Genomic DNA, 71181 nt, shown 5'->3' with positions numbered 1-71181 from the left:
TGGAGGTGACTGGGCACGAGCATGTCCTGTCAGGGTGGACAACCACGTTCTCATGGTCTCTGAAACATAGCGGCTCTTGGTCAGTCTCAAAGGGACGTCATCTCCTTTGTGCCACTTGCAAAGCTTTGTTTTCAAGGGGCCATTGCCGTTTTATGAATTCTATTGTTTCCCAAAGGGCTCCATTGTCCTGGGCATGGGGTCCACGTCTTTGAGTAAGACCAAGAACAAGAAAAGGCCAGGCCTGAGGTCATCGAGCCTCACCATATGTGACTCTCCCTGGGGGAGACACGGCCACCCGCCCATGGTGACAGGTGGAGAACACCTGGCACTAAGGAGCTCTGGGTGGAAGCACTTCTTCCTTTATGCTAAGGAGTCTGCAGTGCTTGTCCAGCTCCTTCCAGAGGGTAAGGAGATGGAACAGAGTTTTGTTTTGATACAAAAAAGATCAAAACAAGTCTTATAATCTTTCCAGGAAATTACATCGAGATTATTTGTACTAACTTGGCAAATCTCTTTGGGCAACTAACACTCGACTCACATTTTCAAACTAATGTATATATGTTTTAGTTATGTATATATGTATGTATGTATATGTGTGTATATATATAGCTGTTTTGTAGCTATGTGGAGAATATATATATATGCATATATATATCATTTTTTTAATGTTTATTTTATTGATTTTAGAGAGAGAGGGAGAGAGGGACAGGAACATCCATCTGTTCCTGTATGTGCCCTGACTGGGGATCAAACCAGCAACTTCTGTGCTTTGGGACGATGCTCTAACCCACTGAACTATTTGGCCAGGCCTACATATGTAATTTTTGAAGTTAGAGTATGTCTGGGTCGTGGCCCTGGCCGGTTGGCTCAGCGGTAGAGCGTCGGCCTGGCGTGCGGGGGACCCGGGTTCGATACCCGGCCAGGGCACATAGGAGAAGCGCCCATTTGCTTCTCCACCCCCCCCTCCTTCCTCTCTGTCTCTCTCTTCCCCTCCCGCAGCGAGGCTCCATTGGAGCAAGGGTGGCCCGGGCGCTGGGGATGGCTCCTTGGCCTCTGCCCCAGGCGCTAGAGTGGCTCTGGTCACGGCAGAGCGACGCCCCGGAGGGGCAGGGCATCGCCCCCTGGTGGGCAGAGCCTTGCCCCTGGTGGGCGTGCCGGGTGGATCCTGGTCGGGCGCATGCGGGAGTCTGTCTGACTGTCTCTCCCCATTTCCAGCTTCAGAAAAATACAAAAAAAAAAAAAAAAAAAAGAGTATGTCTGGGTCGTTACACCCGTGGCCAGACTGGGACACCACATGCGTCTATGACGGGAGCTTTGTGTTCTGTTCTGTGCAGACGGCAGTATTGGCTGTCACAGACCTTGATGCAACGAACCCTTTTGTACTTGTGATTTTGGTTTCTTTCCTTACTGATTATTTAGGGAAAGCTCAGAAAGCATGACCGAGTTAGCACTAGATGTCCCCGGGGCAACCTTGGTGTTGCTTGTTGGCAGAATTGTAGCATTTCCCACCCCAGCGACCCCCACCTTCACTTTCTCTGTTGCCACAACCTGAACGGCTGCTGAACGCCACGTGCTTCCCCCTAAAGGGCCGGTTGGAGAGGACAACACAGGTGCTTCCTGACACTTTTATCAAATCAGCATTTGTCTCAACCCAGGCAGTGACATGGCAGTAAAGGAATTCTGGATCCCGGGCAGCCTGGATGCTCTGGAAAGGGAGAAGAGCAGTTCACAAAGAGGTAAAGTCGGCCCAGCGGGAGCCTGGGATCTGCGTCGTTCTGCATTGCTGTCCGTGACTCGAGGGGCCTCGTCCTCTGCGCTGGGGGACGGGCACGGGGGGGGGGGGGGTCACCCTCCTCCGTCATTGCTACCCACATGACTGTGTCACATCAGGCACACGATACAGCAGCCCGCTGAGGTCATTTCAGGCCAGGACTACTTCCCACAACAAACACGCTGAGCTGCATTCACCCTGCATGGCTGCCCTGCTGGGAAAGAAGTCATGTCATGTCCCTAGCGTGCTCTGGAGATAATGGCAGAGCCACCACATTTTAAAGGTGAATGATAGAATTCTCATGTCAATGTAAAATATTTTCTCACATGGGTAAGAATTCATTGCCTAGATTTTACCTTCATCAGACAGGGGCCATAACAGAAAAATGATCATCTCACTGGGTGACAAATGCCCCCAGAATTCTGCTTTTCTGGCTGACCCGTCACTGGAGCCCTCTGAGCAGGACATGCGGCATGCCCCCTCCCTTTGCACGGGACCTTTTGCTATATTTACTCTGCGTTCTCAGAGGATGCTCCCAGAGCAGAGCTAAATCGGGCTGTGATGATGGGGTTTCCTCATCCTGAGCCGTTCTCTCAGTACTCTGAGTTCATAAATAGCCGGCGGGCTCTGGGCCTGTGAGGTCACTGTGCTTCACACAATTGTTCTCCGCGGGCTACGTGAAAGCCTGGGCCTGGGCTGCAGCCGGAGTTCCTGGAAGCTGCGGTTCTCAGCATTGAAGGGCTATCTCTTCCCAAACAAAAGCACCGCTGGGCTGCGCGGGTGACCTTGGTCATTGTTCTCAGGGCCTGAGACTGCACAAGGGGAGGTTCTTCCTGCAGTGATAGAAGCTGATACCATTTGCTCCCTGGACACCTGGGGAACAGCAGGCTGGTATCTGGGATGAGGTCAACGCTTTGTAAATGCTCCTCTGTTCAAAAGGAATGCAAATTAAAATCGTCTATGAATACCTTTCCTTCCCACTCCCCTGACACTCCGTGAAGACTAGTCCATGATCAATAAGGGGAATATTTGTGTAGGTAGCCGAGAAGGGCAGTTTCTAATGCTCTCAGCCGGGCGAGGATGTCTGAGGAGGTCGTGGGGAGGAAAGGAGAGTGTCAGAACTCACTCGTGTGTTGACATGAACAGACTGCGGTGTGGGGAGACACACAGAGCTCAGTCTTCATGGTCACAGTCAGGTGTTTTTTTTCCACTTGACTTTGCTCCTCTTGTGGGTGATGTATCATAGTTTATATAAGACCCATGTAAGTTTCCTGGAAAATAACTCTTCAGATTTGCTGCTTATTTCCACGGAACTTGTAAGTTAAAAACAAACAAACACAAAATAAGTTAGTTCATTACTTTTCTCCAGGGCCCACGATGGCAACCCAGGAGTTTCAGAGTAAGTCTCCCTCAGGGGAGGAGTGGATGGGTGTAGGAAACGGAGGATTTGATAAACAGTCCCTTTTAAAATGAGTTCAAATATGTCTTTGAGCTCATTCCACCTCACCGAGAAGGGCCTGGCATCTGTGCTGACGTTAGGCACGCAGACAAGGGTCACGAGCTGTTTGAGAGTTACACCGTGGTATGAAGTAATGGAATGGACCACTTGTCCAACAGACCCGGAACGAAGCATCCCGGGGTTCTGCTCCTCTCTGCCCATTCCCGAAAGTGTCTCCCTCTTTCTCTGCACAGACGTAAATCCACTTGAAGTTAGACCACTAAACGAGCACCATAATGTCCCCGACAGTACTCAATGTTGTCAAATTGCTTCTTACACTTTCTGACGAAAGCAGGGGAGCTACGATGTCTTGCTCACAGATATAGCGGAGGATACTCTCACCAACCCAGCTTAAGAAATGTCTGAGAACGTGACATCACGCAAAGCAATGTTTTTAATATTGTTACAAGTGGGTGATGCCTTTATGAAGGTGGACAGGAATTAAAGTATCACTGTGGTTGTTGACAGAGTCAGTCCTTTCTTTTAAAAATAATTCTACTGACTTTTGAACTTTTAAAAAAGAAAATGTAGGTCGCACAGGATTATATTGGACCTGCTGTGTGTACACTGGCTCTAGATATATTTAAATAAAGCTATACTTTTACAGTTAACACTGTAATTCTCCCCTGGACCACCCTCATGGGGACAGAAGATGGACAAACACACACACACCGGCAGACTAAACGACCTCAGAACAACATGTCCATTCAGTTCAATCAATATCAACTGACTGTCTGATTAAATGAACCCATGATTGAATTAAACGGACAGGACAGTAATCAAAATGGACCAACTCAAGAGCTTCTTGCTCCCCCCCAAAACATAAAGAGATAAAAAGTGGAAAACATGCAATAGCCACTCTGTTCATTGTTTGTAACTAAGCCAACACTAACTTCTCTGGGGCTTGGCATTTATCTCCAAAGCTAACTGCAGGAGCTTGCCTGTCTGAGTGCTGTTCTCATCAGACCCTGCTGCACAGCAGAGTATCTCAGCCCTTCAGAGCCCCCATGTGTGCCTGAAATGTTATCATTCAACACCTAAAACTGAATTTTCCATTCTGCTTCAAATTCATTACAATTAGTATGAGGAGTGAAAAAAAATGGAGTCAAAAAATTAAAATTCTCCTACTTTCCGATAGACTCAACTCTACGGTTTTATGTTGATTTCCTGTGAAATTGCTGAAGTGACACTTTGATGGAGACCCACTGGGTGTTAACTGGGCTGGGAGAAACCCACCCCCATCTGGAAGACAGAGAAGGCAGGACAAGGGGTCCGAGGGAGGCCAGGATGCTCCCCAGCCCTGGTATCTGGGAAGAGGCAGAGAGTCACCAACTAAACAGTGTCACGTTTGTTCTTACAGGGTCTCCATCAGTTTCTGAAGCTTTCTAGAGAGACCCAGAGAACTGGTGCTCGTGGATAGTCGCTCCCACCCTCTCAGGCAGAAAGCATCTCCTCGGAGCTACTGCACGGCCCTGCCTTAACAGAAAGTCTCCCCGCTCCCCTCCTCACCAGACACGGCCAAGGGCTGCCCACTGGCCCAAGTGCAGACATCTGTCTGGTGGCCACAGGCTGAGCTAAGAAGCTCAGTTCCTTCCCGTCCAAGCTAACAGGGACCTCGTGGTCTCTGCTGGCTTCTCGTGTTTGTCATCCTCCATTTCCACTACCGTCTTCCAGGTGGGATTTTAGGGACTAAGTAATAGATTAGAGCCAGTGACTTAGAAAAATCACTTTGGATCATGGTATCATGTCGCAGGCCCTCTAGATAATCCTAGATGAACCATGAAGGAGACTGTCTCTTCCCTGCAAATCCCTGTCTGCTGAACAGAGCTGTCTCCCCTGGTCTCTGGGGCCTTGGAGGTGATCACTTTTCAGTCCTTCCTGACTGTAGCATCCTAATATCAGCGCGACCCGATCAACCGTGCCCGGACACAGACCAGGTGTTAGACACACTGAAGCCTCTGGGTCATTCTTACATCTTTTTTTTTTATGTCACAGATGCAGTCCAATCCTCCTCATTTTTTTCTTTTCTTTGGTCTCCTGTGTTTGACACTCAGTGAAGCATGATAATGTTCTAGTTGATTTTATCATAAAATGTTTAAATGTTACTTAAATATTTAAATGGATGTTTAAATTACAATGGATTCTTTTGTCCATTGTTTCAACAATTGGTGGTCAGATTTTATAACTCTTCTTATGTTTAACTTGAGCTGACTTGTAACCATACTCTGTGTACAGGACTCACTTTAAGTGACCTGACATTTTGAAACTAAGATGCCTGTTCAGGGTTAAATCAGTACAACCAGCGAGGGATAGGTGAGGGGAGCCCTTTGCAGAATGACCTCATGGTCTGCACGCAGATCACCCAGGTCTGTCCTAAAAACCGGGGTCCTCGGGCCCCTGCTTGGGGATTATGATTTAGTACTTGCTCTACATTTTTGTTTATAAGGACTTCACATGACTGGGATGCTCCTCTCGCAAGCACCACAATCTGAGCACCACGAAGTCAGGGAGCAGGATGTCCCACTAGACAGAGCAGGAGGAGGCTTCCCAGGACTCCAACCATAACGCAGTACGGTGGACGGAGCTGAACAAGGACATTCGTGTAAGTGGGGAGAAGCGTGTGAGGAGGAGAGGCAGGGGTTCTGCAGGGGGCCCATGGGAGGGGACAGCAGAACACAGCCTGTGACCCCAGTGTTCAGAGTGGATACCCCGGCAGCCAACATGGACAGCCGTGGTTCACGGTGGCTCTACATCTCCTCACAATGGAGGCGTGTGCATCAGACTCTCTGTGAATTAGTGGCAATATTCTCAACGACTAGTATAGTCTGTTTAGTTTGAGCAAACATGTCATCATAACTTGGTGACCTGTCAGAACTCTTTACAAGGAAGAAAAAACCAACACAAACATTCTGGTCTATTGAACAGTTTTTAAATAATACACTGACTTTTTATAATTGGTGTCTTGTGAATGTGGTCAACACAAGTCACTTCTTCACCTGAGTGTAATCAGCACTGAACAGAGTAACTACCAAGCTCTTAGACCTTCCTACCTTAGAGTAGACTGTTCAGCTCTATACCAAGTGATCCTGACCACATACCTGCCTCCTCCACAGACCTGAGAGGGAGGTGGATGGGACATGAGCGCCCCCACTTCCTAGACTTGGCATAAATATTTAATCTCTTTGAATACCCCCACCTCTTCTGTAAACAGAGAAAATACTTAGTGCAAGTGGTTGTAGAAATAAACTAGCCAATACATACAAAACTCTTTTACATATTAATTCCGTTAAATTCCCCCCTGACACTCCCCCGCCTAGTGATCAGCTGAGCTATTTTATGTAATTTAACAGTGTTACTTGTCATTTGTAATCTTAAACATCACATATGTATGTGTGTGAGAGACAGAGAAACAGAAAAGTTAAAAGTGGTTATATCTGCACCCTGGCTGATTAGCTCAGTCAGTTAAGAGCATCATCCTGAAATGACAGGGTTGTGGGTTCGATCCCCGGTCAGGGTACATACAGGCACAGATCTATGTTCCTGTCTCTCTCGTTTTCCCTTCCTTTCTCACTAAAGTCAATGAATCAATTAATAAATTAAAAAAAGAAAAAGAAACATAACTCAGATCCAGGAAAATTCAAAGCATAATAAATAATTTATTGTTTTTAAGCATTTTAATATTTGGCCATGTTGTCACTATATTTATGGATGCATTGTCTTTATTAAGATGATGGTGATTCACTCACCTTATACCAGCTCCTTTGAAAATGTATTAAGCTTATCCAGTGGGTATGAGCGATGAGGCCTGGTGGGAAGAATTCAGGACGCATGTAGGGCTCCAGAAGTTAGAGGATTAACTATCATCTCTGTATGGATGTGTGCCTTATTAATTCAAGTTTCCACTTTGCAAATGGGCTGTATTTCAGGATATCACATGAAAAGGACAGTAAAGAAAGTCTTTCTTTAACATGTTTCTTGTATATATCTTATAATTGGATCATAATTTTACCTTCGGGTTATCAAAGCTGATCTAAAAGACCTCCAAAAAGGAAGGTTTTTGCATTCTTTTGATTAGCATGGTAGGGCTGGGTTCTGTGGTGGCGTTATTCAAGACTGAAGCTAAACTGCTTTACCTGTCTGGCTAGCAAGCTAATGAACTAGTAATAATGGCTTTCAGTATCATGTTTTGTAAATTCATATTCTCCTGCACTGTAAATTGCATCCTTTTAATGTATAAGAGGACATTAAAATACATTTATCTTATTTTATATTTTTACCTTACAGAATTTTGTATATTTTAATTTTCAAAAAATATATAATTTAAATACATTTCTATTATAATGCTAATTTGAGTGACTCATTCTCACAGCTATCCTACCCTTTAAAGTTGCTAAAGATGTTTTCTTTAGTTGCCAGTCATGAAAAAGGACATGGTTGCAATAAAAGTCCACTGATTTTGCAGAAGAGGGGGCTATATTCTACATGTGAATAGCACCAAATGATGAGAAATGCTTATCTTCCTTTACTCCCCCAGTATTCTGTCCAGATGAGCTAACTAGCAAGGGAATGGAATTCACAATTTGAATCATAATGAATCTGTTCTTGTTTCTTAGGACATCGCCTCCTCTTTTTGAGTAATAGTCAAATCTTATTACAGATTCCAAGTAATACATCTTTCAAGAACCTTTAATGAAAATAGATCTATTGTTATCTGGTTTGAGCTCTGACTTATATCTCTTGGTAAAATGTCACATGAATTAAGTGATCTTGCTCTGAGAAGATGTAAGCTATCGTTTTGGGTGACAGTTACATGAATTTTATTTGCTCTATAAAAATGGGTGCTAGAGTCATGGTGTCCAGGCTGATTGTGTAAAGGAAATAGTGTAATCAGAGAGGTCAGGAGGCGGCCCAGGAAGGTGCCAGTGAAAGACCACATTGGATTGTAAAGAATCTGCTGGAAATACTGCCCCAAGGGTTGGAATTGCCTCCCTGTGGGATTCCCCAAACCGACAGTGTCAGCGTGGTCTACCATTCAGCCTTGCTCACTATATTCTCTTTAAGAATGCTACAGCTAACTTTGCAGTATTAATTAATACAGGATGTCTGGTACTAAGATAAAATTTTGCTTTCCAGGCAGTAGAACAATTTATCATTGTCAGAAAACCCAGGTTCTGAAGCAAACCTTAAAAGTCATGTTCTATGTTCCGAGTGTCTTTGTTTTACAGAAGCTCCTACTGAAGTGATCTCTTATGAATGCTTTCTTTGTATCCCTTGTTTCTTCCTAGGTATCCAGATACTCTGTTCTCTCCCCCACCCCTTTCTCTTTCTCTCTTCAAAGGAAAATATCAGTGAAAGCCAGGGATCTTCATCATACTTTTTAATTAAATTTATTGGGGTGACATTTGTTAATAAAATTATATAGGTTTCAAGTGTACAGAAAATCTTGTCTCCTGTTGTAAGAGCCCTACGATTTCATAGGTCTACCTGGATAATCCAGAAAAATCTCCCCATCAGAAGATCCTTAACTTCATCACATCTACAAAGTCCCATGTCCCTTTTGCCAGGGAAGGTACTATATTCACAGGTTCCAGGAACCATGGCTGGACACATTGGGGGGGGGGACATTATTGATCTTATCACACATGTAAACCAGATGGAGGAACAGGGGCTGGAGGGATGGGATCTTTGCTGACTTATTCAGTCTCCACAGCTAGGAATAGTATCCTGTAGTAGAGCACACACTAAATCAGAAGTGAGAACTGATACAAACTAATAATAAATTCTTACAAACAAGAAAAAGCAAGCAACGAGCTAATGAGTAAATTGATATTGTTTTAAAATCGTAAGCTATTATTAAGTGATGATAAGAACAACTAATGGCTACTGGAGAGTGGACAGCTGCAAAGGGACCGAGGATGCCTGGATCAGTGAGCAGACTGTCCTTGGCAGAGAGGACGGCCATGCAAACCCCAGGAGGTGCAGGGGTCTGGTGTGAGAGCTGAGGTGTGAGAAGCAGCGGAGAGGAACAGGGGCCAGCTCACACAGGTCAGAAAAGTGTTGGCACAATTACATATTTACCAAAATCCATTTTCTCTTCCTCGTAGGCAGACTGCATTTTCCTGCCTCCTTGCTCTTTCATGAGACCAGGCGCCTGAGCTCTGGCCAGTGCCTCTGAGCAGAACCAGGCTTTGCCCCTCCCCAGATCGGACTGTCGAGTAGAGGTGCTTCCCCCATGGCTTCCTTTCCCATTGCCCGTTCTCCAAGGGTGTTAGAAGGACTTACCGGAGGGCAGAGACACAGACGGAGAAAACCTTGACCCCTGAATCACGGCGTGGAAGACCACGCACAGGACAGCTATGTCAGGTTGTTCTGTGAAAGAAAGAGAAATTTTCGGGCCACTGATCTGGGGGGATGTATCTGTTTACAACCGTTAGCATTCATTTAACTAACACAGACATTCGTACCTTTTGCATAAATTATATCCTGTCAGTGGTCTCTTAATAAAAATAAAAAAAACTGAAATGTGCGGCACTGGCTCCACTGGTGACCAGTGGGTGAGAAAATGAATTACCTTTACATGCTGTTTTCACGCACAATGATTTCAAAGTTAGACCTCATCCCACTGAGCCTAAGGGCCTATTCATAGGTAAGGAGACTGTAAGAGTGGTACCCTGATCATGTTATGAAGTACATGTCTATGCACCCCCCTAAAAAACTTTGTATTATGAAACCCTAATCTTCAGTGTGATGGTATTTGGAGATAGGACTTTGGGAGCTAATTAGGTCATGAAAATTAGGTCACCCTCATGAAGGGATGAGTGCTCATATAAGAGGAGACACAAGAGAACTTTTCCATCATCTGTCTCTATTGTCCATGTGAGCATTTAACAAGAAGGCATCTATCTGATCTCCAAACCAGGAAGAGGCTCTTACCAGGTACCCAACTATACGACACCTTGATTTTGAGTTTCCCAGCCTCCAGAACTGTGAAAATAAATTTCTATTGTTTGCTATAGTCGTCCAAACTGACAGACACATATGGAATGGTGTTTCCTCTGTTCTCTGCACTGAGATTGCTATTCTTGGAGCAATGTCTCAAATTTGGGGTGATGCACTTGGAAAGAGGGATCAAGAGACAAGAACACATGCCAAGGATATTCCAAAGCGGTAGCGTGGAGGGTGGCAGCGTAGAGAGGGGACAGTGAAAAATGACCTCAGGGAACCGGCAACATTAAGCTTGGGAAGGAGACACTGAGAGCAAACGTGACAGCCATCTAAAAATGTGGGGAGGGGGGATCAAGTGTTCTCCATCTCTCTTCCTCTGAGGCTTTGACAATTTTACTGAGTGCTTACACACTTCATATTGACTCTGTTACACCTGCTCTCTCCTCATTATGCAGAGTTAGCAGGAAAGTTTTGACTCCAAGGTGAAGCCAGAATTAAAATTATTATCAATGAGTTGATACTTGTACAATGTCCACAAGGCACACAGAAGTACAACCTAAGAGACAAAGTGCATTAGACAGCTATACTGTTTGCTTAAAGGCAGTGATTTTCAACCTATGTGCCACAAGAATTTTTAAAATGTGTGCTATCTGACTATTTAGTCAGGGGCACTGACCTCTTTTCCCTTAGATTGTCAAATAACAAAATGACAACAGCCAACATAACAATAGCCACCTGGTGTGAATAGATCAAAACTATATCTATTTTTTGGTCATATTGGCAAAATACATATTTTTGGTGTGGTGCAAAATTTTAGTAATTAGTTTCTGTGTGCCATGAGATGAAAAATGTTGAAAATCACTGCTGTAAGGAACGGTGGTAATTAAGCAGACATTTTATTCTAACGTTGTGACCTCGATTTTTATTTGTGTCTTATAGTAAGAAATTGTGGCAGGTGTTCTGTCATCATTTCTATAATTTTTTTATAGAAGATTTTTAAAGAGATGAGTGTTTGTTGTTTCATTTTCATGAGTGTAAGCTTGTCTGTCCCAGGGAGGCAGGAACCCACTGACGACTCCCAGGAGGTGGGCGGGCAGCTCACAGCCGGGAGAGGAGAGGACCATGTGGAAATGAGAATGAAGAGTTGAAGAGAGGGCGTTGAGAATGAGCTGACTGTGGGAATTCTCTCCACGATGACAATACAAGTGTCCTGTCACCCAGATCCGTGAAATTTATAAATATTAATTCAACCTCTGCAATGTACTCAACATTTCACCAGGTATAAGACTCTCATGGAAAACAAAATAAAACAGAAGCACTCAGTATACTGTCCTCTCTAGAGCAACTGGGAGAGTCAGGTAATTATCAAACAATTATGTAAACAAAAGTGAGACAGAAATACTGTGTAGATGACATAAGAGGGATACAAAGTATCGTTAGAGTCTAGACTAGTAAGATTTGACTGTGTCAAGGAGCTTAGGAAAGGTTTTCCTGGAGAAGTACTGAGTTAAAGTCTAAAGAATGAGACAGATTCACTGTGTCAGAGATGGGAAAGTCACAGGCATGCCAGAACGATGAAATGGGTTTTGCAGCTCTGGCCGGTTGGCTCAGTGGTAGAGCGTCGGCCTGGCGTGCAGAAGTCCCGGGTTCGATTCCCGGCCAGGGCACACAGGAGAGGCGCCCATCTGCTTCTCCACCCCTCCCCTTCTCCTTCCTCTCTGTCTCTCTCTTCCCCTCCCGCAGCGAGGCTCCATTGGAGCAAAGATGGCCCAGGCGCTGGGGATGGCTCCTTGGCCTCTGCCCCAGGTGCTAGAGTGGCTCTGGTCGCAACAGAGCAATGCCCTGGAGGGGCAGAGCATCGCCCCCTGGTGGGCATGCCGGGTGGATTCTGGTCGGGTGCATGCGGGAGTCTGTCTGACTGTCTCTCCCCGTTTCCAGCTTCAGAAAAATACAAAAAAAAATGGGTTTTGCAAAGGCCCTGTGGTTGAAAGAAACATAGAGAATATGGGATACTGGACTAAGGTTGGGGGTCTGTCTCCAGCAGAGGAGGCCAAGGGCAAGCAAAGACAAGGAGCAGCTCAGGATGGGACCGTGCAAAGCCATGTGAGTCAGCTTAGGGAATTTTGTTTTCAAGTTTGCAATGGGAAGGGTTAGGGTTTCAGGCGTAGGGAGGGGAGAGGATGGTGATTTGGGGGACAGTGATTTGGGGGACCACGGGCAGAGAAGCAGTCAGGCGAGGGGTGAGTATAACTTGGAATGAGATAAGCTGTGGTTTGGATGGAAAGAAGTGGATGGATTTTTTTCTTTTTTCTTTTTTTTTTTTTTTTTTTTTTTTTGGTAAGACTGACAATTTGATGTGTGAGAGAGGGAGGTGTCAAGGGTAATTGTGAGCTCTCAGACTAATACAACTGCTTGGATGGTGGGGGAACATGTTAGTCACTGAGAAATGAAATAATTAAGTAAGTCTAGGAATTAAGCAAGAAGTTTATAAATTCAGATTTGGACATGCTAAATTTAATCTAATATGAGGCTTCCACATTGACTTTTCAAATAGGCTCAGAAAAGAGGTCAGAGCTGCAGATGTCTGCTGTCAGCCACCTGCAAATAAGTCACAATTGAATGAGAAGTGGAGAAGAATGGACCTTGGACCACACCATTGAAGGCCAACATTTAAAGGGGAGACAGAGTGGGAATTCCCATTAGGAAGAGGGGAAAGACAGCCGGGAGCAAGGTGGAGAACCAGAGACGTGTTTTGAAGATGAAATTGTCTGGGTCGGCCACTGGTGAGAGACAGAGAGGAGAGTGTGAAGGGTAGATTCTTCCGTGCTGAACAGAAGGACCATTCAAAGCTATTGGAGGCACTTTGCCTGGGCCTCTCTAAATCTGAGCATCATGGGAAAGACTTCTAGTATCATCGTCATGAATGGTAGGAGGCTTGAGCCAATGTACCCAGATTCAGAAAGGTGTACTCTACTGTGTTCCCCCAAGGTAGAAAGTGGTGCTTATAGGTTATGGTTTTACCCGATTATTTAAATTAGGTTTAAGTTGTCCCGTGACCATCATTCCCATTTCATTTTGAAAACGGAAAGAATCATGAGCCTGATATTTCTAAAGCTTCTTTAATCACATTGATACAGAAACACTTTTTAATAATCGTGGGAGCGGGAAAACAAGGAGGCGGGAGGGAGCTAAAGAAAAGGAGCCACAAATATTTCGTGACTCTACATCGTCTGTACTGTATTTGCTTTTATTTCTTGTGAGGTCGGGGATGTGTTGTTGTGGCTTCATGTACTCTTGGCGCTCAATACTTCCTGCACGATTTCTTTTTGTGACAGTGACAAAGAGAAGTAACCCTGAATCAGACAGGCCTGGATTTATTTTTAAAGCAATCCAGAATATCCACATGTATCTTCAAAGAGGCTGATTCCTTCCACCTAAATGAAAACTTATTGACATTTAGAAAAGGCTTTGATAATTTTCTGAATGCAAAGTGCATTGCCTCATTCTCTTCCTTCCTGTTTGTGTGTTATTGTAACCAGTACGTTGTTTGAAAACGATAATCACCCTGCAGCCCAGACAGCTGTCTTACAGGGTGATGGGGGGTGGGGAGCTGCCACTGAAGGCAAAGCTGCCCAGAGTGAGGACGGCGCTGACACCCTATATGGAATAAACTCATGGGGTTCACACAGCCTCCTTTATCTTGCAGCTGCAGAAAGTGAGATTCTGTGAGGAACCCTCTTGCTCGGGGACAAATGGTGAGTGAGTCTCCATCTCTGAGCTGGAGTCATGTCCTCACACGGGACTATCACCATGCAGGGTGTGAAGGCGGCAGAAAGGGCACGCTGTCCCCTCAGACACCATATTTACTTGGCCTTGGAAGCCTAAAGTTCTTGTACATGAGGGATATGTGCCCATTCTAAATTAGACTTAAAGCAGTAGTATATTTGGGTGAAAATGTATGTCAGTGGATTGTGTCCTATGAGCAGATTATAAAAGATAAATGTCACAACCAACACTGCTGAGGGCAGAGCCATTGTGTTATCAATGAAACTTTCTGTCCACCTGACACTATCAGCGAGCTAGTACTTATATATTGGGCCCCTCGTGTAGCCTCTAAAATAATCTCTCTTCATTTTTGGAGCTGCAGAAGGAAATAATTAAGTGGCAAATAATGAGGGCCCTGTATATGTTACCTTTGGAAGTGTGCAGGTTACACAGGTAAGAACAGACAGAATGGTCCCACGATGAACTCTCAACTGCACTGAGTCTTCCAAGGTCATGATAAAAACAAAAAGAGCAGAGTGAGTTCATGACCAGAGAATGTCAGTTCTAGCTCGTGTCTTTCTCAAAATTTCCCAAATAGAACCTCTATAAATAGACACTCTTCACCCAGCAAAATTGATTGGGAAATTAGCAGCTGCCTCAGTGAAGAATTTCAGCCCCAAAGGGGGAAAAATGTTTATTTGGAGAAGCAGCTGCTAATTGCAGTTCCCAATGTTGGCTTCTGAGCCACACGCACTGCTCCTCCTCATGCGCAGCGGGGGCTATTTCTCCTCCAAAAGTGGAACAGCACATCCTCACAGTGACTCTGTGCTGTTTTATCACACGGTCCTGTGCAAGTCAGTAAATCTACAAGGGACACACCTGATGCAATGACTTACCTTCTGTGCTCTCTGAGTCCAAGTCCTGACTTTTCTGAGCCCAGCATTTTTCGTTCCATCCACGCAGCTTGGCCAGCAGGCGGGGTGAGATGTGGAAGCTGGAGTCTGAGCACCCCATGAGCCAGGACAGGTGCTTGGGCAAGAGGCCCCTCTCTATGTGGCAGAAGCTGTTGGAAGGGTGTCACCACAGGCTGCTGGTCACCCTCTGCAGAGCGTTCAATCCATGCTTGAGGTCTTCAGGTTTTATTGAAACATTGCACATATTTTTTAGAAGACGTGAAATAGACTACTCAGTTTTTCTTTATTTCAATGATTCTTTTTTCTGTCTTTTTTACTCAGAGTTTTGGGTTTGCTTTATTATAAATTTTTATGGATATCAAACAATAAATTACTAAAAAATAAGAGTAGGACACATCAGTATGCTCATTTATTTTTAAATATATACTGAGAGTCTATTATACGCAGGAACCCGTGGTAAGCTTCTAGAGCACATTCACAGCTGGCTACAGTATCAGGTCACATGTAAGAAGCTCCAGAAAGGGTATAAAGAGAACTGGCTGGGATGGTGACCACAGGAGTCAAGAAGAGCATGGTGTCCATCGTCCACTGTCCAGCTGGGGTCCTTCCCGTGTCTCTGTCATTCTCCTGCCCTGTGGGGCTGGAGACTGGGAGCTGCATTCCCATGGGTATCTTGCTAGTTACACTCTGGGTAGGATCTGGCCACGAGAGGCACTTACAGAAAATGTGGAGGCAGACAAGACACAACCACATTGTTGCTCCTCGGACAGTAGCAAGCCAATGTGTGAGCCACAGCACAGGTGAATCTTCTAGTGACTTCTGGCATTTTCCTAAGAATAACCCTCTTTCCCTATGCAGGCGGCTGTGCACACAATGGGACCCCCACAGTTGCTCAACCTTCCTGATTCTGTGCATGTTCCTGGCAAACCTGAAGTGTGGCCTTTCCTGACCCTGCATCCTGTCCTAGACCCATTCCTGCCCACATGTCCCACTCAGAGCATCATGTGGCCAGCTGTGAGGGCTGGGGACAGGGACAGGGGGGTGGTCAGATACCCGCTGTCAGAGATCAGCTGGGCACAGGTCCCCTGTGTCACCCTCATTAGTTTACATCAGCAGGTCAGTGCTCACAGGTGCCTACTATGTGCCAGGTGCTGTTCCCAGCACGTGTTAACTCCATCCTTAAGTGACTACTATGCATGTGGTTACTGCAAAAATGAGGAAATGGGTACTAAGAAGAGTTAATTAAACTTCACAGAACTACCGAGTGGTGACATGAGGGCTCATCACATTTGGACAATGAAGGACACATGGCTTCTTTAAAGCAATGAAGATATGACCAGAGACTTGAGCCAAAACATTGAAGGGTGGTCTTAAACAATGTAAATTACTAATTTTATTAACACTTTTTATTTATAAATATTTATAAATTTACACCGGAACTTCCAAAACAGCAACAGAGAGGTCACATGTGCCATCCCCCTAGACTCCCCCAACATAGCATCTCACATAATCACAGAACAGTATCAAAAGCAGGACGTTTATTACAGAATTATTTACAATAGCCAAGACCTGGAAACAGACCAAGTGCCCATCAGCAGCGAGGATTGTGCCCATCAGCAGCGAGGATTGCACCGCCTGCACCATGAGGGACAGGGCAAGCTGGAGGACTTCCAGAAGGAGGCGGTGGATATTGAAGAGTGACAAGGGTCTGGGTCCCTGCCACCCGGGGAGTGCTGGCAGAAGAGGCACCGTTTATCCCTGAGATGATCTAAGCAAGCGTGGTGGGAGGTTGCTCACCAGAACCCGGTCTCACTCTCACGTGTAACTCTGAAGCAGAAGCACCCAGGCTTCCCCACCTGGGAAGCCCTGTTTCTAGACAGAGTTATGTCATTCCCATTAAGCCTCTCTTGAACTCACAGAGCATTTCCCAAACGACCTGATGGGAGAAAAATGGTTTTGAAGGTGCCCTCTGGTTTAAAAAAAAAAAAATACTCCACTTTGTGAAATGAAAGGTGCCCATTTTGGAAGTAAGTGAGACAGCAACCTTCCCTGACACCCACCCAAGTTCTGCAAAAGGGGCTTCCACGATAAAGTATCTATCTTTTATGAAATGTCTCATTTACACAAATACTGTCTTCATTAGTAAGAAAAGCTCAATTCAGTGAGGGTTGTTTTTGTTTGTTTGTTTCTGGTTCTTTTTTCTTTTTTTCTAATGAAAACAAATATCCTGCTGCAGTTTGACCAAGAAGCCAACCAGAGAGGAGAGCAGTGGCCAGCATCACCGCCCGGGAGGCAGGCCACCACCAGCACCTCCAAAGAGAAGCCTGTCCACAAATGGGCGTCCTTGCTGGGTGGGAGCGGGGATTTTAAAGAAATGAATCAAAAAATGTTACTATGAATGCTGTCGACTCAAACCCATACATGTCTTATGTTTGATCATTTAAAATCAGTGGCATTCTGAAACTAGTATCGTTGCTTTTTAAATAAATCGAATGGTGAGAATGGCAATTCCCCAACAATGAACATCACACTCAGCATCAGGAGTTAGGACAGAGCAGTAAGAAAATCTGAGCAAAGTGATGGATGTATAAGAAAGATATTTCTGGCCTTTCATTTTGGAGATGGCAAATATCCATTTGAGAACAAAAGGTACAGTCTGACTCAACTACTCCAAGAACATTTCTTCATCCCTCTGTGAAAACCACCCACAAACAAGAGACCTCTCTTCTTTGCTCACACAAATAACTTCCCAAATCTCTTTAAATTTGTAAAACTACCAGTTGACATTAAAACACAGTAACAGAATGTCTTACAGCTTGATATCTAAACACTGGATTGGTTATTTAATTGAAGATTTTCAAACTTCAATTTTGAAATATACAATATTAAGGTTTGGTACTTTAGAAGCACCTAAAATCCACAGTAAAAAAAAAAATAATAATGTAATACTTATGTCATTTTATCGATAATGTGGTGATATTTTGACAATGATCTAATTTTTGTAAGTGTTATACACATACTATTTCTTTTAGTTGTTATTTAGTCTAATAAATAAATGTTACCTCTATTAGATACAGTGTACATTTCTTGATTTGGTAGTAATATGTCCATTATTCAAACCTCTTGTTTTCAGGAACACCTCTACATCTTACCAGATTGAGTATAAATAAAGCTTGGTTTCATTTTTTCTCCATAGAACTATAACTTTCAACCAGCAATTATCAGTGACTTTATATCTTGATATCTTAGAACCACCGCTGTAGTAACAGGTAGGAAAAATATTCTTTGTTTTGCTATTAGGAAATACCATGTGATAGTTTCAGCTGACCCAAATGGAGGGGAAATTGACATTGTACAAATGTATGTATAACAACTTGATTTCAGGCAGTCTTGTTTATGCAGAAGAGGTCAAGAACATCCCTAACAACCCACTCAGTTCAGCCTTCGCATTGTGACAACGAGCTAGTTCTTGCCTGTAAGAGATTCAATTTCTTGTGGAGAGAACATAATTTGTATTAGCATATTCATCACTGAACTCTGAAATGAGTTTTGGCATTTATTACTCATGAATAAAAGAATGTCAGTGCAATGAAACCCTCTCAGGCGATTTTCATCACACAAGGATTTGTTTCTTCAGTCAAAACTTTCCGCTACTGAGGCACTTTTTGGAATTTGAACTTCATGCTTCAAAGTATCTATACGAAAAGAAGAGAAAATTTAATTTTTTGAAGCTTGTGGGGTATTTATTATTATTATTTCATAGATTATCCCTTGAGAAGATGCAGATGAGATTCAGAAAATATAAAATAACTCTGCTTTGTTCAGGCCAATAGAAATGCCTAGGTTCCCATTCCGACCCCAGTTCCCTTGTCCTCCTGTGTATGTGGACAAGGGTCAGGTGTGGAGCCTGACTTGAGCGTAAGGTGGCCTCCCATCTCCTGTGATGTGGGTATATGACAGATGCTTGTTTTCAGGAATAAAACAGGTCCTCGGTGTTGCAGCTCCCGTGCATCGTTATTATTTATAGAGACTTTGAATCTCTGAGTGTTTGGATGACTTTCCTCGTCACTTCCCAGTGTATCCCCTGCAGTTGTATGGTTATTGTCATTTGACAAAGAAAGTCAGAGTGAATGGAGACACGGAGGCTCTGCCTTACACTGTGCCCAAAATTCTTCCGGGGTTGTAGCTGCTCCAGACATGGAGGGAAACATAGCAGCCCAGCCATGATCAAGACCATGGCACACACATCTGGAGAATAAAGAAAACCAAGCAAGATAAATGCATACTTTTATAGCGATGCCCTAAATTGGGGGTCAGCAGACTTTTCTTGTAAAGGGCCAGATAGTAAATGTTTCTGGCTTTACAGGCCATATAGTCCCTGCTGAAACTACTCAATTCTGCTGTTTGTGTATGAACACAACAATAGACAGTTCATAAATAAACATGACTTCCTTCCAATAAAACTTGTTTGTAAAATCAGGTTATGGGCCATACTTGGTCTATGGTCCACAGTTTGCTGACCCCTGCCCTAAATGATGGGACTACAGGGACCCAAGACACAAACTTGTTAGGAACCTCAGACCCCCGCACCTGCCCAGCATGTGAGTTAACACATGGAGATGAGCCGGTGTGGGGAGCCACTTCACCCTGTGAAGGTAGAAGGACTTCCTTCCTGTGCCCACAAAAACGCTTCCGTAAAAGACGTATTTCCTCTGCTCACTTGACACTAGTGTGTCTCAGTTTGTTTTCACATTAAGAATTAGATTTCCCTGAAATGTGAATGTTTTGAGGAATAAGATAGCGGATATTTATTGAGTCTTTTCTCTGTGCCAACAACTTATCATGGATTATTTTGCCACGTCTTTGGAAGGTTCATAGTACTATGACACGGATTTTAGGTTTAACTTCTAGGGGAAGAGACAAGCGCCCAGACGGAGAAGTCAGCGACCCACCCAAAGCCACAAAACTAGTGTGCATAGAGCTGGACTCGGAAGCCGTGCTTCCATCCTGGAACCTGCATCTTCATCACCTCGTCAGGTAGGAGAAAAGTCTAGTGTTTGTATGAAGTCTGTCACCCAGCTCACTGTCACTCCTGACCCCGTACACCTGTGACAATCCCCGCAAGAGAAGACACTTCAAGTAAAACCTGAAATAGTTGTTTTCACTAAAAACTCCCACAACAGCAATACATTGATATTCACATGACAGAGCGACACACGGCACCTCACATTCCTCCTGTCTTCAGCCACGGACGTGTCCCAAACACACACTCTCCCCTCAGCATTCGGCGGGTTTGGACTGGGAGCAGGCTGTCACTCGTGATGGGACCTTGGAGCACAGACTGGGGGCCGGTGGGAGCCTCTGCAGTTTTATGAGAGGCTAGAACAGGAACACAGCAGCCTGGGGCTGAAGTGCTCAAACTCCAAGGGGAACAGCAGTGAGACTTCCCCACTGACTCCAGAAGCAAGAGGGAGGAAGCATGTTACCAGCAGTTAAAGAGTCTGTTACTTGGTGGGAATGGAGCCCAGAAAACCACACCCTCACTGCCCTCCTCACTCCGCCTTTACCTGTCCCCGAGATGGTGGACTGTCATTCAGCCCCTGACAGCATCTTTCATACACCAACCCTCGGACACATGCAAACATTTCTCATCCACTGTTGATGTCTTTGCCTATCATGTTTTCCTCGTACGTGGGCTCACTGTGCATTATCGGCAGCAAGTCATACTGTGGCAAGCAACACCCAGTTTATCTTTGTCTCTGAGCATATAATTGTCTCTGGCCAAAAAAAGCAAATTGACATTGTAATTATATGCAATGTTAATACATAGGTTTAGGAAGTAGCCAAGGAAAACATGTCAACACCATGGCCACCTGTGGGAGCCAGGACAGGGCTGCTACCCAACACCCATCATGGTGGGGTTTTGGTTGGTTTTGCTTCACGCTTCTGACATTTTTCGGGGCCTATAGATGAGAAACCTTTGTGCTTCATGGCTGTGACCATTCCAGTGACAAGTACTAGGGAGGAGGAAGGTCAAGCTGGTCTGAAGGTTTTATATTCAAGGCCAAAATGGTCAGCAGATGTTGACAGGATCTACTGACAAGAATGGTTATAGCTCAGCTGCACACACAGGCACATGTCCCTGGGGAGACAGACAGGCCACTTTCTCTGCTCACAGTCTGAAGTGCCGGAGTGACATGCTGGTTGTGACAGGAGCTGAGTCAGGAGGTCAGAAAGAAGAGTCTGCTGGGTGTCCAGGAATGTTGCCAAGGATCTGGGGTCCACTCACAGGGTGGCCTCAGGATCTGGGATCACCTCACAAACACACCATCTGCCATGTGTTTCCCCTGAGCGAGGCCTGGGCCGAGTGGCCCAGCCTTCCTTTGTCCCTGATGGAAGTGCGGCTCTGGGTCCCTCACAGCTCCATGCCAAGTCCTCGTGGCGTCCCCAGGTCCCCCAGAAGAAGGAGCTTCTGCCTGTCAGGGCTTTGCTTAGGACGCTTGCACTAATGGTCAGTGATAATGTCTCATCCGACAGAGCACGCTGCACTCTACAAAAACATTTCCAATTTGTGATCTAAACGTGATCCTCACCGGACCCACGACGGGGAGTTAGGGTGGTGCTAGCCTTGACCTGCCGAGGAGGACACAGCCTCAGGGGGATGTGGTCCGGGTCTCAGAGCCAGTGAGTGGCCCAGCCAGAGATGCGGACCCCAGGTAGCTCCCAGGCTGCCTCTCTGCCCGCAGTTGAGCTTCTGAAGAAATGACCCCTCATCCCTTGGGAAGAGTCACCATTAGGTTTTGCTTATTCCGATGGATTTAGGGGCAATATGATCTTTTTTTAAACGTTGGATATAGTGGGAAAAAAGTGATGAACTTTATTTTATTTGCCTTTTTGTCTTCCGGTTCTATTTACCTCTGGAATGAGCAAGCTGTCAACTTCTCTGACGATTGATCTCTCTGATGTCAGAACGATGAAGGTAATAGTGCCGCCCACTGACGGCTCTAGAATCACCGTCTCATGCCCCTAAAATGCTGCAAAAGAGATGATTTCTAAGAGCTGTTGAAAAATAGAAATGTGAGATTTATAATGAGCACATTTAAATGTGATTTTAAAATTGAAATGAAGATTTCACTACACTGCTTGCTGCACTGAACTCATCACAATTTGAATTATTTTTATTACATTTTTTTCTTTTTTTAAGTGCCTGGGCAGTAAGCGGACTTTCCAATGTTACAGATCCTGCCATTTCCCAGCCCAGGGCTGAGGCTGAGGTCTCACGGTCTGCGCTTCCAGCAGAGACTTGTCTGCTCGGTCTGTGTCACTGAGGACACAGACGTGGTCTGTCACATGTGCATAGGGGACCATGGGTCTGCGGACGCTGGCTCAGGAAGAAGCACGAGGGAACAGAACAGCCTCTGTCTCTACAATGCTTCGTTTCACTCCACAGCGCAGCAGGGACTCACTATCTGCTGGTCCTGGTGACTTTCACAATCACAGTGACAATCTTCACTAGTTAGGGGCCTGCCTCCCACTCAGGGAACTATGGCATGTGTGGTTTCCAGAGAAAGCTGCCATGCAGGCATGGGCAGACGCAGCCTTCCGAGTGAAGACCACTTCCCCAGTCGGGGTTACTGAGGAGGAGACTGGCCAGCCAGAGACATCCGTGCTGCAGGGGTACGGGGTGTGCTCATTCCTGAGAACCCATTGTTAGAGAAGAAGTGCAAACCTTCTCACTGCGTTGGATTGTCAAAAGCACAGGAGCCAACTAGGCTTTCCGTAAAGTGGCTGTTGGCCATCAAGATTGACCTTGAAATGCTAGAGATGTTTTTCTGACAGTACCTAAAAGTCACACATTTGGATTTTCATGAATGGTATACATTATCGACTATTCATAGCAAACAAACTTTTTCTTTTTTTTTTTCTTTTTTTTTTTTTTTAATTTTTTTATTTATTTATTCATTTTTAGAGAGGACAGAGAGAAGGAGAGAGGGAGACAGAGAGAGAGAGAAGGGGGGAGGAGCTGGAAGCATCAACTCCCATATGTGCCTTGACCAGGCAAGCCCAGGGTTTTGAACCGGCGACCTCAGCATTTCCAGGTCGACGTTTTATCCACTGCGCCACCACAGGTCAGGCAACAAACTTTTTCTTAATGGGGGTTATTGTTATTTAGTTTTTCTACCTTTCTTTTGGTTTCAAAAAGACATTGAATTAATATACTGCTAAAAGCTTTATGAGAAATAAACACCTGCCTTCTAAACACCTAAGTGCTTCACCCAATCCAAAGAAATAGGGTCTACTACCAAGAACACAGACAAACACAAGCAAACTAAATCCTTCATTCTCCAAAAGATTTTATTTATTCATTTTCTTACGTCCAGGGAATCCTCGCTCCAAGTCCTCAAACGCTCACTCTTCCTCAGGGCCTGCCTGATGTTTGAACACTCCAGTGAGAGATGCACTTTGTGCTGTTGTGCTGTGTTAGGTAAAGTGAGCGACCTTGTCCCAAACCTTGTCCCAAAGGTGTCAGAGGACCACCTTTCACTCCACGCCCACTACTGAAAACAAGCACAGTGTATCTGCAGAGCAACCCCCAACAACGTCAGCCTGGTCAGCAGGCTGACATATAACCGAACACTGAGATTCTGTCCACTTTATTGGCCTAAAACCCCTCATGTCAACAGGAAGCTTGCCCTGCAAACACTGGTTACGTGTGAACATCAGACTGGTTCTAGGGATATAATATCGGTACATCTCACGCTTTTCCTGGGAAGCTCATAGCACCTCACTGAGAGAAAGTCACCAGAACACCTGGGAAAATTCAGATTTGTCTGTGTACCTAAAGTACATGACATTTTATACAAAATAAGTTCCTTCAGTCATGTGGATGCCAAACTATAAGAGCGGAGGGATAAGAACCCACACACACACACACTTCTTTATAAGAATTTGGAGGATTGTGACGTGCTGTGTAGTAGACGTATTTTTTTTAAATCGCAAACTTTCAGGTGTAAACAAAAATATTGATGTAGCCCAGAGATTTCTAAAAGTATGTTTCTTTTGACTACTAATTCTTGGAAATCTTTAAATGTTTGTAACAGAAGTCTCATTTTTAAAATTAAGACTCCTGATCTTATTTCCTGCTTTTGTTCTTCTCTCCATTAAAATAAAAGGATAGCTTCGAGTAACCATGACACCACTCTACCTTTAGTGCTGAGAGAAACGCCACTCCAAGTCCAGCAACCCATGATGAAAATTTAAAATTGCTCTGCAGTCTAGTTCAGTGTATTAGCGACCTCGCTAAAGCAGCTAAATTTGCTGCTACAGAGTAGTACATTATCACATTTAGTTCCTAGCTAAGCCCGGAAAATGCACGGATTCCGCTGACATTCTAAATGCTTCAGCCCATTGACAGTGTTACTAAAAGGTCAAGGTAAAATCCCTTTGATGTATCTAGGAGCACAGAAAAATATTATTTTATAACTGCCTTTCTTAGACAAATAATTAAATGACATCTTGGTATGCTTACTTTGTGTTGGCATTTCAGCTATTATTGACCCCCCAAAAAAGATAGTGTAGATAGATTTAAACTCTCATTTCCTTAAGAGCTTTACTGTACCCCATAGAACATTTTATTTTTAAACCAGTGAAATCTACTCTTCTCAGAGGACATTACAAATTCATTCACTTCTCTTGTCAAGTTATTTTTTTTTTTTGGTTGTATCCACTGGAAGTGAAGGAAGTCACTCTTATTGGAGACAAGGACTCGGCATTTCTATTTGAGTCCTTCCTCTCTGAAGCCAAAATGAAATCATGTCACTGTTACTATAGCCATATACCTCCAAGTTGAAATGACAAGTAATTGATTATGACCCAGCATCTGTAAAAGATTAGGGATTAGAAAATCCATTTTCTGCCCAAATACATTTCTTTTATTCTCATTTATAAGACGGTACCAGTACCATTGACTATCATCAATATATATATATATATTGTATATACATATATATATATATATATACATGTATACATATATATATTTCTACCACCATTGTCCTACTGGTCTTAATAGCAGATGAAGAAAGAAAGCATAGAGTGTGGAGGGTCTGAATACATTTGAAAAGCTTGGATTCATTTTCCTGCTGCTCTGTTTAATGAAGCATAAAGATCAGGTCAGAGACACTAGTCATAGTGAAAATTCCACCCTACCTTTCCTAGGAGACAGAACTGAAATCAAGTGAGCAGTAACACGGGAATGGGGCATCCTAGATGCCTCTCAGCGACCTTCAGCACAGGCAAAATGACAATGGAAATTTCCTAGGGCATTCAAGTATGTATCTAAACCCAGACATGTTTGAGTGGGACAACACATGAACGAGACTTCAGGTAAATCGAAAGGTGTGATCACCTGCTCCACACACACACAGTATTCTTGGCAGTTCTCAGCTGTTAGACAATCATGGAAAAACCCAGATTCAACTATGTCATCGATAGTTAGCACAGCGTGTTACAAACCGTGTAGTGGACAGTGAAAGACCCTCTTCGGTTCAGCTAGACTAGACGTCGCGTTGTGGGAACTCTGTGAGATCTATTCAACCCAGGTTTCCTGCCTGCACCGAACTGAGTTTCCATGTCTCTTTTCAACATATAATCCCTTTCCTCAGTGTGCCATTAAAGTGAACCAGTAAAGCTTGCCCCTTCTCCAACAATCTCAAAACCTTAAATCAGTTTAATTTTTTTTCTTTTTTTTTTTCTTTTTTTTGTATTTTTCTGAAGCTGGAAACGGGGAGATCAGTTTAATTTTAAAATCTTGCTCTGGTATATTCAATACGCTACATCCACTTCTTTCTGAGGTGGGTCTTCCCAGGAGGTGACTTGTGGGGAAGGATGCTTCTCAGGTTGTACAACTGTCCCAATCAGTGAAGGAGCTACCAACATGCTCTCTCCCAAACCCAGAATGTCTCTTGCAAACCACAGTGAACATGGACTAAAATTCATTTTAAAGCATTTCAATTTTATCATCATAAGAAAATACAAATGTGCAAAACTCAATTGTAGGCCCCTCTTCATTATCTAGGGGTGAGAGATATGTATTCAAATGTTAACTTAGCTACCTGGTCATTGAGTTGATTTGGGAACCATACATTTCTCCTTCTAGAAGGATTTTTTTTTTTTATTGCATGAGGTTATGGATAAGATATCTAAGAGAACTGTGATGTCAGGGATGGTGTTAAATTTTTGTTTACCTAAATATTGTTCTACTATAAAGATCTAAGCTTACATCCCAAACTATCTAATAGGTTCAAGATTTTTTTTAAAAGTAAATTTGGGTTATCAAGGACAATTGCTACATACATTGGCAAACTATATTCCAAAGAACATTTCTTGTGATGTTAAAAGTGAATTCAAGGCCCTGGGCAGGTGGCTCAGTTAGTTCGACTGTCATCCTGATATGCCAATATTTGGGTTCAATACCCCCAATCAGGGTACATACAAGAATCAACCAGCCTGACCCATGGTGGCACAGTGCTTAAAACGACCTGGAACGCTGAGGTTGCCAGTTCGAAATCCTGGGCTTGCCTGGTCAAGGCATATATGAGAGTTGATGCTTCCTGATCCTCCCTCCCCCCCCTCTCTCTCTTTCTCTCTCTCTCTCTCTCTCTTTCTTCTGTTAAATGAATAAATAAAATCTTTAAAATTTAATTATTTTAAAAATCAACCAATGAATGCATAAATAAGTGAAACAAATATGTTTCTCTCTTTCTCTTTTTCTCTCTCTCTATAAAATCAATAAATTTTAAAAAGTTAATCCAAGACAAATAGTGTACGAAGGCAAATAAGTTTGGAAAAAAACCTCCTACTCTATCCCTTTCTTAGAGATTCACAATGCAGATACTGCATATTAAAGTTCCCAAGAAGTTCTGACTTAAAGAAATCTGTTTACTTTTATTTAACTCATCCTTTCCCAAAATAATTTGCCAGTGAATATGCTTTCCAGGGAATAATTTATGATATCAAAGAAATTTTGCATTCCTTAGAAAACAGGTGAGAATTTTTTTTTAAATGAATGTAGTTGAGAGAGGACCGTAGTAAGATAACGTCACAAAGACAAACTCAAAGCGTAGGGAATGTGTCTGTGACCTGCCTTCCATCCTGTCAGTCACAAGACAGTGAACTGCTCTCCCTTTGGGACAGGCTGGACCTGGTTACCCAAGAGCATCATAAATGCAGCCAATTACTAGTGAGAAGTGCTAAGAATAACTTAATTGTTAAGCAATACTCTTTACTGAATGACAACAATATGAGACGATATGGGACATAGATAACCACCGATGTCCATGTAAGACAAAGAGGTAATAGGCACAGGGAAATATTAATAAAGACAATGTTAAAATGGGGGAGAAAGCTCACCTTGTCATGTCTCCTCTCTGTTATTCTTTTGAATGATAAGAAAAGGCTTTTGTTCCAGGTCAAAAATGGTCCAGTATTGGCAATATAATACTGCTCAACCTCATAAATTCTAATATAGTTTTCATTATTATTATTGTTTTACAGCAGAGAAAAATCAGAATCCAACAGACTGTTCCTATTTACCCAGGAAGCCATCAGCCCAGTTGCATCAAGGGTGAGATCTGGTTAAAATGCTAAGCTTCTTCTCCTGCATCATATATTCATAATCTGTTTCCTTTTGCCATCTCCGCAAATGTTTTTTATTTGGGGAACTGATTATTTTGCCATAAGTTTTATATTTTAAACAAAATATATAACTTGCATCTTTTCTTTAAGGCTAACTAACTTTTTTACATGTTAGGCTTTTGAATATACATTAATTTACATACTTATATTCAGATACTGTTTTCACTGCTGTTTCTGAAAGCATTTAAAAAGTCTATTGGCAATGATATTTTCTAACTCAGTTTTTGAGTTACCTTATTAAAAGATTTCTGAATGGTCAAGTACATTGTTTTAACTTGAGCAAGGCAAAACAAATATGTGTGTGTGTGGAGGGGGTGGAATCTGAAGGCAACAATTCAGATTGTATAAAAGTCAAAAGTTATTCTTTTTTATTGTTTTTAATAGTCTGGGTAGAAAATTTGTACTATTTGGAGGAAGATTTAACTGCTTCAACTCAAAGTCTATTATTTGGATAAAACCAAAAAGCCTGGTGCTTTTCTTGGGCAAATTTAGTCACTGGCCCCTCCCTGTGACTAACCCACATGGGAACATTCTTTAGCCTTTAGTCCTTAATCTCTCTGTAGCAAACCTGTGGGCCTACAGAATGGTGAAGGGAAACATGTGGATGGGTCATAAAGAACACACGAGGTCAAGTCCGTGTGAGGCAGGTGCAGTAGCTGCTATAAATTCTTGCCCCTAACGATTACGTTTCACTATCACAAGGTCAAAGGGATGAAAAGATTGGCCACACCACCCCACACAGTTCAGATACCTCTGAACCAGTGAACTGAGTTTATCAACAAGTCTAAAGAAAGAGTGCGGACAGGTAATGGTAACTGCTAATAAAATTTATGTTTGAACCAGCAGTCAAGCCAAACGAGAGATGATCTCTTCTTCCTCCTCTATGGAACTTTCAGATTCACCTTAATCTCAGATTTCATCAAGAATTAAGAGAGTGATGTGAAGCTCCTCTTAAAGGGCCCATGCATGGACTTACTCAGACTCACTCCCTCTGAGCCCCAGCCCTGGGGCAGCAGCTTGAAAGGAACCAGGAACATACGGGGAAAAAACTGGATTGTTGGGCATCATCAGGGCAAGAGCTGGGGGAGGGGGCACTTTCTGCCAGACAGAAGTGCTGGCAGAAGCCATTGTTCCTTTTCTGAGACCCCATACAGACACACACACACACACACACACACACACACACACCTAGCAGGTAGGCACCATGTCTGAGTTTCCATCAACCTGGCTCATACTGTTCCACCTACGCAGGTGATTCCTGGAGGCCCTGCCCCACCCAACTTGAGGGGCCACCCTAGCTTTTTTTAGTGACTTTTCCATACAAATGGCCTACCTTGCTTCTGCTTCAGACTTTGCTAACATCTCTCAAATAAGCAGCATCTGGCTTCTGCTCACTCTGTACTCCTTGCTAAGTGGCCCCAGGCCTGGCACTAGTGGCAGCCGGCCTTGGTTCACAGCTGGGCCTCTGTTAGGCACCTCTAAGCCCAGCACAAGTAGCAGCCATCTGCATAGCACTCTGTAGCTTGTGCTGGGTGGCCTTAGGCCCCAGAGCCAGTGCAGCAGGTGGACAGCTTCAGATTACACTAGTGTACAACCCTACCACCTCCATGAGTGACACACTCAAGGGACGGACTTAATGACACCAAAGCCCCACTGAAGCAAATCTTGCTCTATAAGGTTGACTCCTGCATAGCAGCTCCTCTGCAGTTGTAGCCAGTCCTCACAGCCGACCAGCCTGGGGGTCAGTCCCTCCCAGTGATGCCAACAGCAGTCAAGTCTCAACTACAACAGGATAGTACACACAGCCCACACGGGGGCGCACCTTGAGCGCTCAGCTCAGGTGATGGGGGAGGCTGAGCCACTGGGCCCTACAGGACCCCTACCACACAAGGCCACCCTACCAAGTCTGGGAGACGTAGCAGCTCTATCTAATACCTAGAAACAAGCATAGAGAATCAGTCAAAATGCAGGGACAAAGAAACATGTTCCAAATGAACAAACAGGAGAAATCTCCAGGAAAAGAAGTAAATGAAATGGAGGCAAGCAAAGTACCAGACACAGAGTTTAAAACAATGGTTATAAAGATGCTTAAGGAACTTGGTGAAGACATAGAAACCATAAAAAGAAACCAGTCAAAAATAAAGGATACACTAACTGAAATGAAGAATCATTTACAGGGAATCAACAGTAGAGTAGATGCAGGCGAGAATCACATCAGCTATTTGGAATATAAGAAAGCAGAAAACACCCAATCAGAACAGCAAAGAGAAAAATAAATCCAAAAATATATAGTTGGAAAAGAGAGAGAGAAAGAAATTAAAAATGTCTATGAAAAAATAATGACAGAAAACTTCCCTAACCTGGTGAAGGAAATAGATATGTAAGTCCAGTGAGTGCAGAGAATCCCAACCAAGATGAACCCAAAAAGACCCACAAGAAGACACATCATAATTAAAATGCAAAAGTTTAAGGAGAAATCTTAAAAGCAACAAGAGAAAAGCAGTTAGTTGCCTACATGGAAGCTCCCATAAGACTGTCAGCTGATTTCTCAACAGAAAATTTAAAGAGGATGGCAAGAAATATCCAAAATGATGAAAAGCAGTGACCTACAACCAATAAGATTACTCTGTCCAGCAAAGCTATCTTTATAATGGAAGGACAGATAAAGAGCTTCTCAGACAAGAAAAAGCTAAAGGAGTTCGTCACCATCAAACCAGCAGTACATGAAAAGTTAAAAGGTTTTTGTTAAGAAAAGGAAGGAGAAGAGGAAGAGGAAGAAGAAGAGATAAAAAATAAAAGCAATAAAATGGCAATGAATACATACCTATGAACAGTTGAATTTTTTTAAAAAAAGAACAATAAACGAACAAGCAGAACAGAGACAGACTCATAGATACAGAGAACATTTTGGTGGTTCCCAGATGGGAGGGGTTGGGGCTGGATGAGGAGAGGTGAAGGGGTTGAGAAGTACAAATTGTTGCAAAATGGTCATGGAGCTGTAAAGTACAGCATAGGGAATACAGTCAATAATACTGTAATAACTATGTATGGTATCAGACAGGTGTGAGATTCATTGGGATGATCCCTCAGTAAGTAACATAATCTGTAATCACTAGGTTATATATCTGAAACTAATGTAATATTGTATGTCGACTGTATCTGGAAAATAAAAAATGATTTAAAGAAGAGAATGATGTGAAATGAATGTAATCACCTTATGCTGATTAGGCAGAAATCCTAAAGAAAAGACGTTAGAAGCCCTTGGCCCTGAAGGCTCTGGTTGTCTCCATCGTCTGTGTCAGGATTCGTGCCTTCATTTCTTTATCAGCTGCACCGAACCCTAACACTTCTTCAACCGCCGACACCTAAACACCTCAGCAAGGAGCTTTCCATGAGTGAAATCCACACTTTCCCTCCACATCATCCAAAATATAATTTATAGAAATGAGACTTTTGTTATCAGAATTCAAAATGTCTCTCCCGACTCTATGAAAGAGGTCCCACTCAAACATCTGGAGGAGCCAAGTGCGTGAGGCAGTCAGGTAAGGCCCGTGGGGAGGGCTCATCCCATCCACAGGGGTGGGTGCTTCTCAGCTCCAGCCGACAGGCCATAAGCAGATGTGCACATCCAATATCGCCTGATCTTGAAGTTTGTCAAAAGAAGTTGGTAATGTTAATGTCTATCTGAAAGCTCCCTATGACTAAGTGATGACAGTTACTTGACAATGTAGTTCATCTAGGACAGGACACCTACCACACAAGGCCACCCTACCAAGTCTGGGAGACGTAGCAGCTCTATCTAATACCTAGTTGTCAATTTCCAATCTGGGCTCCAAAGGTTTGCTGCTCTTTATATATATTTCATCTTCCCTTCCATTTTAGCTGAAGGTAACTTCTGCTACCCATCGACACCAGAGCACCTTTAAATGCCGTCTTTTATCTCAACCTGTGTATTTCCAGGATTTCAGAGAAACAATCTTGAGGACCAAAGGCATTCATTACGCACGTCTGCTATTTTGGCCCTCAGGTGCCCTTGGTTTGGAAGAGCAGACTTTATTTGGAAATTTCTTATCTTCCTTCCCTCAATTCAAAGGTGTTTCAACGCTGCTGGATTTTACATAGACACCCCAGTCCCAGAAGACAGCTGCTGGTTACAACGGGTGATGACAAGGGCCCATGTCCTATGTACCCACATCCACACCCGCAATGTGGCCCAAAGCCTGGCTACACCCAAATCTTGCTCTCAAGATGTCGACATGTCTAGTCAACTATTCTCTGGACCTATTTGGGCATCCTAACACAGGTCTGACCCGGCATGTCCTACACTCACTGTACCTTCCTGAATATCAGGCTCTCCCTTCTGTATTCCTAATTTATTTGGTTCCTGGCCCCACAGTGCATCGCCATTCCCAGGGACTGCTTCAGTCAATCATCCTAAGCCCCACCTCTTCCTCAGGCTTCACATCCAATCAGGTGCCTGATTTATCTGTCTTATTCCAGGCCTGCTCCCCAGATCCTAGGACACCGACCTGGACCAGATGGGACAAAGGAGACACTGTGTGTCTCGCTTTTCATATCCTCCTTTCAAACATGCTTTCTCATGAAGCCCTTTCCTATTGGGATCATCTCTCTCCATCTTCTTCCCCTTTCCTCCCACCCCCAGAATGAATTCTATAAAACTGAAACACTAGGTCACTTTCTTCCTTAAAATCTTTCAGGGACCACACAGAACCTTCAGGGCAGCCTCCTTGCCTTGGGAGGACACAGGGAAGGCACAGTGCCTGTGTCTTCCAGCCCTTACCTGCCAGACCTACACACCCACCTGCACCATGTACACCCTCCCCCTCAGGCCTCTGTACCTGTAATTCCTACTGCTCATAATGCCCTTCCCAACCTCACACTTATTTAACCCAACTCATCTTTCAAAACCCAATAAAGAAGAATTTCCTTCTCTGGAATCCAGTCTCCGAGTCCACCCCATGCCTGGGGCTCCTTCCCCAAGATTCCTGTGCTCCGGTTGGTTCCCACAACACCCAGTGCATACCTTTATCATAACATCACAGCACTTATCAGACTAGTAAGTAAATGCACTGTCTCCTCCACCCGCTGGGACTTCCTTGAGGGCAGGGAGAGGCTTGGGATTACTCTGCCTTTCCAGTGCCACCCCGATCGAGGGCAGCACAAACCCTCAATACCCACAGGAATGGGTAAGTGCACATTTTGAAAATGTGAAGTAACACAGTCTTACAGTATGAAACTCAAAATGAAAGAACATTTTCTATTTGCAAACTCCTGGCTTTTCTTCTCTGCTCATAAAAACAGAGTCTACTTTTGCACACCCAGCTATTAGTGTAATTATCGCTTTTTTCCCCCCAGCTATTACTGTAAGCCACTTAACAAAGACTTGTGTTGAATCTGGAGAATTCTAGCCAGCAACCTAGGACCTGTGGAATAGTCAATACAAATGCTCCAGATTTGACTTTTATTAATAAAGTATATCAGGTATAGTTTGTAATCATTGCAGAGAAATGTAAAATCACAACCAACACATACGTCTACACTACACTGTCCAGGGTCCCAGTGTAACTCTAACCCCTGCCTTCCTCGGGACAGGACTTCCCCTATAGCAGTGTTACAACGGCACAGGAAGGTATGTGCAGCTCACGGGTCACTGCAAGTTCGGAGTAACAGGGTGAGCAGCTTTTCATGCCTGTCAAAGAGCAGATCCCACTGAAAGAGGAAAAGCTCAGGTTTGCCTCTTGGATGATGAGTTTGTGACCAGAGCTCAGTTCCCGTACCACCCTCACCTCCGCGCACCAGAAGGAAAACAAAATGACATACGTATGTGCCAAGTCCTTCCGCGCCTGGGGCTGTGTGCTGGCCCCTCCCTGGTGGCACTGGAAGTGTTGGGGCAGGCCTGGGCTAACATACGCAGCGGTACCCGCACCCGCAGCACAGCACCTTGCCCACATTCAGATAAACTTCCTGTCTCCACGGACACGAACCACAGAGGCCTGTTTACACGGGACCACAATAGCCCTCAGCTCCGAGCCAAACGAGTCTGGAGGAAACCCTCGCACAGAAACTGGTTTTGGCCTCAGTGGGAGGCCTGCACTCTGTAATGAGAGCAGTGTGTTTTTGTTACATTCTGGTCAAACTAGATCTGCCCTGGGAGGGTATGACTGTTTCAGGTATGGAAGACGGACTTCCTAGAAACTATTATTAGAAAAGTAAAGCTCTAATGTTCTAGTACACTTCCGTACTCAGCGCAAGGCCGAGTGTCCAGGATCAAAGAAGGCTGTAACCCAGCGATGCACCGTGACAAAGACCACTGGACCAATGACACATTGCGGCTTTTCCATACGCTTTATTGCCAACAGTTTTAAATGGTCAACATAAAAAAAAAACAGTTGATAATAAATACTGCTCTTTGGGCTGTAATAAATAAAAAGTTTATTAACAAGGAATGCACTTTTCCAGCCACAATTGTCTTTAAAAATTAACAACAACAACTAAAAAAACCTATGTATGGCCATAGTTCACAGTTGAGCAGCCAAAAGCTGCTCCGATTACAGCCTGTAAGTGACACGGGAGTGTCCTCCCTTCCTCCTCCCCTGCAGGAAGTATGTTCACAGTTCCAAGTCCTCCGTCTGAAATGCTCTCAACAGAAAGAAGTGAAGAGTCAATGCACATTTCTGTGAAATTGTCTGTAAAACCTTGTAAGACAGGTGCGCCAAGCAAAACTGCATCCTGGTTCACTCTCAGACTGTCCGGTCAAGAGCGGCATCCTCGGCCAGCCCGCAGGCCAGAGGGCTGTCTTCGTACCACACTGCCCACCCTCCTCGACGTGCTGGAGACCACGCTCCTGGGCTCCCGGGGGCTCTCGCAGTGGAAAGAGGAGTCCCCAGGGCCCTCCCAAGTCCTCTAGTTACATCTCTGCAAGAGCATGTTCAGGGCGTATTCCATTCGCTGTTTCAATGCTGATGAGCAGCCTGACATCAGCAGGGTTGTCAGCCGGAACGTGGCCGACACCCGGTCCTCATTGATGTAGGTGAGAAGGTAGTCTTCATTTTGGCTGCAGACAATTATTTTCGTGTGGTCATGGTAGAAATTCACCTTTAATAAGACAAAGATATTAGCGCTCTCTAAATATAAGAATTAGAAAGCCTGGGTCCACAACTAAATTGGCAAGGTAGAAATGTCTTAAGACCTAATCGCGCACATCACTGAAGGGTGTATTTACCTGGAAGGTGCCGTCATTGAAGAGCATCATCAGGGCCTTGTCGGATTTCAGCCACTGCAGGAGGTAGAGCCGAGGTCTTCGCACATCAGTCACACTGGGCAGGTCTCCACCCTGGAGGACATGGGAGAGGCGGGGCCTGTGAAGGCTGTCCTGTGCTTTCGAGTCCTCCAAAAGCAAATCCTTCCCAGGCTGAAGCAGCATCAGAGTGACCTGGGGGCCCCTGGTCCCACCTCCCAGAGACACTGAGTCAGCAGAAGGGGGTAGGAACCATGAGTCTGCACTCTAACAAAGCTAACAAGTGTGCACTGGCTGTGAGGACCCACTGGTCTGGGGACTGCACTCCAATACCCCTGCCCCCTGCCACACAGCCCCAGCACTCACGTCCATGAGGTTCTCCTCCATGTAGTGAGAGAAGTATTTCAGCACCGTCACTTGACTGATGAACTGTTCAGGAGCATCTGTCGCTGGGAAGATAGAGCACTGGCCGAGCTCTGCATAATAGTGAACGGTTCTGAAAACAGCAGTGACGGGAGAAGAGAGAACAGGGGCTGTTAGTCACTCTGTCCGGCTTTCTTTATACAAGACTAACGAACTGGCAGGATGTCACTGACTGGACACACCACACTTACTTCTTGTCCGGAAGGAGGCTCATGTGGGCACCATTGTTGAATAGGACACCTACAGTGTGGTCTGAGAGCTGGTACCCAAAGCCGTACTTGTTCGAGTAGTCGACCCATTTGGTGACCCACTGAAAGGAAGTACTCAGCTGCTCTTTGGGAATGCAGTCAGCTTCTGGCATGTTTTCTAGACACCCTCGAAGGACTCTTGCCACTGTGTCTGCAACACTTCCCATGGTACTGTCTTCAAGGCCTTAAAAGTCAGAGGAAGTTATAGAATAATTAACAAAAAACCACAGACTTTAGTAGATGTTAAGTTTCTCTCCACTAATTCTTCTAAGGACATGAAACTCAAATTTCTTCCTAGTCTTCCAAATTCTGTTCCTTCTATGTTAAATTAGTTGCTTGAATGCACAAGTACTTTGGTTACTTAGTATTGAGCACTGGCATGGCAGCTTCATTATCAGAAACATTGTTGACAAGACTTACATTCACTGCTACTGCTGCAGCTGCCAAGAGTCCCTCTGACAATCATCCGAATAGCATCTCCGATCTGCTGCCTGCTCTCCACTGTGGCTGCTCCCGACCCTGCCACTGTCGTGGGAGGGGGCTGGAGCTCCTAGGAGAAAGGAGGATCAGGCAGTGAGTCAAGTATCCAAAACGCATTTAATCTTGAGAAGTCTGGGCTAAGAGGAGGTTGTGGTAATCGCTGGGAAAGCTTATCAGCAGCAGTGGATGAGGGCCAGGGAAAAGCTATCATAGTCCCTCCACAGCATGCACTGTTCCACTAAAGGACAAAGTCTTTCCTTTCAAAGGGTTGCAAAAAAAAAAAAAATAAGTAAATACGACATGCTTGAACCATGATAACCACAGAGAAATAACTAACAAAGAATGAAAACGGTGTCAAGTGCTGGTGTCTACTCTGTTCTTCCCCAGCATACCTCATCTGTCCTCTGTTTGCTGGGCTGCTGCGTTATTGAAGTCTTTTTCAAATCATGCCTAAGCTTGTAAATTTCTTCATCTTCTTTAGACACTCTATCTGTAAATCAAGGAAAAGAGTTATGAGCATTATTCTAGCCTAATGAGATAGGAACAGAGCTAGCCAGATTTCCTCATTTTGCATTAATAGCTAGCTATAAGCATACAAGGCAAAAACAGCATTTTTATCATTGCTATTAGCTGCAATTATGCAAGAAGCACACTTTAATGCACATGACACAGCTATCAATCACATTTTGCAGTGTTGAATTTATTATGCTATAAAATGTTCAATAATATTGCTAAACTATGCTAATGCCAAAGCCTCTGCTAACTAACCTATCAAGTTTAAATATTGGAACAGAACAGTGAGAGGTCTCATGACTTACTGTGAGTATCAATATATCTTGCTTTGTCTTTTCTGCCACCAAAAAGAGCAGCAGCTGCTTTCTTAAAGAAATTCTTAGCTGGGCTTGACAAGTGGAAATCCGGAACTGTATGACAGCAGCTGGAAGACAGTCTGTCTGGAGTGAAGCCCTATGGGGAATCAGAAAGCCTTTCAGTGACTGCCGGGCAACTGGGACCAACAGAATGTAATCAAAGATTCAAGAAACATGCCAACCTGCAAAAAAAATTCATGACGAATGATATCATCCAAACTCGGACGGTCCTCTGGGTGTTTAGACAACATGCTAGCTATTAAGTGCTTAGCAGGGGCCAGCAGTGACGATGGCATGGTATACCTTGCTTCTCTTATGCACCTGTAAGTTTCTTTCAGATTTGTAGTTTCAAATGGGGGTCTTCCTAATAACATCGTATACCTAAGCGAAAGAAGACACTTCTTTAGGAATGACGGTAAAGCAACCCTTCCCAATGTTAAAATCTAAATCCAACTTTGCCTTTTGGTCATTTCAGTGCATTTACTTACATTACACAGCCCAAAGCCCAAATGTCTGATTCACAGCCATGTCCCTGCTTGTTGAGGACTTCAGGAGAGAGATAATTTGGGGTACCACATATTGTTCTGCAAAAACAAAATATGAAGGTCTCATTAGGATCGATTCTATTGTTTACACTTAGTTCCCTGGATAAAACCTTGAAAGTACTGTCCTGAATTTCTATCTGGAAACCTTTGACTTTTGGTTTTGGCACTTGAATAACTTACATTTGATCATGTGACTTTTGGTAAATTTTTAAATGCTCATGTACAGTTTTTTCGGCCCACATGACAGTATTTTCAATCAACTGAGACCAGGCATTTTTATAGGTATCAGGCAAACCTAAGATATTTGTTTCACAATCAACTTATAGATGATGTGAGGCACTCTGGCCTAGTCCCCTAAGTGAGCACTAGGAGTGTCCTCCAGGTAACATTGTTTGGTTTGCAGGTTTAGTGCCCACCGACTTGCCCTGAAACACTAACTGGAAAAGGAACAGGGCACACTTGCTCTGCACAGAACCCTGGCGGTGGGTGCCTTTCTGACTCTCACCTCCTCCTGTGTTCCAACGGTTCCAGCCTGGCTGCCAAGCCAAAGTCCCCGACTTTCAGCTCCATGGCTTCATTAATGAAAAAGTTCCCTGGAGGATAAACAGAACACACCTGAACCCCTATGGGAAGGCGTTCCAGGCAAAGGCACACACACCCACTTGGACCCAGCGCCTGCGGTTGACCACCACAGTCAGCTCTACAAGCAAGACTGCTGCATAGGCCTGGTCCCAATAGGAACATGAACGGGCATGCGAGAGACAGGACAACACCCTCTCCAACACAGAATCAGCGATCGCGGTAAAGGGCTCACCTAGTTTGAGATCTCTGTGCAAGATCTCTTGTTCGTGAAGGTACTTGAGTCCAGAAACGATCTGCCTGAGGTAGTATCGGACTTCCGGCTCCGTCAACACCTTTCTTGCTTTCAAGATGTGAGCCATGGACTAAGGGGGAGGAAAGGAGAAGCTGTCAAACAGTTACCAGAGTCAGGATGCGAGAGTCACCGCTGTGCAGGACAACTGCCTCCACGCCGACCCCCCTCCCCCACGGAAGGTAGCCTGAACCCGGGGCTGGCGGACACCTACCCTTCTGCTGCAGTACTCCAAGAGAATGTAGATGTTCTCTTTGTCCTCGAAGTAGTGGTAGAACTGCACTACGTGCTTGTGGTGCAGCAGCCGGTGTAGCTCGATCTCCTTGTCGATCTGGGGAAAAGCGGACCATCAGCTCCGGGAGCCGGGGGCCCCAGGTCGCCCCCCCCCCCCCACTGGCTGGTCCGCACACAAAGGAGGCCCCGCGTGCAGCGCGCACGCACCTTCTCCCTCTGGTGAGGCTTGGCCACCCTGCTGTGCGGGATGATCTTCGCGGCATAGACTTTGTTGTTTGTCAGATCTGTCATCTCGTAACACTTGGCAAAGCCGCCCTGCAAGGAGACAAAGCCGAGACGCGACTGAGTACGGCGGAGCCGTGGACGGCAGGTACCGGCAAAAAACACACAAGACGGTGTAGGCGGGGGCGGGAGCGGGGGCGCAGGCTCCTCCGAAAGCCCCTTCCCCCGGAGGCGGCAGAGCGCTCAGCTCCGTCCCTCCGCAGGGCGGCACCAGGAGACGGACGCGGGGCCGGGAGGTCGGGAGTCGGGAGGCCAGGAGCGGAGCGAGGTCGGGGAGCCTTCCAGGCCCCGGCGCTCACCTTGCCCAGCACGCGGCCCCGGCAGTAGCGCCTCCCCGTCGTGGGGTCCACGACGACCCGCGACACCTCAGCGCCCGCGTGGTGGCGGTGCTGCTGCGGGGCAGGTGGCGGCTCCTGCGCGCGGGGTGGCGGCTCCTCGGCGGGCGGCGGTCGCCTGCGTTTGGGGTCCCCGCCGCCAGCTTTGCCCGGCTGCTCCGCCGTCTTAGCGCCGGCGGCCGGCGGGTAGGCGATCGTGCGCAGGAGCTCCATCGTCACTACCCGCCTCGTATGCCCGCTGCCTGTCCACTTGTGCGAGTGCGGGTAAGCGCCGCGCCTTATATACGGCCGGGGGGGGTGGGTTTTTCCCGCGTTGCGTCATGACGGCGCCCCGCCCACCCCCGCGCAGGGTGGAGCCGAGCCGGACAGCGACAGCAGCGACAGAAGCGACAGAAGCGACGTTCCGGCGCCCCCCGGCGGTCGCAGCCAGGCGGAGTGAGGCACCGTCGGAGCCTTCCCCCCGCCCGACAGCATATTCAGGGTGACGGCCCCGAGCGCCCCGGTGAACGCGGGGCAAGGGCGCCTCCTCGCGGTGCGCTCCGGAAGCGCGGGTGGCGGGACCCTGGGCGGCGCACGGTGAGTGTGCGGGTGTGCGGGGCGGCCCCGGTCGTTCCCGGAGGGAGCGCACGGTCCCCACTCCACGTGTCACGGCCGTGCTGCTGGCGGGGCGCCGCGTCCTCGCCGCTAGGGCAGGTGGCTCCGGTGCGGCCCTCGGTGCGAGCGCCACGTGTGGTGTCTGCGGCGCCCCGGCAGGGCGCGGACGCCCAGTCTTACAGACGAGGACGCGGCGTTGACAGGAGGTGGCCCTTCTCGATGGGTCAGGGTCAGCCACCTTCCGGGCGGGGCAGCGTGCGGCCTATGCGGGAAGTTGCCCAGCGCGGCGGGGGGCACGAGCTGAACGCTGCCACCACCGGTGTGACCTGCGGCCCCGGCCAGGCTCAGGTGCGCGTGGCCTGGACGAAGCGTCTTCAGAGACCGAGCTCGATGCTCCCGAACCGCAGGAGGCCCAGGGGAAGGCGCGGCGGGCGATCCGGGATAGGCCAGGGCAAGCGGGGGCGTCTCAGGCGGGACGGAGCCCCCACCCCACCGGGCAGCGGCCTGGGACCCTGCTGGCAGCCGGGGCTGGGCTCGCAGGTGTACGGTTCCAGACCTCATTCTACACCACACCCTTGTTTTATTGTCCAGTATTGAATTTTTTTTTAACCTATAGTTGGTTATGGCCCTCTAAGGTGAAGAATAGGTTGTCGTGATACTTTTCGTTATTATTTCAGTTCTCTGATTATGACATACTATTGTTTATATTGTTAGCAAGTGTGCTTAAAAATCTGATAGGCTGTTGAACATCTCATATGAAATTTGGGCATTTAATGAAATATTAATCCTGTAGATGTGTCATGGGGTTTTCTGTGCATCTGTAAGAATTTGACTTTTTGGTTGGTGATGCTTTCGTGTGGACAGAAGCCAAATTGCCCCTACTGTTCTCTCTGATGGAAACCTCTTCAGTTACAACCTACTTCTCTTTAGTTCCATACATTTAATGCAAATACAGTTAACACCCCAGGAAGATTTTTTAGCGAAACTTGAGAAGCTGAGTTGTAAACTTTACTTGAAAGTGTAAGTGATCGACCCTGGCCAGTTGGCTCAGTGGTAGAGCATCGGCCTGGCGTGTGGACGTCTGGGGTTCGATTCCTGGCCAGGGCACACAGGAGAAGCACCCATCTGCTTCTCCACCCTTTCCTCTCTCCTTCCTCTCTATTTCTCTCTTCCTGTCCTGCAGCCAAGGCTCCATTGGAGCTAAGTTGGCCCAGGCTCTGAGGATGGCTCCATGGCCTCTGCCTCAGGCGCTAGAATGGCTCAGGTTGCAGTGGAGCAACGGCCCAGATGGGCAGAGCATCACTCCCTAGTGGGCATGCTGGGTGGATCCCGGTCAGGCGCATAAAGAAGTCTGTCTCTCTGCCTCCCTGCTTCTCACTTCAGAAAAATACAAAAAGAAAAAAGAAAGAAAGTATAAGTGATTAAACATAGCAAAGTCACTTTAAAGGAGAAGTAATGGGGGAGGCCCTTCTTGACCAGCAACCATGACCTACTGTGAAGTTGTAACTGTGAGGAGTCTGACCTCCCTTAAGGCAGACTGAGGAGGGTACTGGAAGAGAGACCCTACAAACAGGTCCATGTGCTGACAGAGGCAGGGCAGATCAGTGAGGAAGGGAGGGGTTATTGAGTGAATGGAACTGGAAACATAGCTCTCCATATTGGAACTATGGAACCCGTGTCTCACACTGTGTTATCTTTCTAGGCTGCTGGTGCAAAATACCCCAGACTGGGTGCTTTCAACAACAGAAGTGGAGTCTCAGTCCTGCAGCTGAAGTCCAAGATGAGTGTGCACGCAGGTGGGTTTCTGCTGAGTCTTCCTTCCTTGGCTGTCCGAAGGCCACCTCTCATGTGTCTTCACTTGGCCCATCCTCTGCTGACTGTCCCTGGTGCCCTTGTGTGTGTCCAGCTTTCCTGTTGTAAGAACAGTAGTTAGATTGGATGAGGACCCACCCACATGACCTAATTTGACCTCTGTTACCTCTTTAAGGCCTTGTATTCAAAAATAGGGGTGTTAGGAGTTAGAGCTGCAACCAGTGAATTGCGAGGGGCACTGTTCACCATAGCACACATACCATGTGCAAAACACCTCCACATGGAGCAAGAACTTAAAGAACAAAACAAAATATTAGTAGACAAGGTAGGAAACCAAATTTTTCAGTTCAGGACAAGGAAAGATTTTTTTCAATTGAGATATAATTGACATTGTATTAGTTTTAGGTATATAACAATGATTTGATATCTGTATATCTTGTGAAGTGGTTAACACAGTAAATTTACATCACCATGCATAATTATAATTTTTTTCTTGTGATGAGAATTTTCATGATCTACTCTTTTAGTGATTTTCAAATATGCAAGGCAGTATTGTTAATTATAGCCACCATGCCATATACATTACATCTCAGACTAACTGATCTTGTGACAGGAAGTTTGACCACCTCCACCCATTTTGCCCCCAGCCTGCACCTATGGAAACCCCCAATCTGTTCTCTAGATTCCACATGTAAGTGGGAACATAAAGTATGTATTTGTCTCTCTCTGTCTGACATTGCAATTAGCATAATGCCCTCAAGGTCCATTCACATTGTCTCAAATGGCAGGAGGTCTTTCTTTTGTAAGGCTGAGTAATGTTTCATTACATATACGTATCACAATTTTCTTATTCATTGATCCACTGAGGGACACTAAAGTGGATTCCATGCCTTGGCTCTCATGAATAATGCTACAGTGAACATAGGAGTACAGATATCTCTTTGAAATTACGATTTTGTTTCCTTTGGCTATACACCCAGATGTGGGACCTTTGGATCATATGGTAGTTATATTTTTAATTTTTGGAGAAGCCTCCATACTGCCTTCCACAGTGGCTGCACCAGTCTTTATTCCCACAACAGTGCATAAAAGTTCCCTTTTCTCTACAACCTCACCAACACTTGTTTCTTGTCTTTTTGATGATAGCCATTCTGATGGTTATGAGGTGATATTTTGTGGTTTTGATTTGCATTTCCCTAATGACTAGTGATGTTGAGCATTTGTATGTCTTCTTTAGAAACTGTCTATTCAAGTTCTCTGCCCATTTCTAAATCAAATTCTTTTTCTTCTTGATATTGAATTGTATGAGTCATTCATATATTTTTAATACCATTTATCAGATACATGATTTGGAAATATTTTCTCCCATCTGTAGGTTGCCTTTTTATTCTATTGATTATTTCCATTGCTGGACAGAAGCTTTTTAATTTGATGTAGTTCCATTTGTTTATTTTTGTTTTTGTTGCCAAATCCAAAAAAATCATTGCCAAGACTGACATCAAGGAGCTTACCTCCTATGTTTTCTTCTATTGTTTCTATGGTTTCAGGTTTTTTATTCAAGTCTATTATGTCTGTTTTGAGTTGATCTTAGTGCATGGCATAAAGATAGTGGTCCAGTTTCATTCTCTTCCATGTGGCTCTCCAATTGTCCCCACACTATTTATTGAAGAGACTGTCCTTTATATGTATATATGAGACTATACTGTGGGGAAGGGGTGGTCTCTTCAATAAAGGGGAAGATTTCTTAATACATATAAAGCATTAACTCTATAAATAAAAGTTAATAAATTTGGATAAGTTAAAGTTAAGAAATTTGATTCCTCAAAAGACACCTTAAAGTAAAAAGACAGACTATAAATTGGCAGAGATATCTGCATACATCTAAAAAGCAAAGAATTAAGACAGGTATGTAAAGGGCTCCCACAAAATAATGAGAAAAACAGCTAAACAGAAAAATGAGTAAAAGACACAAACAAGCGTTTTTTAAAAAAGGAACTACTTCTAGCTAATAAACGAGATGAGATTCTCAGAGTCATTAATAATCAGGAAAGTGTAAATTAAGACCATTTAAAATAATTTCACTGGTAAAAATTAGGAAGCTTTAAAAATATCAAGAGTTGAAGAAGATGTTGATCGACCATTTACTTATTATTCTTGGAGACTGAATTGATCATCTTATACCGGATAACCCAGCAAGAGAAATGCTCACACATATGCACCAGAGGACACACACATAGTCATGACAAGCAAAAAACAAAACAAAAAAGTCAAACCAAATGCCCATTAGATGGAAGAGTGTGGTTCATGCCATAATGAGATACTATGTGAAAATCAATGAATTACAGATATCAACATCAGTATGAATAAAAATGTTGAGTTTTAAAAATGACAAGTTAAAGATCACTAATTTAATTCAAGAACTAAATCTGAGTATAATGCTCACACATGCAGATACATTGATTTAAAATACTATTTTAAGCCTGACCAGGTGGTGGCGCAGTGAATAGAACATTGAACTGGGACAAGGAGAGCCCAGGTTTGAAATCCTGAGGTCACCGTCTTGAGTGTGGTCGCATCTGGCTTTAGTGCTGGTTCACTAACTTGAGTGCAGGGTTGCTGGCTTGAGCATAGGATCATAGACATGACCCCATGGTCACTGGCTTGAGCCCAAAGGTAGCTGGCTTGAAGCCCAGGATCACTGGCTTGAGCTTAAGGTTGCTGGCTTGAGCAAGGGGTCACTCACTCTACTCTAGCCCCGCAGCCAAGGCACATATGAGAAAGCAATCAATGAACAAGCAATCAATGAACAACTAAGATGCCGCAACAAAGAATTGATGCTTTTCACCTCTCTCCCTTCCTGTCTGTCTGTCCCTGTCTGTCCCTCTCTCTGACTCTCTCTGTCTAGGCCACCAAAAAAATTACTATTTTAAAAAATAAGGAAAAGTTAAACACAAAATGGAGGTTGATGAGTGCCTTGTGTGACAGGCAGGGCTATGGAAGAGGCAGAGACATATAGGCTCGTGTAAGTTCTTGTCTGTGATGTAGTTCTTGGGTTGGATTACAGGAACTCAGAAGAAGCATGCATGCAGAGTTCAACGCTAACTATGTCACAAGTCAAGGAATATGGTTAGTCCAATTATGAGTACCTTAAATTCAGGTTAAAAAAACCATTTCTGATGAGCATAGTGATACGAGGGGAGTAGACAGTGAGAGAATTTGGTGTATAAGTGTGTCACCAAGAGGCCACAGGGCTCAGCGGGGCATGTTAAGTCAAGTTCAAACAGCCTGGCTTCAGTCTGGAGAGTTAAAAGAGCCCAAACCTCATTTTAAGTTCATCACAATATATTTAACTGATTGGATATTTAAGTTTAATGTCTAACTCTTTGAAAAGCAACTTAATATGAAATAAAGGGTTAATTTTCGTATTTAAATTTGAATTTTTTTAAATTAAATGAGAGCAGGGGAGGCAGAGAGACAAACTCCCACATGCACCCCCACCAGGATCCACCCTGCAAGCCACTGATGGGGCAGTGCTCTGTCCATCTGGTGCATTGCTCCGTTACTCGGCGACTGAGCTACCACTGAAGCCATCGTGGAGCCATCCTCAGCCAAGTACCAACTCACTCAAGCTAATTCAGCCATGGCTGGCTGCAGGAGGAGGGGGGAGGAGGGGAGAAGCAGATGGTCGCTTCTCCGGTGTTCCCTGACTAGGAATCGAACCCGGGACATCTGCATGCCAGGCCAACGGTCTAACACTGAGCCAACTGTCCAGGGCCTAAATTTGAATATTAAATATGCTACATATCCTTTATGTTCTGTTCATTGAGACATACAGGCATTTTGCAAATGAGTAAAACTCTGTATCAAAGCCTTTAAGTAATCTTTGATGAAGTTGATATTACATATTTATCAAAGTATTTGATCAAAACTTACTTATTCCTCTGTCTACTTAACTACCATCCATCGATCTGATTTCTGGGCATGGTAATAACAATGTTCAAGAATGTGAGGGCTAAAAAAATAACCTTTCCTCCCATCTTCTAAGTCCTTCTAGCTGGGGTAATAATAAAATTAAAGAGACAGATCAATAGGAGAAAATGTCCAAGGGGAGCCCTAAGCCCAGAGACCACAGACGTTCTGGGCAGCTGAGGCATCTGTGCACTAGTGGTTTGGGACTTGAGAGGCAAAGGGCAGCGCACGGGGAGGTGGGAGCCAGTGCTGGTGCAGGGACGTTTGCTGGCCGCTTGAACAACAGGGGACGCGGGGCACACTGTGAAGGAGGGGCCTTGCCTGGTTCCTCCGGGCCCCTCACACGTTAGGGCCTCTCGAACTGCAGGAAACTGCGTATCCTCCCTCCTGGGGCAGACTGTCTACACTCCTTTTACATGTTTGGGGAGTTCAGAGGTTTTTTCCTGTCTTTTGTTCCTCGACAACAACTTATAATCATTATTCCAAAGGATGTATTTTTGGGTGACAGCAGCTTCCCTTCAATTGCACCCCTTATTCTCTGATGCACAAACTGCAGTTGCTAAGTCATTGCAATGGGCTTAGCGCACCCTCTGCTGCTACAAAGTGGTATTGCCAACCGGTGCTAAAAGTTAAGGTGTATGAAGTCACACCCACCATGTCACTGTGTTGTGTGGCATCCACAAAAGAAGTCATTGCAGTTTTAAATCTCTCTGAAAGGGCACAATTGTTTCTAATGTCAATTTACTTAAAATTTTATATGTAAAACTTTTTTCAGAGAATATAATACAAATTCCTTTTCTCATTCTTGGGAGTAAAACCTTTGGTAAGTATTAATATGAAAAACTTGTCTCATAGACATCTTTAAAAAGTCTTTTAGAGGACATCTTTCTCTCCTCCCCTTTTGAATTCTTGCAGTCTTTGTATCCTCCATGCATGTACTCCCGAATTTCCTGTTCATTTAAGACCACTTCTTAAAATGTGTGATTGAAAAGCAACAATAGAGGGTACATTTCTTCCTAATACTGACAAGTCCAGTTGAGTTTAGACTCTTTGAAGAATTTGTCACAAACTTTAAAATGAAACTCCGTTCAACTAGAATTTTTATGTATGGCCCTTTAAAACCATTTTCTTGTGAGTGAAGAACACTCTTTTGTCGTTCTGTTTTAATAGTGACATAGTGTAAGATCCAGTTTTACTATTTTTAAAACTATTTGAAAAAACTGGTCCCTTATTGTTCATTAACCTTGAAACTTACTGTATTGGGAAATCTCTGGGCACTGCAAGTGGGAAATCAAAAACCAGGAAGGGAGGTCTGACTAGATTAGTTTTAGCTTCCCCAATGCTCTCAGTACAGCAGAGAAGCTCAGTGAAGATTGTCAGACATATTCCAAAGCAGTGCTGTTTATGCAGAAGAAAACGTTAAAGTTACTCAGTTCGTACACGCAGAGTATTTATCAAGCTCACACTCGTAAACCAAAGGCCTTCCTCCCCTGGGGAGGAGGTCGTGTCCTCACAGAGGAAGGCAGGCAGACACAGGGTGCAGCTGTCCTTGTCCTGGACTTCCTGCTTTCTCCAGTGCTTCCTCTGGGTAAAGTCCTCTCACAGACCAGCTCTAGAACGACTGGTCAGCAGAGCGTCACACCTGTGCTTGCTTGCCCAGCAAGGATGGACCTCACCTTATCCTTATGCCCTCCTAGAGCTGAGCTGTGTTTAATGACCTTTTAAGGAATTGTTTACATTCTATTTATTAGCTACCAGATTTTTGGCAGGTTGGACTCTTTTCCCATCTAGAAACTGCAGATAACAATACCCACCAAATAGTATTGTTGTGGAATTAAATGAAGTAGTTTTCATAACATGCTTCCAAAGTGCTTGGAATATATTGTGTTTAGTAAATATTAACCATGAAGTACCTCCCATAACAATGACTGCAGCAATTCAACACTTTTCCTTTGTAATCTAGGAAAAAGAATGGATAGCAAACTCCATCTTTATTAAAACTATGGGGAGAGACTCCAGAGTATTTGTAGGGTGTATGTATGTGTATGCATATACCTATATATGTACACAAATAAAAGTATATTGTATATACATATAGATAAGTTATATATAACAAATATATATATACAAAAATAACCACAGTTGTTTAGAATTTGTATTTAAAAATCAATCTTAAAAAAACTACATATAAAAATACAAGCAAATTTTAGAATATGCAAAAAATATGAGAAAACACTAGCTATCAGGACATGTGGGGCACAGGTAAAGTGCTGGTACTGAACAGTTTACCTTCCACCAGGGATGTCTGGAGGCCACGCGGGGGAGGGAAGCTGCTGGCCTGTCATGGGCAGAGAGCAGGGAGGCTGCTGGCAGCTGGGTGCCAGAGCCTCCACAAGGAGGGAACTGGAGGCAACGTCAGAGCTCTAAATATAAATATTTACACCAGTAAATGGAGAAGGAGGAAAATAAATCTATTTAAAAGTGATAAAAACACACATTGTTAGCCAGTCCAGACTCTACCATTTCCCTCAAAAAACAGGGAGACAGAAGGCACTTACACTGACCACAGAGGAAATTTAGAAGATAATTGGAGACTACTTAATTCCATATAAATAAATCTGTGATGAGATGGATACTTTTCTAAGAAAATATTGATCAAATCTGACCCCAGAAAAATTAGAAAATTCAACAAGACCAATTTCCACAGAAGTAGAGGAAATTGTCAAAACCTGCCCCTAAAAAGACATCAGGCCTAGGTGGTCCTCAGGCTGACCCTGTGACACTGTTGCAGTTAAATAGTACAGTGCTGTTCCAGCTGTTCCAGAGCATAGAATAAAATAGAAACTGAGGATGTATTCTTGTGAAGCAGCCATGACAGTGACATCAGGACCTGGTGAAGATTGTGCGTGCAAGGGTCACAGACAATCTCAGTTATGAGTGTGGACATTTAGAGGAAGTCATTAGCAGACAACCCCCAATGCAGGAGCAGAACATTACTTCATGATGAAGTGTAATCCGAGGGTGCAAGGGTGCTTCCACCCTGAGAATTCAGTGTCATTGATCTGCAAACAGAAAATCCAGTGATCACTTTCATACATGTTGAAAGGCACTTGACAAAGTCAGTCAGCATCTATTTGTTTAGTAGCAGAGATCATCTGTATTTGCACACCCACCCCTGGGGAGGGGCTGCCTCAGGCTGGCCCCAGAGCCCCAGAGCTCAGCCTGTGGGGTTGTGGTGGGGGAAGGTCTTCTGCTCCGGGTGGTGAGGGAGGCACACAAAATAGAGTCAGTGTCTGGTCTTGATAAAAAAAAGCTTGAGGTGAGAATCAATAGATACCTACAATGATAAAATACATCTTTCAACTGAAACCCCAGCACTGTGCTTTGTGGGGGACCCCAGGAGCTCCGAACTAGAGTTAGGAGGTGGCAAGGATGCTCGTCTTGAACTACTGGTCCTTGTAGTTCAAGAAAGAGATTAGGGGGGTGGGACCCAGAGCAAAGGCCAAGGGGATTGAGTACAGATCGGCAGTCACAGAACAGTCCCAGGATGGAGAGGACAGCACGGAGTGTAGTCAATAACATTCTAATAACGAGGGGGGTGCTGGAGATACAGGGGACCGTATGTACTTTGTAAGGATAAATGTGTCCAAGCACTGTGCTGCACGCCTGAAACTAATATAGAGTAATACCAAGAAAAGAAGAGAGACTGCAGGTGTAAATGGAGAGTCAGTGAAACTGTCCCGTTGCAGATGAGGTCACCATGTTCCTGGAAAACCCTAAAGAGGAAACATAAAGAGAGCAGAACACAGTGGAAGGGTTCAGAAAGCGATACACAATAGCAATCAGAAAGTGTGGTGAAAGAAAAGATTTCACAAAAGCAATCATTACACAAAGCTGACATATCTAAAAATAAATAAGAAATATGCAAGACCTGTATGAAGAAAACTCTTAAATAAAAGACACAGAAGCAGGTTTGGACAAACGGAAAGCTATACCTGTTTTTGGAGAAGACACACTATATCTTAAAGCTATCAATTCTCCTTAGATTAAATTATAAATTAAACTCAACCCAAATAAGATTACTTTTTAAAAAAATTTAGGTGCCCTGGCCAGTGGCATTGTGGATAAAGTGTCATCTCAGAGCACCGAAGTTGTGGGTTTGAACCTGGGGTCACTGACTTGAGCCCTGGTCAGGGCACATGTGAGAAGCAATGAATGGCATAACTGAGTGGAAGAATGAGTTGATGCTTCTCTCTCTCTCCCTTCCTCTCCAAAAAAATAAAAACAAATAAAATGGAAAGAAAGAAAATAAATTAGGTAAGAAGATTCCAAAGTTTATGTAATGTACTAGCAAGAATATCAAGGAAAACTATAAAATAAGGACCAGATTAGCCTTAGGCACTGAAATATACCAGAAAGCTTCAGGAATTCATGAGATACTGACTCATGGATTTGCAACTTCAGTAGTGGGTCCAAGATACATAGTGTTTTAGTATTTTACAAAGGTTTCCAACGACATCAGTGAGGTTACCTCACTGTTCAGGTGGACTATCTACTACATGCCACAGGGCCAACTTGGTCACCACTGGGGGAGAAAGTGCAGTGGATCCACCAACAAAATGAAAATATTATTTTTAACATATCACAGAGAAAGAGATAGTTTTCCTGTTACAAAAAGAGCTCCTATGAATTGATTTAAAAGACCCATAAGTCAATAAAAAACAGACGGTTCCTATATCCACTCGACCTCATTTACAAGAAAAGAAATTGAAATTAAAACTTTACTGAAATACCCTTTCTTCTCATAAAATTGGCAAAACCCCCAAACCCGTGTGAACATCCTGCATTGGTGAAATGCTGAGGAAACAAGGCCTCTTGTATATTGGTGAGAATTGGTACAGTCTCGGCAAAGAGTAATTTGGCAGAATCTGTCATATTTGGGGTCCAGGCACTGTACTCTCTTCCGGGCGGGCCTGTGGAGACAGTCCCGTGCACAGAACAGTGAGGAGCGGCGCCAGGAGGGAAGCAGCCCGCCCGCCACATCCAGCCCAGAGCTGGCCTCTGGGAATCGGGTTTTCTGGTGAGGCCGCCGGGCCTGTTTGCTGCATGTGGCCCGTGGCCGCCACCCCACTGCCATGGCTGAGCTGGGCGGTCACGCAGAAACTGTCATGGCGGCAGTTTGCCAGCCCTGGAGAGTGAGGCTGTTCATTGGGGCAGTGCTTGTAACTACAGACTGGGAGACCTGGCTGGATAGCTCGCTTGGCTGAAGCCTTGTCCCGAGTGTAGAGGTTGCTAGTTCGGTCCCTGGTCAGGGCACATACAGCAGCCCAGTGTTCCTGTCTCTCTCTCCCTACCTCTCTCAAAAATATGTATATATTGGGAGGACGCTGGAGGACAACTGACCAAATGCTGTGCACCCATATGATAGACGTAGGCCATTGTAACAACAAATGAAGAAGCTCTTTAACTCCTGATGTGGTGAGATCACCACAGGAAGTATTGTGAGAGGCCAGTGAGACAGTGTAGGGTTAGCAGAGCCTGCTTCCTTGGAGTAGAAAGGAAGGAAAGTAATATATATTTTTACAGTCTTAAATATGCAGACGGCACAAAATTTCTGGAAGAACTAATAGGAAACATAACAATGGGGTTTTTCCCATTTACTTGTTTGTATATTTATTTTTTTCAGGTGGATTATTTCCTCTCTGATCACTTTTTATTAAAGAATAGAATACCTATATTCAGAATACATATAAAATGTCCTTTAACGACAGGGTTTGGCTCCTCTAAGAAGCCTTGCGGGTCCGCCCTCCCCTGCTGCTCTGTCCTGTGACCCCGGTTTCGGAAGCACACCTCGCTTCTTGTGGTTTGTCAGGTGTGTTACTCTCTTCCCCACAGGTACGGAAGCCTCATGGGGACAGGTGCACAGCTTTCTCAGGCGCTGTACTCCCAGTGTACAACAGTACATGGCACAAAGTAGGAACTCAATTTTGAGTATGGGGACAAATTTATAAATAAAACTTTTGAGAAGACTAGGAACACCCGAGATTTGATCTTAGAAGTCACTGAACTACTCTGGGCCTCGGTGCCATCGTCTCTGAGGGGGGATTACAGCACTTGTCAGGTTGAGATGACAGAGCCAGTGCCTGACATACAGTAGGTCAGCGAGGTTAGCTGCTGCTCAGTGTCCAGGAGAAAGCGGGGAGACAGCGCTAGGGAGGGCAGGAGGGCAGACAGCAGGGTGTGAGCCCATAGCGAGAAGCCCTCTCGCCAGCATCGGTTATGGAGGGGAGTCAAACAAATCTGAACAGAGTGAAGTAAAGGGAAGGGAGCAAGCAAGCTCTGTGTTTTGTTTTGCATTTCAGTCACTATTGACTTGGGGAAGTGGTGAGAGAGGGGAAGAGAAAGCAACAGCCTGTAGGAAGTCTTTGCCACCGGCCAGCGGGGAGGACGTCCAGCTCAGGACCTGGCTGTTCCCGGGGCCAGGGGGACCCCACCACGGGCCAGGCTTCTTCAGGGTTCTTGGGGATGCCTGCCCTGGCCGACAGTCCCCAACCCACAGTGCCCAAAAGGACCTCCCTCGCCCTCCTACCCCACCCCGCATCCACGCCCACAGCCCACTTAGTTCTGGAGATGCAGGCCTGCAAACTGCAAGCCTGGCTGTGAGGGCTGTGTGATACCTGTGCCCAGTGTCTCCACCCTGGGGGAGGGCACAGCCAGTGGCGAGGGAGAGGTGGGGTACGGGCTCCTCACTGGGGGCACCCTGGGTAGGTGGGCCACTCGGGGAAGATTTTTGTTAAACTTAATTGTGAAAATATTGGTCTTGCTATTTGGACTTTTATATGTATAATACAGCTAAAGAAAATAAATGATCATGTCACTATTACTATAAAATAAAAATTTCTTTTTAAGAGATGAATATAAAATTTAAAAAACCTATAAGCCAAATTTGAATTGGCAAATGTCAATTTACAACTCCTAATTTAAAAAAATGTATCTCCTACCTCTGATGTCTGAATGGGCCTGCATTTTATAAAAACAAGACAAAACAAAACACCAAAAACCAGTAAACAAGTTGATTAATACACTTGAAACATAAAACATAATGAAACTCGCCCTGGCCGGTTGGCTCAGCGGTAGAGCGCCAGCCTAGCGTGCGGAGGACCCGGGTTTGATTCCCGGCCAGGGCACACAGGAGAAGCATCCATTTGCTTCTCCACCCCTCCCCCTCTCCTTCCTCTCTGTCTCTCTCTTCCCCTCCCGCAGCCAAGGCTCCATTGGAGCAAAGATGGCCCGGGCGCTGGGGATGGCTCTGTGGCCTCTGCCTCAGGCGCTAGAGTGGCTCTGGTCGCAATATGGCGACGCCCAGGATGGGCAGAGCATCGCCCCCTGGTGGGCAGAGCGTCGCCCCTGGTGGGCGTGCCGGGTGGATCCCGGTCGGGCGCATGCGAGAGTCTGTCTGACTGTCTCTCCCTGTTTCCAGCTTCAGAAAAATGAAAAAAAAAAAAAAAAACATAATGAAACTCTAATGATATTTTTAAAAAAGCAAATGTGCAAACAAAAATTTCCTGGCCGACACTAGAAGTGACTATTACACCAAATCTTTAGCCTGAAAATTGGTAATTAAAAAGAATGTATTAATTCAGTCTTCTTGTAGCTCAAGGTAATATCATAACCCTAAGTCATTCGGAAATTTTTTCTAGTTTTATTAAGATATTGACAGAACTATATAAGGTTAAGATGTACTTCTTAATGGTTTGATTCATATATTACAAAATGATCACCACAATCAGTTCAGTTAATGTCCACCATATCACACAGATACACAATAAAACAGGAAGAAAAAGTACTTTTTCCTCGAAATGAGAACTCTCAGCATGGGCTCCTCAAACCCCAACCTCCCCCACGGCAGCACCCACTAGTCACCTGGCAGTAAGCACATCCCTTGGGCTTGTTTTCAACCGTCTTCCTCCAATTCCCCACCCTCCACCCCCCACCTCTGGTGGAAACAGTTTTATCAGAGAATACCACCTACTAAGTGTAGAAAGAATGGACAGTACTAGAAAATGCAACCACAAGTAGTATAACTGGTTCTCTTAAGAATCAACATAGGACCAAGTCATCAGGCGAATGTCTGATAAGACACATTTTCAAATATCGGCTCACAGATTCCCTGCTGACAACCCAGGCGGGAATGGGGAGTGGAGGTCAGGGCTGCGTAACATCTGGCTGCCACCACCTCAACGCACAATCCACACTGGCCATAGCACAATCCACACTGGCCATCGGGAGCAGTGGGACCCCACCACCCCTGAGGGGAGGACGGAAGTGAGTGCTCCAGACGTGGTCTTAGTACAGCATGCTCAAATCTAAGCCAGTTTGCGTTCTAACTTCAGGTTTAAAGGAAACACAGGACAAAGGAATAAATTACATGAAAGACCAGGGGAAAAATGTAACAGAAGCAGAAAATAGACATTTTACAAGGCATCTAGCCTGGTCTCTCCCAGAAGCCCAGGGCAGTCAGAAGCAACTTGCAGATGGACAGTCAGGAGTCACAGAGAAGGCACCTGTGGTCCCTGGTGGCCTTGGTTTGAACAAAGCAGCTAGAAAATGCATCTGGCAGCAGTGGGAAAACGTGACTGAAGTAGGCATGAAAGAGTTACTGCTTATTTGAAACCACGATAAAGGTATTATAGCTCTCTCACTGTATATGAGGCTTTCCTCATTTTAAGAGACCCATGCATTGATGTTCGTAACCTACTTTTAAATGACCAGAGACAGAGTGTGTGTGTGGGGGGGGGGGGGGGCATGTGTCAACAACTGTTTACTTTGGTGGTGGATGTATGACTGTTCACTGTACCCTTATCTACACAATTCTATTTTTGAATATTTTCACAATTAAGTTTAACAAAAATCTTCCCCGAGTGGCCCACCTACCCAGGGTGCCCCCAGTGAGGAGCCCGTACCCCACCTCTCCCTCGCCACTGGCTGTGCCCTCCCCCAGGGTGGAGACATTGGGCACAGGTATCACACAGCCCTCACAGCCAGGCTTGCAGTTTGCAGGCCTGCATCTCCAGAACTAAGTGGGCTGTGGGCGTGGATGCGGGGTGGGGTAGGAGGGCGAGGGAGGTCCTTTTGGGCACTGTGGGTTGGGGACTGTCGGCCAGGGCAGGCATCCCCAAGAACCCTGAAGAAGCCTGGCCCGTGGTGGGGTCCCCCTGGCCCCGGGAACAGCCAGGTCCTGAGCTGGACGTCCTCCCCGCTGGCCGGTGGCAAAGACTTCCTACAGGCTGTTGCTTTCTCTTCCCCTCTCTCACCACTTCCCCAAGTCAATAGTGACTGAAATGCAAAACAAAACACAGAGCTTGCTTGCTCCCTTCCCTTTACTTCACTCTGTTCAGATTTGTTTGACTCCCCTCCATAACCGATGCTGGCGAGAGGGCTTCTCGCTATGGGCTCACACCCTGCTGTCTGCCCTCCTGCCCTCCCTAGCGCTGTCTCCCCGCTTTCTCCTGGACACTGAGCAGCAGCTAACCTCGCTGACCTACTGTATGTCAGGCACTGGCTCTGTCATCTCAACCTGACAAGTGCTGTAATCCCCCCTCAGAGACGATGGCACCGAGGCCCAGAGTAGTTCAGTGACTTCTAAGATCAAATCTCTGGGAAACTCCCATCATGTAATGTGATTGGCAAGCACAGTCCTCACTGTCAAACTAATCAGCCAGAAAACTGTGTTCTCACTCAAGTGAGTGTGTGAATAACTGTTTCTGTGACAACCATCTTGCTTCTGAGTTCTAGGTATTGGAAAGAGAGAAATAAGACAGAAAAAGTGAGAAGAAGAGAGGAGGCACAAGGCCTTGCCCTGAGTCTGCCACCGGGAGGAAGTTTCTCACAAAAGCTCTGCAGTCCCACCTCCTCCCTTTGTTTTGTCGGCTTCAGAGCTGTGCACATCTGGGGGACACACAAGAGTAAATTCTGCACGGGTGGATGGACAGACAGAGGAGCAGATAGACAGTTGAAAGGAATGCTCTTCCTGTGTAAACTGGGAGAGGATGACCGTGAAGAAGAAAGTGGGGGAGGAGAGTGAGATGGGGACTCAGGCAGGTCTGTCCTGAAGAAGAGCTCACACCAAGTCCGGAACTTGGGCCACCTGGTGCCCAGCACTCCCTGCAACATCTCAGGTGCAGTGTGCCCTTGTTCGAATAGACTTTTCCACGAAACTAGGTACGTGTTATTTTCTGTTTTGTTTTGTTTTTCTCTTGTAGATTGACTTATTCTCAAAAATCTAATTATCACATCTTGGTGGATGATTCAGAAACCTATCCATCTCTGCTTCCATCAACAAGCACCAACCAGATGTCTCTATTTGATTTTGGGGTTTGTATGATCTTTCTTTCTTTCTTTCTTTCTTTCTTTCTTTCTTTCTTTCTTTCTTTCTTTCCTTCTTTCCTTCTTTCCTTCTTTCCTTCTTTCCTTCTTTCCTTCCTTCCTTCCTTCCTTCCTTCTTTCTTTCTTTCTTTCTTTTTTTTTTTTTTTGTATTTTTCTGAAGCTGGAAACGGGGAGAGACAGTCAGACAGACTCCCGCATGCGCCCGACCGGGATCCACCCGGCACGCCCACCAGGGGCGACGCTCTGCCCGCCAGGGGGCGATGCTCTGCCCCTCCGGGGCGTCGCTCTGCTGCAACCAGAGCCACTCTAGCGCCTGGGGCAGAGGCCAAGGAGCCATCCCCAGTGCCCGGGCCATCTTTGCTCCAATGGAGCCTTGGCTGCGGGAGGGGAAGAGAGAGACAGAGAGGAAGGAGAGGGGGAGGGGTGGAGAAGCAGATGGGCACTTCTCCTGTGTGCCCTGGCCGGGAATCGAACCCGGGACTTCTGCACGCCCGGCCGACACTCTACCACTGAGCCAACCGGCCAGGGCCTGATCTTTCTTATCTCCCTCCCTCCCTCCCTCCCTCTCTTCCTTCTTCCCTCCCTCCTTCCCTTCCTCCTTGCTTTCCTATTTCTTTTTTTTTTTTGGTGATGTCACTGTTTGAAGATCTCACATTAACTGCAGATTTTCACCTCACAGCACAACAATAAAAATCTTCTGTAAAGGTGTTTCTTTGGTCGCCCCAGCCTGAAGTAGAATTTAGCTGTATCAACGACAACATAATTGTAAGTGGCTTGAAGTTGTCCTGAATAAAGGGACATCCCCTCTATCTCGGCCCAGCCTCTGGGTGATGGACGAGGCACAGGCAGACTCACAGTGAGGAGCAGTGTGCTACCTTGCTTGTGAGAAAGGGAGAGAAGTCAAAATGTGTGGATATGAACATAACATATATGTACACACAGGCAGGTATGTAGGAGGTGGGTAGATTTGGACAGATGGACGTCTGCTTCTATTCTCAGGACGAAACTCTGAAGGTGAGCCAGACACCGATGGAAACACACGGTGGCTAGGATAGGGGGTACAAACGGCCTCCAGTGTACAGACACGGAAGCAACACTTGTTGGAGTTCACGTTTATATAATTTTGAATCATGTAATCCCTAAAATGGAAAAAAAAAAATTTTTTTTTTCTTTTTCTGAAGCTGGAAACGGGAGAGACAGACAGACTCCCGCATGCGCCCGACCGGGATCCACCCGGCACGCCCACCAGGGGCGACGCTCTGCCCGCCAGGGGGCGATGCTCTGCCCCTCCGGGGCGTCGCTCTGCTGCGACCAGAGCCACTCTAGCGCCTGGGGCAGAGGCCAAGGAGCCATCCCCAGTGCCCGGGCCATCTTTGCTCCAATGGAGCCTTGGCTGCGGGAGGGGAAGAGAGAGACAGAGAGGAAGGAGGGGGGGGGAGTGGAGAAGCAAATGGGCGCTTCTCCTATGTGCCCTGGCCGGGAATCGAACCCGGGTCCCCCACACGCCAGGCCGACGCTCTACCGCTGAGCCAACTGGCCAGGGCCTAAAATGGCAAATATTTTAAAAGGGAAGACATTAAGTGTAAATCAAAATTTAACATAACCATACAGAAGAAAGGATTACTTTAGATGATTAAAGTATCATACCTTTGGAAAGATATTATATATTCTAAGGATAAAAAGAGTTTGAAATTCAGTGGTTCTACTGTATTAACAGGCGTAGGGAGAGAGCCAAAAGCGACTCCAGGAGGTGAGGTGGGTGTAATGCCAGAAAGAGGGGAGACACACAGTGTCCGACCTGCAGACAGGCCACGGAGAACAATACCAGGCAGCAGTCCTCGTGAACACGGCTCCTACAGGCGGGCACAGGGAACTGTCTTTCATGACTCGAGAGCTCATTTTGTTTTATCACTAAATAATATTCCGTTGTCTGGATGGACTGCAGCTTGTTTACTGGTACATTCAGCTACTGAAGGACATCTTGGTTGCTTCCAGGTTTTGAAAATTATGAATAAAGCTGCTATAAACATCGTGTGCAGGTTTCTGTGTGGACCAGGCTTTTTAACTCCTCTGGGTGAATACCAAGGAGTCTGTTGCTGGACTGCGTGGTGAGGGTGTGTCTGCTTCTGTAAGCAGCTGCCGAGGTCAGGCCTGAGGAGAGACGTCCCAGTGAGCCTTGTCCTGACGTGTTCCTGCACTGGGCCTGTCTGACAGTGTGCTGCCTGGCTGCGTTAGGCTCTCTCGCCCCACAGAAGTGCTCTTCTTGGACCTACACCTAATGGCAGTGTCCCCCGGCTCTGACCTTGTCTCCCTGGACGTCCCTGCTGCACTCAGATGAGAGCCCTAGAGCTGCCCAGTAGCGAGCAGGTTGTTCTCAAGACACTTCCCAGAGCCGTCCCAGCAGCAGGGACCTGGGTGCTCAGAGAAGCCGCAGCAGCCTGTGAGAGCCTCTCTGCTGGGGGACCCCGCCATGCCACCACAGCAGAGTCTGTACTCGCCTCCAGTCTCCCCAAGCTAGTCAGAGACCTACACCTGGATGGCTGCTACTCAGGAGATGAGGGAGGGCAGGCTTCCAAAGGAGTGACACACTATGCTTGCCTCCTCATTGTTCTCTGAATTCCCTGGGTGTGTGTGAGGTAGACAGATACACGTGTGTCAGTGTTCTGTGCTCTCTGATAGGTACTTATGTTTAGCACCCCAGATGTCTGTTGTGATAGCCCAGAACAAGTGCTATTTTATTTATTCACTCAACAAACATTTATTGAACCCCTTTCTCCTGATATGACAGACACTGCTAGAGACAAGCGGTGGACAGACATGGCCCCTCTTCTCATGAATAAACACTATGGGGCAAGGGGATGAAAGAATAAACAAATATATGTAAAACTGTCAGAGAATACTGCGTGCTGTGAAAATGAGGAGAGTGAGTATAGGGTGACGGTAACTGACAGGTGTGTGGGGTGACATACTTGGATGGTCAAGGAAAGCCTCCCTGAGGAGGGACACTCAAGAAGAAGGCTGAGTGACATGACGTGGCACGGGAAGGTCACAGCAGGTTAAAGGGAGCAGCTGTGCTCTGTCCCTGCAGGCAGGACAGGCTCTGGGCATTGGTGGGAAAGCCACTGTGCAATGAGCAAGGAGGAGACTGCAGGGGAGGCAGCAAAGGGCAGGGAAGGCCCCTCACAAAAGCCTCAGCACCCGCCGTCCAGGTGGGGGTCTAATTCTAACCCTGGAGGCCACTGCAGGATCTGAAGCAGAGGCCTGATGGGTCTGACTGTGTTAGAAGTCATCAGTCAGGACTCAGGGTAGTAGGAGACAGGAGATGCTGTGGTCCGGAATAAAGACCTGAACTTGGGGTGCTTGGCAAATGACTGGTTTTCTGGCAGCTCTATCAGGTTCCCGTTTTATAGTGAAGAAAACTGAAGTAAAGAATTGAGCTGTTTCCTCACGTTCTACAGCACAGAGAGAGGATATCAGTTCTAAAAAGGCCTCAGTGGTCAACAATGGTTTGCTGGGGACTTTTAAAAACTAACATCCAGCCCTGGCCAGTGGCTCAGTGGATAGAATGTCGGCCCAGTGTATGGACATCCTGGGTTCAATTCCCAGTCAGGGCACGCAGGAGAAGCACTCATCTGCTTCTCCCTTCTTCTCCTCCTTCTCTCTCTCTTCCCTCCCACAGCCAGTGGCTCAACTGATTCAAGCATCAACCCCAGCTGAAGAAACTCCTATGGTCCCAGAGCATTCAGCCTCTGGCACTAAAAATAGTTTGGTACTTGTAACATCAGCTCCAGACGGGGTTGCCAATTGGATCCTGGTCAAGGCGCATGTGGGAGTCTGTCTCACTATTTTCCCTCCTCTCACCTAAGAAAACAAAACAAAAGAAAAAAGACTAATATCCAAGTTGTACCCTCAGAAATTTTTGGAAAATTTTTGTTGCCTGGAACCCAATATGATTATTTAAAAAAAACTCCTCAGGGAATCTAGTGAGCAACTAGATTCAGGGACCATTGACCCATTAAAATCCAATTTATGAAAGAGTAAGTCGAGGGCCTTTGTGATTGAATGACTGGCCCATTCTGGTTACCATCAGAGATAGTGGTGGACGCTGAAGACCAAAAGGAGACAATCTTAAATTCCGGGTTAACTAATAAAAGCAACATACCGCGGTGAGAGAGAAGTCTGTGAAGAGAAGGAAGAACAAGGTGACGTTAGCCTGATCTAGTGTTACCGCACCTGGAGTGAAGGTGGTCGTCTGTAAGAAGACAGACAACCGGCATCTGGAAAGGTTTTAGCCTGAGCATCTCACTGGCTTACCTGAGGCCATAAACCACTCACAGCCACACCAGTGCTCTCTCGAGTTCCAGGTGCATGTTCCCAAGGCAGGAGAGGACTCTGGGTTATTTTTTATGGGTTTTTTTTAACACCCATCCACGGTGTTCGAGTTCCTTCACAGGCTAGGGCTCCTCATGGGAATAGTGACACGGCACCGTCCCACATTGGCGAAGGTGAACCTAAAGCAGTTACTGTTCTCTGCATCTCCTGATTTCCTGCTCAGAATCAGTGTGTCACTGGGGTCATTCGAGGCCTCAGAGCAAAGGGCTTCACAGTACTCTCCTCTGACCAGGCGGCCCTGCCCTGTGCTCACGCCCTGCGGGTTCGAATTGGTAATCATGACCTCGCTGTCCTGGGGGAGAAGTGCCTGCTCTCTGATGGTTCTTGTGTCCAGCCTGCATGCTGTTACTTCAAGTGTAGGTTATATATACGGTGCCTCTTAATATTTATAGACATCGGCAGAATCTAACCATGACCAATTTGGTGTCTCTAATTAATCCCAGTTTAAAAGACTCTCCTTCTCAAATGAACAGCAATACAAAAAAAAAAACCTGTTACAGTTTTTCAGTTCCCTGACTTGCGAAATTGTGCCGACAGTCTAAGATATTCTGCTATAGGAACACTAAACCCTGCAGCTTTCAGTTTTATTTATGAAGAAGTAAAATGTTTTTATATTGAATGCTTACTCAATTTTCCCAATGTTTGGTGTTTGTCTTTTTTCATTATGAATGAATAATTGGGGAAGGAGAGTGTTGTTCACTGAAGGTGCAGCAAACTTAGAGCTATGTTATCTGATCTGCAGAGCAATTAGGAAAGACTTATGCAGAGAGGGAGTTGCACTGAAAGGAAGTACATGCTAAACAAGAAAACCATTTTCAATATTCTCTCTGAACGTGGTGACCGCTGCACTTAGCAGACCGTGAAGGAGCATCGGGGACCACCCAATGCATTGTTGTTTGTGAGTGAAGAAAGCAAGACAGAGAAGTCGTGTCACTTGCCCAAGATGCCAGAATTATTTCTTTTAGGTAAGATTGCTTTACACTTGTGTGTTTTACATCAAACAGGATTTTTTAGCAACACATCTCTTACGGAAGTCAAGATTATAATCTTAGAAAGCAGAAATTCCCTGCTTTAACCGATGCAACCCAAGATTCAGCTGTAGCACCCACCAGCCTTACCAACTTCCAGGCTTGAGAAGCTACAGATAAAGTTTACATTCATCCAACTCAAAGTCTATCTACAATTTAGTAAAGTGTCCCTCTGCTTGGACTTGGGTGGATCAGCTTACCAAAGAAGATGGTGATCTGAATGAATCAAAAGCACATATCTATTTATATTTATCTCAACCTTTCATGGCTTTTAAAATAACTTAGTATTCAGTCCCATTTTTAAAATTAAGATACAATTTGCACAAATCTTTTTTTTTTTTTTTTTACAGAGACAGAGAGTGAGTCAGAGAGAGGGATAGATAGGGACAGACAGGAACGAAGAGAGATGAGAAGCATCAATCATTAGTTTTTCCATTGCGCATTGCAACACCTTAGTTGTTCATTGATTGCTTTCTCATACGTGCCTTGACCGCGGGCCTTCAGCAGGCCAAGTAACCCCTTGCTGGAGCCAGCGACCTTGGGTTCAAGCTGGTGAGCTTTTGTTCAAACCAGATGAGCCCGCGCTCAAGCTGGCGACCTCGGGGTCTCGAACCTGGGTCCTCTGCATCCCAGTCCGACGCTGTATCCACTGCGCCACCACCTGGTCAGGCAATTTGCACAAATCTTAAATGAACAACTTAAAGGATGGTTACATGTATATACATCTCGTAACCACCACAAAGAGCAAGACATAGAATACTCCTAGCATCTGTGAAGGTTCCCTGGTGCAGCTCCCCATCTGTAGTGACTCCGGGCTCTGACCTCTGCCATCATTGTTCGCAGATAAGATTCGCATGAGTTTGAGAATGGTACCACACACTAGGTACTGTTTGTGTGCAGTTCTTTAATTCCACATAAAGTGTGTGAGATACATTCACGTTGTTCGTGCATATCAGTAGCTTGGCTTTCTTGATGCTGTATAGAATTCCCTTGTGTGGATGTACTGCGCTGTCTTCACCCCCATGCTGCTGACGGGTCTTTGGGATGTTTCTAGTGCTGTGGGATATTGTGTAGACATCAGTTATAAACAGAAATGGCCTTCACTTCTAGGAGTGGAATTCTTGGGTCATTTTACTTTGTTTTCCTTTTGGTGTCTTTCATTTTAGCCCTGGACCACAATCTAACTTTTTAGGTTCTCAAGTGAACCATAAAAATTCACCTCTCGGTGGGCTGACCAGGTGTTCCAGATGACAGATTTCACAGCTTAAAATGGTCCACCAAGAGGTAACGTCTTTCATGGTTCACTCCCTACAGTGTCTCTGATGGGTTTTGCTCCTCTGTTTCCTTCTCCTTAACTTCCTCTTGTCTGTAGTCTGACGTAATGTGGAGGGAGAGGGACAGCAGAGTCCTAAAGGGGACAGGCAGGGCCTCCCTTTCCCTCCCTCCCTTGTGGAGACCGTGTGGTGCAGCGTGAGGTGCAGGCAAAGCCCCAGGCTGGGCGTGGGTGTCCAGGCTGGATTCTGCCTCCTACGTCATAGCTTCACATAGCTTCTCTCGCAACAGGTTCATGTGTTTAGACCTGGCCACAGACCAACCTCACCTGCTGATAGGACCAGCTTTTGCCCCTAGATAACGTGACCCTGGTTTTATTTGGGCTCTTCTCATTCCTGCTGCTCAGCGTCCTCACTGTACAGTTTCCATGACTCCTTGGCCCGCAAAGTAGCACTCTGTGAGCTGGTGACTCATTCTATTAAGGCTCTCCCATGAGCCCATCAGTGTAACTGAACTTGCTAGCTAATATCTGTATCGCCTTTCCCAGGTAACAGGGTGCCTTGTGCTAAAATGTAAGTTTCCCTGATGCACTTGACAACTAGCCCAGGGCTTGGGGCTCCTGGCAGAATGGCCAGGAAGATTTACTCAGGCACGCTTTCGGGTAAGACCCACATGCACAAATATCTGTCCATGCTTACAATCTCTGAGGTTGCTTAGTCCAAGTATCTGAAGAAAAAAAGAACATGGTTCAAATAAATATATTAACTGACAAAAAAAATTGCTAGGAATGTCAATCGCAATTAAAGTGGTTGTTAGTCAATGACTAGGAGAAGAAGGTTTGTTGGGATATGATGTCCAGTCCAAACTACTGCAGAACAGATAATCTCCTCCTGGGCCCGGTGCTCCCCAAACTACACGAAACACAGGAGACCAAGGCATAACTGCTGGGATTTAATTGTTAATAAACCAAGAAGACAATAAAAGTGTGGCTTTCCAGGCCAAAGGTAGGAAAACACAGAACTTGAGGCAACAACTGAGTGGTACAAGTCATGCAATCATTCTGTTTTGCATATACATAGCATTTCTTCTATAAATTCAAAGAATGATTTTATACTTCAAAAAAATTATCTTACTTAAAAAAAAATTCTTAGCTAGAGAAAAGGGCCAGGCAATGTCCCTCCATTTTATTTATGTGTAGAAAATCTGAAGCGTGAAGGGTTAAATAACTTTCCTAATTTCAATGTTGTCCTGACCCATAGAGTAGGTGGCGTAATTTTGCGTGAACACTGTATTTATTACTTTACGCTCAGACTGTGTGCGACTGACTGTTTGAGGGATGGCTAAGAGGGCAGGTGACAGACACGTGCTGAGACGCAGCCTCCTTCACTCTGGAGTCTGCCGGGAGCACTCCTGTTCCACCTTGATCAGCCCGGTGCCCTGTGACCGCCTGAGCTGGATGCCCGTCCCTGCTCCCACAAGCCCCTGGGCAGCGTGCGGGAGCCCGTAGCTCCTGGCTCTGAAATGGCTGTGGACTCAGCAGCCTCTCCCCCGGGTGCAGGAGCCTGGGGAACCTGCTTATCACCCCCGAGCACGGCGCTGGGCACGACGTCTGTGGCCGGTCTGCACTGACAGCACTGTTCTCCTGACATCCCAGCGATACTCAGTACCAGAGCGTAGCATTCCCGTTTCTGTGTTCCAGCGTTGTCTCTGAGAGGCTGTTGTGTTGGAAATGTGTCACTCATGTTGACAGACAGCAGCCCTGTGGTTCAGCCAGGTGCAGCAGGCAGACACCAGGCTGCAGCGGTGGTGATTCGTTCCCCCAGTTCCCCTTCCTTCCCCTGGAAGATGGGACAGATAGCAGCCTCCCCCTCAGGTCATGGACGGGATTTACTGGGTAGTGACAGAGGGACAGGGGGTTTAGAAGATTCCTCAGCGCTCAGAACATGCTAGTTTCTTTATTTAGAGGTCAAAGAGTTTTTGTTTTGTTCTTCACATTTGGTTTTCCTTGGCTTGCTATAGCACTGCTCACAGCCTTTCATATGCCGAGTGCCTATAAATCTGCAGAAAATCCCAGAAATAGTGCAGCTGGGCGTGTCTTTAGGGACATTCTTATCATCGGTTTTAAGATAATATTAACATTCCCTGAACCAAAATTGATACACTGGCTTAACAAGTATAGATGCCACCGGAGGGGAGAGGGGGCATTGGGACACAGTGTTTGCAATGGGAGCTGACCTATCAACACACAAGAGACAAACAGACAGATTCTGTGTTACCTCACTTAAAAGTCTTTCTTTTTAAAAAAGTGAAGTGCAAGTGAAATGACTGATTCTAAAGCGAGGGCTGAAAATACTGCTCAAATAAAAACCAGCTAGGCTTTATGCATCGGTTTCTGGTGAAGTGGGAGGATGATATCTTGATCAAGATGCAGAGCTGGACCTCCTTATTCAAGCACTCCTGCGATTATCTTCCTTCTGTTGCATCTGATCAGAACTTCCGCCAGAGCCAGGAAGCTTTTCAAGTATGAAATAATCTGAAAGGAGGAGGAAAGAAGGAAGTAACTGACCCAAGTGAAAAGAGGAACAGGCTCCAAACCAAAAGAGGTTTAAAATGTAACAAACCAGCAGAGCGCTCTGAGCCACCACTCCCAAGGTAAGCAAGAGCCTGACTTGACTGCTAATGAAAAATGTTAGGAATCAAGGGTCATTTTAAACAATCAATGACTTTTTTATCTTGTCAAACACAGACTTTGGGGCCTTAGGATGTGATGGGTGATGTTACTGTTTCTTGACTCGTGCGTGTGTGCGTGTGTGTGTGTGCTTTGCCGTTGCCTTGTTTCCAAGCAGAAGGACAGACTCTGACTTTGAAAATTCCAGAAATTTATCAACAATTTGTCATTTTAAGACCTATGAGTAATTGTTAGGTTACCTGTCGGAAATATTTTCCAAATCAAAACTAAAATGTCCTGTCCTCTTTTAAAGTGGGTGAAGTGAAGCTTGTTTGGGTGCTGCATTATACTAAAAAGGCTTTTTGTTTAACATATGTTCATTCCGCTGGGTCTTTGTTTATGAACTTCAGGGCTTTTCCTATTAAGTTATTTTGAATGGAAAGAGTGCATTTATTTTCCCATAAAAAAATCTTTATCTAAGTGGACATCTCTTTGGCAAACAATTTTAATACTTGTAATGTACTGAAATGTCTACTCTGCATAGAACAACATAGATGATAAGTTCTCCAGGAAGCAGAGAGAGCAGCTCATTACTGTACTTTCAGGGACAGCTGTTGGCCTCCCCACGTCAGGTGCAGGCCCAGCACCTTTTAAAAAGCTGATAAATTTCAATGTTGAAGTTCAGTTCAAATATGCTGGCATAACATTACTTAAATAAGTACTTATACCGTAAAATGCATTATGTACAGTCAGTTCTCCTCTGTTTCAGAAAGGAAATGCATCCCTCATAATTAAAGTCGTTTGCCCAACTTTGTCCTTGACACAAGTGTTGTGTCTGGCCTTGCTGGGGGTGGGGGGGACTCATTCAACAAAAGTGTCGGAGATTATTTCATGTCTCCCCATTTGGGTTATCTGTCCCTATATTTTACCAATAAATTTTATAAGTTAACTGCGCCTCATATCTGATTTGGTATTTCAGGTGAAAGTTTTGTCTGTTGGTATTTCAGGTGAAGTTTTGTCTGTTGATGTGTTCCGACCAGGAACAGATTTGGACACATTAACTATCAGACATGATCACCACAGAAAGCAGGGCCTGACTCTGGGCTTTCTTTTTTCTGTTTATCATGATTATGTTGCCCTAGTTCAGGTCGCTCCTTCATGAACAAATATTCAATAAACCAGCTCTTCTGTGTCTAGTGCTGGTGCTGGTAATATCGAAACAGATTAGCTCAAGAACTTCAGAGCTAATCAAGCTATACAAGTTCAGGGCAGCTGTGCTTGACAGTCATTTATAGAAATTTGGGTAAGAATAATATTTGGGGGCAAGTTTTACTTGAATCTTGATTTAGTATCTTCTTGGTTGTTAAAAGAAGTTAGTTAACCTCTTTGATTTGGTCTTTTCTCATCTATAAGATGGAGATTACAATAGTATCTGTTTCCTGTGGTGGCTGTAGGATTAAATGAGACATTCCATGTAATGGTGTTTAGAAGGTGATCCAAAATAAGCTCTTGACTACATATTCTCGATGCTGACATTCAACAGATGATGGTAATCATTTCACGAGCACAGTTAACAATATTGGATGACTATATTATTAACAATATTGCATATTTGAAAGATCCTAAGGGTGTAGATCTTAAAATTTCTCATCACAAGAAAACAATTGTAACCATGTAAGGTGATGAACAATACCAAAAGGTAGCAATAATTTCAAATATATGCATATAGCAAATCATGTGCATATCTTAAACTTATACAATGTTATATGTCGATTATACCAATGAAACAAATAAAAAACAACTGTCCAATATATCTATTCCGGTGAGTAGGCAGAAGGCAGGCAGTAATATTTTGTTGATAACATCAAAATTGAACGTTCAGTCTAGTTGAACATGTTCTGTTTCCTCCTATTTGCCATTTTAGAACATTGAAGTAAACACTCTAAAATGATCTTAACTGAGTGAAAATTGGCTGGAAGTTTTGAAAAGGCTGGTGATAGGAAGGCTTTCAAAGATACTTTGTTTTATATCACAGAGCTCTTTGGTTCTTTTAAGTATAAACTGTACCCATTAGAAGACATGTTTTCAACTTTAAATTATCAACTTAAGCAATTCGATGCTAAGACCTGGAGTCATCTGTGTATTTAAGCGTTTGTTCAGTAAACATTGTTTGCCTCTTCTGTGCTAGGTGCTTTGCTATTCACTAGGAATACGAAGATGAACAGACCTGGTCTCTGCCTCCGTTTAACCAGGTAGGAAGACACCCAATTTCCAGTAATTTAGGTCATCACGCTGTAATAGAGAATGAACTTGTGTGGGCATGTGGAGGAAGGAGTGACTAAGTGTCCCACCTGCTGCACAGCGCAGGTGACAGTGATGGGATCAGCTGCACATAAATACTCTGTCCTTCCCTCCTGCTGTGTCCAAAGCATTGTCCTTCGTGTGAAAATTATTAGCCTCATTGTCAAGAAACCATATGAAATATTAGCAATAAAAGCACTCAGACTTGGGCAGGGATGGGTTCTTTTAAATCTCCTTCTGCCCTCACAACAGCCGATAGTGTGCTGTGTGTTAGAGCAGACAGGATGCTGGTGCTAGTGTATTGGTAGGAAATAGCAGATTCTGATTATGATAATGTAATAAATATGCAATTAATATGTTTTTGACTTATAGCAGGTTTCTGGATGGCTGATCACTCCTCCACCTTCCTTTTCCTGAGTTTACTATTCTGGTCTTTTCCTTCATTCATTTCTGCTTCCATCTATGACTCAACAAAAGCAAAAGTAGAATGGACGAAACTCCCCCCTGACACGGTACAATTGTACATCAACGGTCACGAAGTGACAAGCATTAGCTACAATGAGAGTCACCTTCCCAAACTTCGCTTTCTCAATCTCTCTTCTCATTGTGTCCGAACTTTGTCAGAGAAAGCTCTCTTGGGTCTGAAAGAGAAATGCCTGAAAAAGCTTCCAGAATCATCCTTGAACCAAACCCAGGAAGTAATTAAGTCGGTCTGTGCCTGTGAATTCATCAGGAGCTACACCACCCCACCAAACAACACGGTTTGTGCAGAAATGTTGACAAGCTGTGGGAACGGTTCTGTGGGTATTTCTCTGGGGCTCTCCCTTCTGCTGCTGCTACTGCTGCTCTGTGGAATTGGCTGTGTGTGGCACTGGAGACACCGGGACACGACACAGTTTGCCTTCCCCAGGTTTCTGCAAAGGAGAAGCAGCAAGAGGAGAGACTATTCCAAAACGCTGTCCTTGAGTTCCCACATCATCAGCTCGAGGTCGAAAGTTCAGACCCAGGACAGCCAGCCTGCTGCCAAGGGAACTCGCCCGCACGACAGCTATGAAAACTTGGAGGCTGGTGGGTCCAAAGCTGAAGAAGCCGACAAGGAGCTGTATGAGAACACTCGGCAGTGCCACCTCGAGGACCACATCTATGGAAATGCAGTGTCATGTGACTATTACAACTTCCAGAGGCTGGGTGCTCCCGAAGCCCCTCAAGAAGAAGACATATATATTCTTCCGGATTGATGCTGACTTTTACATCCCGGGGGTAGCTACGGGAGGGTGCTCACTGGGACGTTTATTGTCAAGCAGGTGCCTCTGATGAAACTCAGTGTATCTGATCTGAATCTTCACTGCGTGCATCACTCTGGGTTAAGCCTCCGTGCCCCTTCCACCTCCTTGCCCTGGGCCAGTTCTGCGTTGTGTTGTGCTGATGCTCCGTCCAATGTTACCTGCTACCTTTTCTGTTTATTCCTCTCTCCACCACCTTCTTCTGGCTCAGGTTACGTGCCACGTCCCCTAGCTGGTCTTTCTGGCTCAGGTTTCCAGTGCTTAGAACTTCCCTGCGGTGCCGCCGGATCTGTCTTCAGAAGACATGGCAGTGGTCAACATCCCTCCTTTACCTAAAACCTTCTTTTGCAAAAGACAAAGTACTCATACTTCTAAGTGCAGAATTCATGGTTTTCCACTGTTGTTTCCATCTACTTTTCCAATGACTTTGACTTCTTTGCTTTCATCAGAATCATCTCAAAACAGGCTGAACTTGTCCCTCTTCCTGACTTCCCTGTCTTCCCCTCCCACACTGGCCCCTGACCATCACACCTTCCGAGTCAGTAGTCCAAGACGTCCACCATTTTCTTTTCTGATCTCCCAGAGATTTTGCTGCCTGTTCATTCCTTGAGCATTTAAACATATGAATGTTTTCTGTGTCATTTTAATATTTAGATATGTCATGTGAGAATGTCTTAAATTCCTGCTAAATATTAAACTGCCTCATCCATTTGGCCAAAATGCCTGGATCGTTGTGTGACGCACTCTGTTCTTCAAGGGCCAGAATTGAATTGTACATTTTGCTAAGTAGTTTTGAAAAAAAAAAACTAATAAATTTATCCATCCTAAGAATCTGTGCTGTGTACCTTTTATCTACTTCTTGCTGTGCTGTGCGCATAGAGGGGTCAGAGAGTGACAGTGAAGACATGGGTTCTGAACAAAAACAGTCTGGTTGGAAAGGAAAGACAGTAATCAAAAAATAAGCACTGCACTACTTATTAAGCTGTGATATCTCATCTCTAGACCTACCCTGAGTTGCTTAGGCTGGTACTTTGGGAACCACATTTTGCCTTTGACAGGTGGACCCACACTGGATCCTGTCAGTAGGGGGCGCTAAGGAGAATGAGTGGGACCTTGTTATGGTGTCCTGTTGCCATGGACTTACCCGGTGTCACCGCTCTCTGAAGTTTCTGTCTCCTCCCAGTCCTTCCAGAACCAACCCATCGCACTGTCCCGGGCAGCACAGCCTGGCGCACCCGCCCCCAGCATGGGAGAGCCGGCTGTCCAGGGCCCTGCTCCACGCCTGCCGCCCGGAGGGACTGGCACTTGGAGCTCTGGGCCCCAAGCCTGTAGGCCCCTCCTGGCTCTGACTGCCCCCCACCCTCAGCGCTGTTGCCTGCGGCATCTCTCCGGGCACCTCAGGCTCAGATTTGTCTTTTCAGACTACCGATACTTTTTTGGCTAATTTTTTACATTCAGTTCTCCCTGCTAAAACAAGCTGATATGGTTTTTATTATCCCAAGTGGACCCAAAATGATACAAATAAAAATGTATAGTAGGTGCCTTAAAGGAAAAAACGTTCTCTGTTTCTGAGAGCAATGGTGGTAGGGAAGAGAGTCTGGGTTTTAACAACAGGGACAAAGGAGACCTCTATGAGCGGGGACCTGAGGACGGGGGCGAGCTTCTGTGTGCCCATGGTGATGGGCACGGCACGGCCGGCGTGTGACGAGAACTCGAGGTGCCAAAGACTTCACCGAGCTCTAGGACCTGGTGGGAGCAGTGTGGCTGCAGTGTGAGGAGGGACGGAGGGGACCCTGTGGGGGGGGGGGGGGCAGCAGCAGAAGACACAGTGCTCATAGGGCCTGGCATGTGGCTCTGGTCCTCTGGTCCACTGGGGGTGCAAGTGGACCTAGGAAGGTGTTTCAGCAGAAGAGTGATGTGATAATGTTTACATTTTAAAAGAGTTACTGAATTGGGAAATGACTGGAAAGGAGTAAGGTGTAAATTCATAAAGTTTAGAAATAGTTCCTTTTTACCTTCTGTAGAGGGAAAGGTTTCACATTGCTCTCAACTTCTAGAATGGTCCTGGAGCAGGCAGTCATTTAAAAGTCTCAAATGCCCTGGCCGGTTGGCTCAGCGGTAGAGTGTCGGCCTGGAGTGCGGGGGACCCGGGTTCGATTCCCGGCCAGGGCACATAGGAGAAGCGCCCATTTGCTTCTCCACCCCCGCCCCCCCTCCTTCCTCTCTCTCTCTTCCCCTCCCGCAGCGAGGCTCCATTGGAGCAAAGATGGCCCGGGCGCTGGGGATGGCTCCTTGGCCTCTGCCCCAGGCGCTAGAGTGGCTCTGGTCTCAGCAGAGCGAC

At 45.4% G+C, this 71181-nt stretch overlaps 2 protein-coding genes and 1 long non-coding RNA gene across 5 annotated transcripts; 2 read left to right on the top strand and 1 right to left on the bottom strand.

Annotated features, from left to right (window-relative positions):
• Positions 1-33943: 33943 nt before the first annotated feature.
• On the bottom strand, positions 33944-39377 carry PLK2 (polo like kinase 2). Its single transcript, XM_066377480.1, has 14 exons — positions 39099-39377; positions 38725-38832; positions 38498-38614; positions 38227-38356; positions 37918-38005; positions 37356-37451; positions 37050-37248; positions 36817-36964; positions 36391-36488; positions 35939-36068; positions 35462-35702; positions 35214-35343; positions 34833-34943; positions 33944-34705 (listed from the first exon to the last, which is right to left on the bottom strand). Exons 1-14 carry the CDS (start codon positions 39345-39347, stop codon positions 34514-34516), a joined length of 2037 nt encoding a protein of 678 aa, XP_066233577.1. The 5' UTR covers positions 39348-39377; the 3' UTR covers positions 33944-34513.
• Positions 39378-39637: 260 nt separating this feature from the next.
• Positions 39638-56731, top strand: LOC136400568 (uncharacterized). The gene is made up of 4 exons (XR_010750335.1): positions 39638-39710; positions 41431-41524; positions 55772-55883; positions 56576-56731. It is a non-coding gene; the product is annotated as an uncharacterized lncRNA (long non-coding RNA).
• A 4384-nt stretch (positions 56732-61115) lies between these two features.
• On the top strand, positions 61116-69650 carry GAPT (GRB2 binding adaptor protein, transmembrane). Of its 3 annotated transcripts, none has more exons than XM_066360825.1 (3): positions 61116-61253; positions 67445-67508; positions 67930-69650. In XM_066360825.1, the coding sequence occupies exon 3, from the start codon at positions 67941-67943 to the stop codon at positions 68793-68795; it is 855 nt and encodes a 284-aa protein (XP_066216922.1). In that variant the 5' UTR covers positions 61116-61253; positions 67445-67508; positions 67930-67940; the 3' UTR covers positions 68796-69650. The 3 variants fall into 3 exon arrangements, with proteins under 3 accessions (XP_066216922.1, XP_066216921.1, XP_066216923.1); XM_066360824.1 differs by lacking the exon at positions 61116-61253 and adding an exon at positions 65168-65240; XM_066360826.1 differs by lacking the exon at positions 61116-61253 and adding an exon at positions 65202-65240 and having other exon boundaries at positions 68182-69650.
• Positions 69651-71181: the final 1531 nt, after the last annotated feature.

The sequence above is a fragment of the Saccopteryx leptura genome, chromosome 1 (genome assembly GCF_036850995.1).
Source record: "Saccopteryx leptura isolate mSacLep1 chromosome 1, mSacLep1_pri_phased_curated, whole genome shotgun sequence".
Taxonomy (NCBI): domain Eukaryota; kingdom Metazoa; phylum Chordata; class Mammalia; order Chiroptera; family Emballonuridae; genus Saccopteryx; species Saccopteryx leptura.
Note: the sequence above shows the minus strand (reverse complement) of the source record. Positions and strands in the feature narration are given on the sequence as shown.

Excerpts from the sequence above, each read along its gene's own strand:
- PLK2 (XM_066377480.1), bottom strand. The coding sequence starts at position 39,347 with ATGGAGCTCCTGCGCACGATCGCCTACCCGCCGGCCGCCGGCGCTAAG. Across the intron at positions 38,006-38,226 it reads GCACAGAGATCTCAAACTAG|GGAACTTTTTCATTAATGAA; the intron begins GTGAGCCCTTTA and ends TTTATCCTCCAG. Across the intron at positions 36,489-36,816 it reads AAGATATATTGATACTCACA|ATAGAGTGTCTAAAGAAGAT; the intron begins GTAAGTCATGAG and ends CTTGATTTACAG.
- GAPT (XM_066360825.1), top strand. The coding sequence starts at position 67,941 with ATGGCTGATCACTCCTCCACCTTCCTTTTCCTGAGTTTACTATTCTGG.